This window comes from Eumetopias jubatus, unplaced genomic scaffold (assembly GCF_037043125.1).
Source record: "Eumetopias jubatus isolate StellerSeaLion01/CBP00866 unplaced genomic scaffold, mEumJub1_p1.0 scaffold_3, whole genome shotgun sequence".
Classification (NCBI taxonomy): Eukaryota; Metazoa; Chordata; class Mammalia; order Carnivora; family Otariidae; genus Eumetopias; species Eumetopias jubatus.
In genome coordinates this window covers 111,935,830-112,007,918 of record NW_028274809.1, presented here as the reverse complement: position 1 = coordinate 112,007,918, position 72,089 = coordinate 111,935,830, and positions in this window count along the sequence as shown.

Here is a 72,089-nt window from a genome sequence, read left to right as displayed (position 1 = left end):
GACTGTCTTTTCCTCATCATATATTCTTACCTCCTTTGTCATAGATTAACTGACTATGTAAATGTGAGTTTATTACTGGACTCTCCAGCCTGTTCCATAGATCTTTGTGGCTGTTTTTGTGCCTGTACCATAGTATTTTGATTACTACAAAAAGCTTTGAGATTGTGATACCTCCAGCTTTGTTCTTCTTTTAAAAGTTTCCTTTGGCTATTTGAGGTCTTTTGCGGTTCCATTCAAATTTTAGGATTGTTTGTTCTATTTCTGTGAAAAATGCTTTTGGTATTTTGGTAGGGATTGCATTAAACCAGTAGATTGCTTTGGGTAGTATAGACATTTTAACCATATTGTTTCTTCTAATCCATGAATATAGAATATCTTTCCATTTGTTTGTGTCATTTTCAGTTTTTTCATCAGTATTTCATAGTTTTCAGGGTATAGGTCTTTTACCACCTTGGTTAAGTTTATCTTAGATATTATTTTTGGAGCAATTGTAAATGGGGTTTTCTTAATTTTTCTTTCTGTTACTTTATTGTTATTGTATAAAAGTTCAACAGAGAGAAATGTTTAATTGAAATTATTTTCATTTTTGTGTGTGTTTATTGCTGCATTGTAAGAGATATTACATATTCTTTTTAAATTTAATTTAATTTTATTATGTTATGTTAGTCACCATATAATACATCATTAGTTTTTGATGTAGTGACCCACGATTTATTGTTTTTGTATAACACCCAGTGCTCCATGCAGTATGTGCCCTTCTTAAAACCCACCACCAGGCCATTCTTATGCTAAACACTTTTCAAATAATTTGCTCATAGTTTCTTCTATATCATGGGTTGTATAATTTTTTAAATTTTTGTATTTATTTATTTATTTTAAGATTTTATTTCTTTTGAGATAGAGAGAGAATGAGCATGGGGAAGGGAAGAGAAAGAGGGAGAAACAGACTCCTGCTGAGCAGGGAGCCTGATGTGGGGCTTGATCCCAGGACCATGGGATCATGACCTGAGCCAAAGGCAGACACTTAACTGACTGAGCCACCCTGTAATCACTATTTTTTGATGGTATTTTAGATGTACATTTTTTCAATATTGATGAAACCCTATTCATCATTTTTCTGCTTACTTGTACATTTATTGTAATATCTAAGAAACTGCTACATACATCAAAATTACAACGATTTATGACTTGTTTTGAGCGGTTTTATAATTTCAGCTGTTACATCTAGGTCTCTGTTACATCTTGAGTTAATTTTTGAATATTTTGCAGGGTTGGGGTCCAAATTCATTCTTTAGCATGTGAATATTCAGTTGTACCGGCACTATTTAAGGAAAAAACTATTCTTCCCTTTGAAGAATTGTGGCAGTATCAATTGATCATAGTCATATGGATTTATTTGTGGGTACTTGATGACTTTATATTGATCTATATTTCCATCTTTATGCCAGAACCATATTTTCTGTATTACTGTGGCTTTATAGTAGGTTTTGAAATTGGGAAATGTGATTCCTCCAACTTTGTTTTCCTTTTTCAAGATTGTTTTAATTATATTGTTGTTTCCTTTCACTTCCCTAGCTATTTTGTTTTTTTCTTGCAATTTTATATGAATTTTAGGATCAGCTTGCCATTTTTTGTAAAAATAGTAGTTGAAATTTTGATAGCTATTGTGTCAGATCTTGATCAATTTGGGATATATTACCATTTTAACAATATTAAGTCTTTTAGTCTAATGCATAAAAAAATCTTCAGTTTTTTAGGTCTTGGTTAATTTCATTCAGAAATGTTTTGCAGTTTTTGGTGCACAAATCTTGCCTTTTTTTTTCTGAATCTGTCCCTAATTGTATTTTTAAAAATGTATTATGCATGAAATATATTTCCCAATTCAATTTTGGATTTTTTTAATTACCAATGCATGGAAATGAAAATGATTACTTACGTTGATCTTGTGTCTTGTAATCTCATTAAATTCACTTTTTAGCTTTATACTTTGGGGATACTTTAAATGATTTTCTCTATAATCTCATGTCATTATAAATACAGATAGCCTCACTTTTTTTTCCTCTTTATATTCTTAATAACTTTTATTTTTTTGTTGTTCAATAGGCCTGAATAGCATATCTCCCATAAATGTAGCCACAGTGGATATCATTTACATTTTTTTGAATTTAAGAGAAAGTTTTCAGTCTCTCATCATTATGTATGATATTAGTTGTGTTTTCTTCATAGATGCTCCTTTTCAGGTTGAGAAAGTTCCCTTGTGTTTTTTTGTTTTTTTTTTTTGTATTTTTATTATGAAAGGATGCTGGATTTTGTCAAATGATTTTTCTTTGTCTATTGAGATGATCATGTGGTTTTTTTTCTTTATTCTATTAATGTAGTATATAACATTGATTGGTTTTTGTAAATTGTACCAACCTTATATTCCTGGAGTTAATCCTAATTGGTCAAGTTGTATCAATGTTTTTATATACTGCTATATTTGACTTGATAATATTCTTTTAAGAATTTTATATCAATATTCATAAGGGCTATTGATCTATAGTTGTATTTTCTTTTTTTAATAATATATTTTTTAAAGATTTTATTTATTTATTTGAGAGAGAGTGAGAGAGTAAGAGAGAGAGAGAGCATGAGCAGAGGGGCAGATGTAGAGGGAGAAGCAGACTCCCCAGTGAGCAGGGAGCCCTATGTGGGACTTGATCCCAGGACCCTCGGATCATGACCTGAGCCAAAGGTAGACGCTTAACCAACTAAGCCACCCAGGCACCCTATAGTTGTATTTTCTAATGATATTTTTGGCTTGTTTGGTTATCAGAGTAATACTGACATGATAAACTGCATTAGGAAGTACTTCCTTCTCTTTCATTTTCAGAAGAGTTTGTGAAGGATTGGTGTTACTTTTTTCCTTTTTTCTTTAATAATTTATTGCATTTATTTATTTATTTTATTTAAGTATAATTAACATACAGTGTTATATTAGTTTCAGGTGTGCAATATAATGACTCAAAAATTCTATACAGTTCTCAGCGATTATCAAGAAAAGTGTAATCTTTTTGTTGTTGTTTTTAAAGATTTTATTTATTTATTTGACAGAGAGAGACACAGCGAGAGAGGGAACACAAGCAGGGGGAGTGGGAGAGGGTGAAGCAGGCTTCCCGCGGAGCAGGGAGCCAGATACGGGGGCTCGATCCCAGGACCCTGGGATCATGACCTGAGCCGAAGGCAGATGCTTAACGACTGAGCCACCCAGTGCCCCAAGAAAAGTGTACTCTTAATCTCTTTTATCTTCATTTTTAAAAAATGTTTTTAAAGATCTTATTTATTTGACAAATAGTGATAGAGATTGCAAGAAAGAGAGCACAAGCAAAGGGAGCTGCTGGCAAAGGAGAAGCAGGCTTCCTGCTGAGCAGGGAGTCTGATGTGGAGCTTGATCCCAGAACTCTGGGATCATGACCTGAGCCAAAGGTAGATGCTTAACTAATTGAGCCACCCAGGCACATCCCCCTTTATCTTCTTTAAATGTTTGTTAGAATCCTCAGTGAAGTCTTCTTGTCTTGGGCTTTTCCTTGTGAGAAAATTTTTTGTTACTAATTCAATGTATGTTTGTTAAAGATTTATTCAGATTTTCTATGTCTCCCTGAATCATTTTTGACAATGTGTGTCTTTCTATAAATTTATCTATTTTATCTGTTATCTAAGTGGTTGTAATACAATTGTTCACAGTATTGCTTGTAATTTTTGTAAAAATTATTTATTTCTGTAAGATTGGTGATATTCCCTCCTTTATTTCTGATTTTAGGAATTTGTATATCTTCAAAAACTCATGACATCAATTTTTTGATTTTTTCAAAAAACTATTTTTTATTTTATTTCTTCTCTACTGTTTTTTACTTCTATTTTGTTTATTTCTACTCTGATTTTTGTTATTTCCTTCCTTTTGATTACCTTCCTTTTGATTACCTTTGGGTTAGTTTACTCTTCATCTTTTAGTTTCTTAAGATGGAAGGGTAGGCTAGTAATTGGAGATCTTTATTGTTGCTCTTCAATTCCTGAAAGATATTTTTGAGAACGTAGAATTCAGAGAAAACAGTTCTTTGCTATAAACATTTGACAAATGACAAATATCATGCCACTTCATTCTGGCCTCCATGCTTTCAGATATATATATATATATATATATATATATATATATATATATATATATACTGCTGTCATTTAAATTAGTGTTCTCTCATAGTAGGTTATTTTTTAATGGCTCCTGCCATGATTTTTAAAATTCTTCAATTTTCAGAATTTTAATTATAATATGCTTTGACATAGATTTTTTTTGTTTGTGTGTGTTTATCCAATTTGGCGTTTGTTCAGGTAAAGTTATGGTAAATGTTCTCATGTTGGAAGGGGTTTTCAGAGTTTAAGACTCCCCCCCAGACCCAGAGGGATCACCTAGAATTTCTTGTCAGTTTTCCTAGATGTGATGAAGATAAGGAAGTGAAAGAGGTGGGCTTGCAAGATGTTAGCAGTTCAACATAAAAAAAATGAAGTTAGACTTTTATTATAGCTATAGTGGGTTTTATAACACTGAATGTGGTCTATCTTGGTGCATGCTTAGTGTGAGCTTGAGAGAAATGTGAATTCTGTTCTTGTTAATGGTATAACTTATACATTTTAATTAGATCCAGCTGATTGACTGTTTTAAAGTCAAGTATATGTTTACTGATCTTCTGCCCATTTGACTATCAATTACTGAACAAAGGGTGTTGAAATCTCCAGCTGTAACAGTGAATTTGTCTCTTTCTGCGGGCAGTTCTATCAATGTTTGCCTCATATATTTTGACACTCTGTTTTTAAGTGTATACATGGTAATGATTATTAGATCTTCTTGAAGAACTGACCCTTTTATCATGGAGTGTTCCATTTTAAAACTAATGCTTCTTGTACAGAAGTCAGCCTTGTCTTAAATTAATATATCTACTTTAGCTTTCTTTTATTAGTGTTAATGTGGTATATATTTCTCCAATCTTACTTTTAAACTATCTGTACCTGTATTTTTTAAAGCAGTTTTCTTTTTGTAGACTACACATAATTCTTTTAAAAATTTTCTTTCACTTTCTGTCCTTCAAATTGTGTATTTAGACTGTTCATATTTAAAGTACTTATTGATTTAGGTTGGATTAATATCTACTGTGTTTGTAATCACTTTTTCTCCCTGTCTGCTTTTAATCAAGTGTTTTATATGATTCCTTTTTCTCTTTTAGCATATAAATTATATTTCTATTAAATATTGTTTTAGTGGTGCCTTAGAATTTACAGTACATATATGTAGGGTTAAGCTAAGTCTAATTTCTATAACACCATTCTGTTTTATGGGTAGTGTAGGTACCTTAAAACAAATTATTTTCAATTCTTTCCTCCTGTCCCTCACATCATTGCTATTATTTATTTATCTATATGCAATGTTATGGATTGAATTGTTTCCCCTAAAAAGATATGTTGAAGTCATAACTCCCAGTACCCCACAATATAACCTTATTTGGAAATAGGGCCATTGTGGATTTAATTGGTTAAGATGAGATCGTACTGGCTTAGGGGAGGCCCTAAATCCAAAATGACTGGTATTTTTATAAGAATATGACCTTGTGAAGACAGAAACACACAGGAAGAATGCCATGTGATGACAAAGGCAGAGACTGGAGTGTTGCAGCTGTAAGCAGAACACCAAAGACCCTGGCAAACCACCAAAAGCTAGGAAGAGGCACAGATATCCCTACAGGTTTCAGAGGGAGCATGGCCATGCAGACACCTTGATTTTGGACTTCTAGCTTCCAAAATTGTGAGAGAATAAACCGTTGTTTAAGCCACAGAGTTTGTGGTACTTCATTACAGCAGCCTTAAGAAACTAATACATATCATAATCACATATTCCATTGTTATTATTATTACTTTGAAGAGACAGTTATCTCTTATGTTAAGTAAAAAGATTTTATTTTGTCCTTAGTTATTTGCTCTCTGATGCTTTTTTTTCTTTTGTAGATATGAGGTTATGACATATATAATTTTCCACCCCCTGAAGAACTTATTTTAACATTTTTGCATGGCCAAATTTCTAGTGATAAATTCTCTAAATTTTTGTTTGAGGATATTTTTTACTTATCCTTCACTTTTGAAGAATAATTTTGCTGAATATAGAATTCTAGGTTTTTAAAAAAATATATTTTAAATTTTATCTTCAATCTCTATGTTCATGATTTTTAATGTTTACTGTATTTTTTTCTTTCTTTCTTCTCTCTTTTGCTCTCTTTCTTTCTTTTTCTTATTTTTTATTTTATTTTATTTTATTTATTGATTTTTTTAAATAGGCTCCACAGCCCAGCGTTGAAAGCCTGAACTCAGGGCCCTGTGATCAAGACATGTGCTGAGATTAAGAATCAGACACTTATCTTTGGGGTAAATTTGGGTTCTAGAGGGGAAGGGGGTGGGGGGATGGGTTAGCCTGGTGATGGATATTAAAGAGGACATGTATTGAATGGAGCACTGGGTGTTATATGCAAACAATGAATCATGGACCACTACCTCAAAAACTAATGATGTAATATATGGTGATTAACATAACATAATAAAATTATTAATTGTTATTCTCCATAGGTAAGGATCTCCCTCATCCACAATGATCTATCTGAAATTTGAATAGGATATGCTTATAAATGTTTTAGTATTTATCCTGCTTGGTATTCTCTGAGCTTCTGGATCTGTGGTTTGGAATCTGCTATGAATTTAGCACAGTTCTTGGACCTTTTAACATCAAACATTTCCTCTCCTTTATCTTCTCTTTAATCTCTTGTAATTCAATAATACATATATTACACCTTTTGATGTTGTCTTATAGTTCTTCCATATTCTGTTCTCCTCCTCTTCCTCCTGTCCTCCTCCTCATCATCATTCTTCTTCTTCTTCTTCTCTCTTTGAACTTCAGTTCATGAAGTTTCTATTCACATCCTGACATTTCTTCAAACACATTGATTCCTTACTGGGCTGAGTCCAATCTATTGATGAGTGCAGCAAAGACGTTTTTCAGTTACGTTATAGTAGTTTTGATTCCTAATATTTGCTTCTTATTCTTTCTTAGAATTTTTATCTCTCTGTTTACAGTATCCATCTGTTCTTGTGTATTTACTTTTTTTGAAAATTACAGCTCTATCCTATCATAATTATTTTAAATTTCCTGTCTGATCATTCCCAAATCTGTGTCATATCTGAGTTGGTTCTGATGCTCGCATTGTTTCTTCAAGATGTGACTTTTGTATTTAAATTTTAGAATGCCTGTCATTTTTGTTGAAAATTAGACATGGTATATAGGATAAAAATATTTGAGGTAAACAGGTCTTTACTATGAGGGTTTATGTTAATCTGCCTAGGGGTTGGGTTGTTTTTAATGTTTGATGTAGTTATAGGGCCAGGGGCTTTAAACTATTCTAATATCTTTGTTTTTGTCTTCCCTGTTGCCTTTGGGTTTCCTTAAAAATTCTTTCTTAAGTAGAATCTGAGACAATTTTTCATCTGTCAGCCCTTGTTACTATACTGGAAACATTAATGTGGTGATAAAAAGTGGGAGTGAGAAAGTGTTCTATACTCTTATGATTGAATCTCCATCTTTTATTGAGCCTATGTCTCTGGGTTGATGCCTACATAAGTGTTTCTACTTTGTTTTTTCCTTCCACCATTATGTTAGGCAGGAAGGCAAGAAGGGGGTCAAGTTTTATAAGTACTCTTCTCCCTGTATGGAATAAGGCTCCAATAAAGTCTTTCTCGTGAAGATTAAGGCTGTTATAAAGAATGCACTGGAGTATAGCAAAATGATTGATTTTTTTCCTCTCCCTGCTAGACACACAAGTGACTTCCTTGACACTTTACAGTGAGAAACTGATGGGGTTAGTAGATGTAAAATGTATGAAAGTATGGGCCCCTCCTTAAGACTATGGATCCCAGAAGTTTTATGCTTTCATGTTAGTCCACACTCAGCTTACAGAAATTAGTCAAAATTTTAATTTAAGTTTTCCTACAAGTTTATGACTCCAGTACTGTAAGCTGATTTTAGCTCTGAATCTCCCCGTTTACCTGTTTCTCCAGATTTTGTGGTGTGGGTTTCCTCTGTGATAATTGTTCTCTGATGGGTCTAAGAAAATTCACTGATTTTCAGTTTGTTCCACTTTTTTTTTCTTGTTGTAAGTATATAAGGTCTTTTCACATCAGATCTGAAACTGGGGCACACAGTATATTTTTTATCTTCAATGGTGTAGACTTCACTTCAGAAAGTTTAACTTATATTAAATATATTTATGCCTTTATTATATCTTCTGTCTCAACTTATTTTTTTGAACATATGCAGCACAGTTATAAATGTTTTTTAAAGTTTTTATTTAAATTCCACTTAGCTAACATACTATTAGTTAACATAATATTAGTTTCAGTTTAGTTTAGTTTACATTAGTGCCATATAGTGATTCATCATTTCCATACAATACCAGGGCTCTTCACAAGCGCTTCTTTAATCTACATCATCTATTTCACCCATCCCTGCACCCATGTCCCCTCTGGTAACCATCAGTGTGTTCTCTATAGTTAAGAATCTGTTTGTTGATTTGCCACTCTTTCTCTTTTATTCCCCTTTGCTCATTTTGTTTCATTTCTTAAATTCCACATATGAGTGAAATCATATAGTATTTGTTTTTCTCTGACTGCTTTATTTCACTTAACATTATGCTTTCTAGCTCCATCCATTTTGTTGCAAATGGCAAGATTTCATTCTTTTTTATGGCTGAGTAATATTCCATTGTGTGTGTGTGTGTGTGTGTGTGTGTGTGTGTGTGTGTGTGTGTGTATCACATTTTCTTATCTATTCATCAGTTGAAGTACATGGGCTGTTTCCATAATTTGGCTATTATAGATAATGCTGCTATAAACATTGGGGTGCATGTATCCCTTTGAATTAGTGTTTTTGTATTCTTTGTGTAAATACCTAGTAGTGCAATTGCTGGATTGTAGGGTAGTTCTATTTTTAACTTTTTGAGAAACCTCCATACTGTTTCCCACAGTGGCTGTACCAGTTTGCATTCCCACCAACAGTGCAAACCTCCAGGCAAGAGGTGTGTGCAAGGTTCTTCTTTCTCCATATCCTTGCCAATACTTGTTTTTTTCTTGTATTGTTGATTTTAGCCATTCTGACGGGTATGAGGTGACATCTCACATATATCCAAAACAACATAAAAGGTATTTTTTGCTGCCTTTTTGTTATTGGTTTTTAATTTTATATGTTATAACCAAGAAAAATATTATATAATTTGACATCTGTTTATCCTTGCTTTGTATGTGGTTTATTTTTGAAAATGTGGCATATTTCTAATTATTATTTGCAGCAATCTGTATGTCTATTATATTACTCATCATATTCAATATTTTTACTGATTTTTTAATATCACTGGTTTCTCAGATTTTGAGAGGTGAGTTAAATACATCTATATATTTAGATTCTTCAATTTCTCCTTGTAATTCTGTCAGTTTTACCTTTATACATTTCAAAACTATTTTATTACTTGCCTACAGGTTCTGGATTTCTATATTTTTCTAGTGAATTCCATTTTTTAAATCATGTTCTGGTTCACTTTTTCTCAATAATAATTATCTTTTGCTTTAAAACCTATTTTGTTAAACCATTTTATTTCAGTTTATATTTCTCCTGACATGTATTTTCTTATCTTTTTACTTTCTCTTAAATTAATATTTAATATTTTCAAGTTGTACTTAAACATTGCTTAAAGGTTAAAATAGTTATAAATGAGTGAAATGGTGAACTTCTGGCATGATTACTCCAGAACCATTATGGTGATTATATCTCCTGTCATCCTTGCCACCAGCCTAGCTCAGAAATTTTTCTGGATAGGAACAATCCCAGATTCTTGAGTTGAGCATTGGAAAACTATCATAATTTAGCCAAAACCTGAATTTAAAATTTAATTTTTTGCTTGCTAGTTTTTCAAGAAACCTTTTGGTATATCAACAAGGATCCTTGGCACTATGCTAGATATTTGAGCACCATTAGTTCAGATTGAAAGTGTCACAGCCTTTACAGAGTTGACTGCTTTATTCTCTATATATTTATGGTCAAATAGGGCTACTCCTCTTCCCTTCACATTTCTTCCTTTAGTCTCTGTGCTGTTTTCCCCCACCCCTTACAAACCTCTTCAGTCACCTACTTCATAGAATGTTGAGCTGGAATTGCTCATAGTGAGCCCCCAATATTCTATCTTGAGGGTGGGGAAATGGAAACTGTGGCAGGGAAAAAGAATGGCTTCTGCTGATTAGTGCTAGCTTCAAGTTCCACTTTGCCATCATGTACTCTTTCTCCCAAAGCCTGATATCTCCTCCAGACTTCCCTCCTGTTCTGTGTCTACACCCAACCTACTCTTCACTCTCTAGCTCAGATTATGTCTTCAATAAAGTTTTTTTTTCTATTGTCATGATTTAAAGCACTCACTCCATTCTCTAATCTCATCTAGAGACCATTGCCTGTAGTACACAAACTATGCCTTTCTTTACTGTCCTTTGTCACTAACAAGCTTCTATTGTGCAATTGTATGTGGCTTTGTGAACTGTTTTCCAAGGATGATATAAGCTGCTCAAATTGGGAACAGCCTTCTCACCTCTCCATGTTCATCAGTGTCCTGTAGGCATGAGATCACTATTTACCTTTTCATAGGTTCCTGCCTTGTCTTTTGCTTCTCACTGTGAGCTTTTGGGGAGCAGAGAGAGGAAAAGCCCTGGGTCTGGTTGTATTTTCCTAGCTCCCAGGTTAACAGCCTGCACCCAGGAGTTGTGGCTACAGTAAATATCTGTTAATTTGAGGAGCTAGTGCAATCCATTTCCTTTCTTTCTCCTCCACTTCTGCATATAAACTGCTTTCTTTTCTCAAGGTACCTCTCTTCATTATGACTGTAACATTTCACAGAAATTCTGCTTTCTCTATACCAAGAGGACACAAAGCCTTGGGGAAACCACTTCAGGGATGAATATACCCAGTGACACTTGAGAATTGCTGTCTCAAATGTTTTAAAAATTCTCCAAATTATTTATTAATGATTGTAATTTTTTCATGCTTTACTTTCAATCCCCCACATAAATTGTATCCTTTCCTTGGTTGCTATTGAAGAAATCTCCCCTGGTTCATTTGTGAGTCTGATATGCTTTGCATATAAAATTGAGAGCAGGAGATTTCCAAATAGTAGTCAAAATTAGAACTGTGTTCTACCATTTTCTTCCTTCCTCCTCTCTTGGCTTGAGTCATTTTGCCTTTTCGTCCAGCTCTGGCACTACACCAGCCTTTCCAAATGTAGCATCTGAATTATTAATGCTGCTCAGGCCATCAACAATGCTCATGAAGATTGTGCACAGCTCAGTCTGAAAGGATGCACCAAATCATTAATTGCTGGCTTTCCACTATAAACTCTAGGACCATATCTGTCTGGAGATGTTAAGTTACTAAATTATTTCCCTACTGCCGGTTTTTAGATTACTTCAAGCTTGGTTCAATTAAATTTATTTTAACACACATTTGTTAACCACCTACATCGTCCCAGGAGACCAAGTCAGCAGTTGTTTCTCAACAGATCTCATAAATTAGTGTGGGAGAAACACACAAACAACAAGGCATGTGGAGGCACAAATAGTATCAAATACAGAGGAAGAATCACTACCTCAGAGTATGGGTGGAGAAGACTCCATTGAGGAGAAAGAATTTTATCCCATCCCTGAAAGATGAGGACCCAGAGAATGGTGGAGAAGAGTTGGACCAGAGGGCATTCAGAATAAGGGAAGGACATAAACAATGTAGTCCATGTGAGAAAAAGTGAGGAACATTAAACATGAAGTGTAAAGTTACCAGGATACAAGGGACATTTAATAGTGCAGCACAGGATGTATCACATTATTCTTTCCACCAAAAAGTGGGTTCTCAGCTCAGAGCCATAAAGGGGGTTCCTTTAAATGTAAAAAAGTGACCAGGGTAAATACCTGCTTGCCACTATGAAAAACAAAACTGGATGTGCAAGTAGGAAAACTCAGGACAGCAAACAGTAGGATAAGTCAGGGCTGAGCCCTCTAAAAGCAACAAACATCCAGTTGTGGAGATGTTTCTCAGGAGTGGTAGATGATGGACACAAGTCAGTCTTATTTCTGTAAGAGTCTGGGAAAAAGTAAAATCTTGGCAACACAGGTATACACTTGAGAATTACTCTAAACTTAGATAACATTTATGACAGGAGACCAAGAAAAAATATTTATATATCTTACAAGAAGTATGTAAAATGGAATTGAAAACTCAATGGGGAGCTATGGGGACCAGCAGAACTGGTGATACATGAGGAAAAAGAACTAAAGCAGAGCCAGACATATTTTCCCCTTAGAGATACTTGGCTAAGGACTTGCACCAGTTTTTCCCTGAGGAGTGTTGGAAAGTGTTTGTTAAAACATACTCTATGTGTTTGTCTTTCAAATCTCCTTTTTCAGAAAATCCCACTCAAATTGGAATGACTTCATTTGCTAGAATAACTGAAGAATCTAAAGCCAGGGCCTTGTTGTGTCTGGATAGGGCTCTATGATGGGTCAGGAAGTGTCCCCTTCATCTCTTACCTGCCAGTCTCACTTTCCTGCAGTCCTTCCACCTCCTCCCAGAACTCCAAGTTGACACCCTCCCTTGTGCACAACTGGAAGAGAGAGAAGGTCTCTATTTCTAGCGATACCAGCATGAGGCCCAGGCATCATTCTCACTGGCCCTGATTGGGACATGTGCCCACCCTAGGACCAACCACTGTGGTGAATGAAATGGACTGATGGGATAAAGAGGGTTTCTTAAGGGAAATTACGGTGTTGGGAGGGAAGAGAAATGCTGGATTTCATGAACTCACTCAAGCAATATATACCTACCAATGACATTGGCAGACCCAATTCAAATTTTGCTTTTTCTGGGAAACCTTCTCTGTCTTACTCAATGTCTGCTTGTCCTATAGCATTTCCCTCTCCATTTGTTACAATCCTATTCCCACAAACTCTGCACTCTTTCAGTGTCTGTATCCCATTTTGACAGGGCACCAAACCCAAGAAGGGTGTGCTGAGGTACAAGTGAGCAGGAATGGGGTGCAAGCAAACATATTATAGACCTACAGAGACATGGATTATTGGTGGTATTGCTACATCAATTCTTTTTTTTGCTTGAGGTAAAATTGACATATTACATTATGTTAGTTGCAAGTATACAACATAATGATTCAATATTGTACATGAATTGATTCTTTTGGGGTAAAGATATAAACACTTCAATTTTTTTTACAAATATTTGTAAATTAACTATAATTTATTGCAGGTAATATCATTTAATAAAACAGTTCTTGGCTCATAGAAGGTGCTCAATGAATAGTTTTTGGATGAATGAGTGGATAGCTGAGAGGAAGCCTCACATAATAATATTAATTAAGATAATAACTAATATTTACTTGTTATCTTCTCAGTGCCAGCTACTATGGAAAAAGTTTTTTCTCACTCATTTGTCACAAAAACTGCAAGATAGCCAGTATTTGCCTTATTTTCCAGGTAAGAGGAATGAGGTTCTGAGAGACTGCTTCATGTTTGCTTGAGGTTATGCAAGCCCATACCATAAGTAGATGAGGGAGTTGAGAGGCAAACAAGTTTGTCTGTGTCCAAAGTCGATTCTTTAGTCATAAGCCAATGACAATCAAGTATTTTGAGGTGCAATAACCTTTCCTAAATTCCAGCTTCATGTAGAACAGTTGAGGACAAATGTGTTCTGGTTGAAGTAGCAGCATGGAGGGAGAGAGGGAGTGTGTATGACTATGTATGTCTGTGTGTGGTGGGGAGCCAGGGTGGATTTTGGAGTCCCTATCCCTACAGCCATGCAGAGGTGCTCTGTAGAACAACGAGAGCTCTCTGAGACTGCTTGAAAATCATGGCCACCTTCAAGCTACTGTTGGCCTGATTTGAGGCCAGTACCTCTGACTGTTAGTCTCCACACCATCCCCAGTTGTTGGTTATTTAGGCAGTTGTGAGTAGCTGTCTGCAAGAAAGAAGCAACACTCACCAATTTCCTGGCTTTCCTAAAGGAAGCCTCACCTGCTCATCTTAGATCTCATAAGCTGGACCTCAGTGCCTCAGTGACAGGAGGGAGAGTTGTCTCTAGAGCTTTGTGCACACCCACACAGTCTATACCAGGGCACTGGGAGGCTTTACTTGTGGTAATCCAGATAAGAAACCTAGATTAGCTGGGACCTTGATGACCTTGGCCTGGTTATCTCATAATAAGAAATATTTCTAGTTAAAATAATAATAATAATAATTAAAAAAATAAAAGATGAGTTGCATGTGTGCAGGGGACTGTGCCCATCCTTAAAATACTGCTGGACCTGGATTTGGGGCACACTGTTAAAAACCTTATCAGTGAAGCCCACTGGGTACATTCCTGATGTGAATTATCAGAACATGTTTGGTATTATAATCCCCACACTCTTCAGAACATATTCCCTTCTTGTCAGGACAATAACTGAGAAAATGTCTCTCTTAAAAGAAGAGGAACTGCCACAAGGAGTTCATGTTCCTACTTAAGGTAAGAGGAATGCAATTAATAGAAGACCATATTTTCAGATGGAAAACTATGTTTTATTCTTACTTCTTTTTGTTCAGAGTATATGGAGCAAATTCATTACCAAGCAAACATATTTATTTCTAGACTTTTTGATGAATTATCAGATAAAGACTGGGACTCCTAGAGGGGTTCCACACCTCCAGCAGAGGGCTTGGCCTTGGGAAATGGAAATCTACTCTTGGCTCAGTTGTGTGCTTCTTTGTTCAATAAGCTAATGTTTGGGGTGCACATGCGAATTCAGAACCAAGCATAAATGGGGGTGGGGAGTGGTGTCCTGACCACTGGCTGGGACCCCGATGTGAGACAAGGTCAATCATTTGGAACATCACTCAGGAGAGCACAAAGGTGCTGGATACAACACCTTAAGTGTTGACAGATGGCAAGATGGGGAAAACCCACTTCTGGTGCAGAGAGAGGACCTACTGGTCACCTAGACTTTGTGGGCTCTACATTAAGGGCAAAATCATTATGTGTCCCTCACTCTTTGACTATCTTTGAGCCTCTCAGGGCTTGGGTGAGAGTAAAGGGAGAGAACAAAATGCCAAGTGACCAGCTTTTCTCCTGGCTGAGGAGGCTGGAGGCAAGCCTCCAAAAGAGCCCAAGGGATTTACATCAAATAACATTTTCTGGACTATCTTATGTTTAAATATAACATTTTGCATGAAGGTTTTTTCACCACATGCTTGTATTTATAAAAAAAAAAATTCTCTTAGAGCTAAGCAAAATTGACATGTCCCAGTAGCTCTGGGCCCATGGTGTATACTCAGAGAAAGGAAAACAACATATGATGAAAGGTGGGCTTATTTGACACTCTTAGAAAGTTGTGGGATTGGGACACCAGAAGGATGCATTTATCTCAGCCAGAGATGGATGCAACTCACCAAGGGAGCCCTCCTGGTCCATCCTATTCTGTACTGAGTCTCACCTGACCTACTGCTTCCATCTTCTGTTTCTGTAAAGCACACTGTACCTGTTTCTGGGAAGACAGCTGGTATTCCCTCCCACAGCCTTTCTGCTTATTATTCCCCACACATGCCCATTCCTACATTACACACTCACGGGATTTCAAACCTCACTTCCTCCCAGAAGACTTCCTGGGCTGTGTCATTCCATGTTGAGCCTTGTAGCATTTATTATGCAAAGGATTGAATGTACTGCTTCATTATACACTGCTTTATTCTATAACCACCCTACTCAGGGCTCACAGGTAGCAAGTGATAGACCACATTCAAATCTGGATGTGTCTGGCTGAGAGCCCATGGTTTATTTTCTGCAGAGAGAAAGCCCCCAGCTGTAACCTTCCTGTCTTACCTGGATATTTGATATCTTCAGGTGCCCATGGCACTATTCTGCTATTTGTGAGTCTTGTCCTGAGAGGGTATTCAGAAATACTCAAGGATTCATGGCAAGGGCCTCAGAGACAATCTAATCTGACCTCCTGCTTTCAGAGAGGGTACCAAACACCAGAGAGGGCCACAATATGAGTGGTGGCGGAACTGGGTGACAGCCTTATTCCCTTGCCTGTGTTTTATGTTCAAGTGAGCCACAGAATCTCATGATGCCATGAGGGCAGGGGTGGGGGAGACAAAGAAGGCCAGTATTACAGGCAGCATGTCTGCCTCCAACCACTACTTTCAGAGAGAGGTAAGGCCTTCCATGTGTTTCTTCTCCTGAGTCCTGCTCTGTGCCCAAACATTGGCTTCAGGTCTTCCAGAAACTCAGTCCTCCCATTGACATGGCTTCTGGGCAGACACTCTTGACTTTATCTGCTCAAAATAACCTAGTTAATTTAGTTCCATTTCCAAGTGCTCTTGAAAAAATAGCATCACTTCTGGTGCACTGCTAATAGAGATATCTGCACACTGATGAGGTCTGGCATCTTCCTTCTAGTACCTGTTCCTGTTCTTAGCCTCCTGGTTCCTGCCTTATCCCCTAGGCACCTGGAAATTGAATCCCCTTTGACTCCCAGTCAGGGGTCAGCCCCTCTCAGGGTCCCCCACATCCATTCCCTCTTCTTTTCTTCCTCCTGTTCCTTCCAGACTGTCATTCTACCTGGATGTAGGATCATCTCTCAGTTGCTGACCTCACTCAGTTCCCCTGAAACATTTCATGCTGTGCACCAGTGAGGCCAACCATCATAAGACACAATTTTGATTATATCATTTAATCTTCTTTATCAAAGATATTCAGGGGGTGCCTGGGTGGCTCAGTCAGTTAAGTTCGGGTCATGATCCCAGGGTCCTAGGATTGAGTCCTGCGTCTGGCTCCCTGCTCAGCAGAGAACCTACTTCTCCCTCTCCCTCTGCCCCTCTCCCATACTCATGTTCCCCCTACTTTCCCTCTCTCAAATAAATAAATAAAAGTTTTAAAAAAGATATTCAACTATTTCTTGTTGTCTAAACTATGAAGTCCATCTTCTCAGCTTCCCACTTCTCATATGTGCAGCATGGTGCAGGTGCAGTTTGAATTCCCAACGCCTGCCACTTGGGCATCCTCTTGCGGGGTTGGGGTGGGGGCCACAGGCTTTGGGGTAGGTATTCCTGCTTGGCTTCATCCATGCATGTGACCAGTACAGGTCCCTTACATCTCCGGACCCTGTCTTCTTCTGCGACACTGCTTTTCTCACACAGTTGGTGGCACTGAAAGTGCCAGCACAGAGCTCTCACACACAGACTGCTCACCCCATAACCATGAGGCCTCTCACTTCCCAACACAAAGTCTCTCTCTGTGCTCTTCCCCATCCTCTAACCTCACTTGCAGATACCTCCTAGCTTTGTATTTTTTAGTTTGTTAGGCTGCATGCCTTACTCTCCTATCTGAAACCTCCTCAGACACCAGCTTCCATGTCCATGCATATGTCCACCTTTGGTCACCCCAGACCACAGGGGATGACCTGCCACGGTCCAGCAGGCATAACTCTCTGCCTCACCTCAGGGGGTATGCTAGGCTTACAACATCCTCTCTTAGGTTGCAAGTGCTAACATCAACCTTGTCTTATCCCCCAAAGTAGGAGCAGTGCCTCATTCATGAGCAGGGGTAACCATTATCCCCACAGCATGAGAGCTCTGAAAGGAAAGGCTGCTCTGATTTACTTATGTCCTGATGTCTGACATGGTGCCTGGAGCACAGAGAATGCTTACTTGATGCATGGTGAGTGGGAGGCATGTGGATCACTGGAAGGAGCCTGGGACTTTGCAGACAGTGACTACAAATTCACTGTTTCTTCCTAGCTGCAGACCATGACAGGCTGTTAGGCAGCACTCTGTGCCCCATTTGCTACATTTAAATGATAGGGAACTTTGCTGTTCTTTGGGCATCTGGGAGAGGTGGAAAATGACATGACATATGAGAAGCCCTGAGCTCCCGACAGCAAATCCTTTTCCCTTCAGATTCTGCAGCTAGATGGTCATGGCCAGATGGAGGTTCATGGAAAGGATTCTGGGGCCAGGTCTGGGTTATAGAGAAAGCTGGAGTGGTAATATGTGTGCTCAGCACTTGTATGTTCATTTCTCTCTGGAATAACACCTTTGTAACAACACAGAATGGTGACGTTTTGTAGTTCTCTTCCTGGAGAGAGTGAAGGGGAGTCCTAGAAAGGCTCTGTCATTCAGTATTCATTCCTGCTTTGCATCCGAGTCTCCAGGTTTGTGGCCCTGCTTTCCACAATGTCAGAACAAATTGTCCTGTTAACCACTTATGGGGAGGAGGGCCAAGATGGGAACTGGGTAGAGGAGACTGAAAATGGGATAGAAATTATTCACTTGCAACTAGTTGCTTTGGCATTTTGTAGACACAGCTTCGGGCTCATTCCCAGTGTTGCAACCCACACCAGTCCATTAAGGAAGGAGATTTTTTTGTGTATATTATGAAATATTGATTGTCCATCTTCCTTAACATTTTAATTGCATTTCAGAGAACATTGAGCTGTAGTAAATGTGGGGCAGCCTGGTTTTCCTTTGCTCCCAGGGGAACAGAGAATCTGGAGAAGCAAGAATGCAGAAAGCAACCTTATAAATAAACCAGAGGAATTACAGTGAGGACAGCTACACATGGCCTGATTGGCAGCAACAGTGTAAATCTGAATAAGAGGAAAGCTGGTTTCTTGGGTGTAGGAGAAAAAAAATCAAATCAGCTTTCTGGTGTGAAAATTCAAGGCATGTCTGAGCACATATGCTCATTCTTGGCCAACCCAAAGATTTCTGCACTGCAGAATGCTATCCAGCCATTTCCTGCTGCTTTACCTGAGCACAGGGTGGGTGGTAGTGTTATATCCCAGGAGGTAGAGGTTGGATAGAACCCTTGAGAACTAGGTCCCAGGAAAATGGGGAAGCATACACAGGATTTCTGTACTGTTGGGAGAAATGTGCTGGTGTCTGGGGAAATGGGGTTCACAACCTGTTCATCTGATAGGAGAAAAGCAGAATGCACTATGATCATGGAGACCTGAGGGCTGGGTGCAGACACAGAGCTGGCTTTGCCTGCCTCCAGGAGCCCCTTCCATCCTTACACTATGTCAGTACTATCCATGGGGCTCAAAGGTACTGGCTCAAAAAGGACTGCATTGATCCAGCAAAATGAGACTTGGCTTATAAATTAAATAAAACTAAGTGAAGCTTTCCAGAAGCTGCCCCAAGACCCCTTGTTTTTAGAATGCTTCCCCAGCCCCTTGCAAGCTCTGACTAAGAGCAGGAATTGCTGACTCTATTCACTCCTCATCTATGATTTTGTGCTTTGTGATTTATTTTGTGCTGGCATCTTAAATGGTTAACTTCTCATGAGTTGCATGTTTCATCTTTCTGTGTGGCAAGTGCCTCAGAGTAGTGACTGCACCATATGCTTCAGAATGAACATTTGATCTCAATTCTGAAATGTGTTTTTCTCCCCAAGCTTTACTTTGTTGATGAAGAAATACCCTAAGAGTTTAGTGAATTCCCAAGGCTATGTGGGGCATGAGGCAGGGGTAGGGCTGGACCGCAGAATCCCAAGGACTGAGGGTAAAGATAAACTGCCACTTGTCAACACTGGGCTGCAGGGGCACACCCAGCAGAGTTGCCACACAAAGTATGCTATTTCTTTCCTTCCTCTGCTCAACAAAATTACTGTCATTAACGATCCTGTCATAGCCAGTGATACTATTTTCTTGAGTAGATTCAATTTTAAATATATTATTAAATTCAATAAAAGTATTTTATGTCCGAAATAAATTTTGCACTTACCAAACAAAAGATATTATACCTTGTAATCTCTACTATTTCACCATTTTAAAATTTCAACACAAATGAAAACTTGATGGGGTCAGACAGAATTAGAGTTGAAATGACTCTAGTTTTGTGTGTTTGACTTTATGCTATCACTGACAACTTTTAATGTACTGTTTAAATGCAAGAATACGAGTACTTTCAGGGATGGAATTGCAAACTGCACCCAAGAAGATGAAATTTTGATGAAAGTTTGAATAAACACAAATAGCTGAGTTGGTTGAGTTGGTGTGTGTTGGGGCAAACTGTATAAAGGGAGGTCTCTGAATCACCTTCCATGTAGAATACAATCTTTATTTAAGGATAAGTCATAAAAATGTGCTAATTTGAGGCTAACATTTTTTATTAAAACTCAACAGTAATCACAGCAATTGTTTGGAACTTAAGCCAACATAAGATTTTTCAGAGGAGAAGCATGTTATCACTGACATTCTTTAGACTGGTGATAATAAAAAGCAGATCAACTTTGAGTATGTATTATTATTGTTTTAATATTTAATATTGTTCTCTACTGACAATGTACTGACTATTGTCTATACTCAAGGTTGGCTGCTCCCCTACCCCACCCTTGGTTTGGTTCTGTTGCTGCAGATGGTTTATGATAATAACCATATTTTGCCAGAGGCATGGGTCTCAAAACATTCACTTTTTTCCTGGTCTAGCTATATTTACCCACCAGGTCCCATACAGATGGGAACAACAATTAGCAAATGAACACTTGCTTTGGGCTGTGCCTAACACCCTCAATGGAATCAGAATATGGCTGGGCCACCTGGAGGCTTTCTGCCTAGAGCAGAGGGGCTATAGATTCCAGAATGAAACCACCTGAAAAAAGCACTTTTTCAACGTGGCCCTAACTGGACATGTGTTACTTTAAATTCTACTTGCAAGGAATATGTCAACATTGGCAAAGCAGGTCAGCTATTGAGAAGAGTAAAAAATCAAAGAGAGGGAGATTACTCATCTGCTTGTGTATGGCAGCCCCAATTCCCATATAGTCAGGTCACAGTGGCAGCAGTGAACCATCAGATGCTGCCACCAAAACTGAAGAGGAGGTTCAAACAGAGTTGGGGTGATTTGAGTAGAAAATATTTGTGAAATCTCTTACTCAAAGGTTGCAAATGTCACTGTTGTTGTGAAAATATTCTTTACTTAAAAAAATGCTGTTTATTCAAGAAGGGGAAAAGTGGGAGACTTCTTTCTTCTGCATATAGTGGCCAGTTGTTCTCAACCCCATCTGCACTGGATTCACTTCTTGGTGGACTCTGAGAAAAGCTAAACATCTGAATCAACTCCAGCCCAATTATATTAAATGCATAGCCTACAGGGCCAGCATCTGCATTTTTATAGCAGTCCTCAGGTGGTCTTAATGTGCAGTGTGGGTGGATATTCTTGATAGACCCAACAGGCAGTGGGCTGAGAAAACAGACAGCTTCTAGTGCCACTCCTGCTTTCGCTCCCAGCACATGCACGACAGGTCACTGAGGGGCTGGGTTTGTGGGCCATGTGCTTAAGGCAATTGATAAAGTCTCCACTTCCAAAGCCATCAACTAAATCCCTGCTTGTGGGCAAAGAAATTGATAAATGATTGCAATTTCAGATAACTTTAACAGGTCCAAGGCCATGATAAGTCATTCAAAGCACTCAGCACCAAGTGAGCCACACCAGCACAGGAGAGGCACGGTTTGGAACATGTCCCATGATGTCATGAGTGGTGCTCCCACCAGTAGAGAAAACATCCTGCAATCACCGAGGTGATATCCTTTTTGGCAAATATACGGAAGTGAAGATGATAGTATTATGCACTATTTTAAACAGAGAACACATCTTGATTTATTTTTCTCATGTTGCCTAACATGGTTGATTCTAAATGAACCAGCTCTTGTCCTTTAATCCTCTGTTGAGATCACATGTAGCAAATCTTTCTGATGCCTTTAGGGATCACAAGGGTTCACCATTTTTTTGTGTGTGTGTGATCTCTGTAAAATCCCTGAGAGTCACTGGTAGCTAAGATGATTTGATTAATTGCATGAAAGAGACTTGCTTTGATGCCTTCTATGATGCGTTGCAAGGTTTATGCAATTTAACAAGAAGCCGCCTATGCGGCTCTGGCTTCTTCTCACTTCCATGTTATTTTTGTGATTTCTGAGTACACAGACTTCAACAGATGTTACACTAATGTTTGAGGCATCTTTCTTTGGCACATAAATATACAACCCAGCAGGATATTTGTGACAAAGGTCTTTCGTGTCCTTAAGCTATGATCAAACAGGACTCTGACAGATGGCACTGCTTGCATTGTCCTGGTGAAAATAGTCAGTAGTTTTATGGTTAAAATTGGAATTTGGAAATAATAGGTCATGGCAGGGGTCTTCACTGAGTTCTGTCCATCACCATCTCAGAAATACAACAACGACCAAAGCATTTATGGCTTTATTTTTTCAACAGGGACAGAAAAGCTGGGACAGTCTGTAATCATGACAGTAACCATGAGCTATATCCATGTTATCAGAACTATAGCTCTAACACATTTTCATTTGCATGTATGTCAAGAAACATTTCCTCTTGATAGTACCAATTCTGCTCTGAACATGCCATTCCAGGAAGGAGCTTCTTTGTCTGGCTGGGCTCCACACACGAGCGGCACATGGAACCCACCAGCAAACACCACTCAGTAGAATTAGTCATTCTGTATTCTAACATAAAAAGCACCCACAAACTATCTGCAGCCTGTTGTGTGAGGAAAACATGGCACACAGTGTGACACACACAGGCAGTGTACTGGCCATTAGGGACCTGTGAGTGTACAGTGCTTGCCTTCGGTTGGGCTGTCATAGATCCTCATGTGTGCCACATTTTCACTCTAAACCATGCTGGGAAGATCATAGCTCCAAAAAGATAGCTTTTGTTTTGTAAGCTACTGTCTCAGAGGCTGAGTAAAGACAAGGAGAGAGGCTCGGAAGAAATAAAAATAGAATCAGGCTGATGAGCACAGGAATTTGAAACCATGGGAATGAAAGCAGACTAGAGCAAAACTTCATTCCATCAGATCCACTAACAGGAAATTCTCCATGCATCAATCAAGTGGAAAGTGCCAGCCTTCTTGGTGCATATGTCTGGACAGAACTTGATTCCAGAGGAAACTGGCTTCCCTCCGGGGCTGGCGGCCGCTGTGAGTGATGTCACCAGCTAGTTGCTAGTGAGGTGACAATGTAAATCAGCTGCTAAACAGCAAGGACAAGCAGAGGCCAAGGACTAACCATGGGGCTGAAAGGAGGAGCTCGACCTGGGAGGCAAAGTGGAGTTCTGGGAAGCAGATGGTGGACAAGGCCTTTGGCCACAGGAAGATTTCAACACAGTAGAATGGTGATACAGTTCCATGCTTAGGACCACTTTGTGAAGAGAAGGGTGTGGGGAACCAGCTCTCTGCCCCAAAAGTCCTCCTGCTCCTGGGATGTTTTTGCATGAAGACAAATCCTGGGTCTTGGCCCTAAGGTGCTAGGAGATAATTTTGGTCTCATTCATCTCAAATCTATTCTCTGCGTCCTCCAGGTTGTAAAATGCCATTTCCCAATGTGTGACACCTGAAAACTGACAGCAGACCTCAAACCTTACTTTGGTGCTGGAACTTGCAGTAGCACAGCCCCTGCTCACCTCTTTGGCTCCTCTCCAGCCTCTCTGCCCATTACACAATGGTCGTTTGTTCCCTTTCTACTTCTTTGGGTCCATGGGAATCTCTCCCTCCCAGCTCAGCTCTGCCTTCCCCTTGCACACCCCACTGTTATCCATTCTTCAACCCTGCTAGCCCTTGGCCCCTGCATGAAGCTTTCCCTGACGCACTTGCCAGGGCCCTATCTTTGAATTCTGGCTCTGGCTGCTTTCACCCTGCTGCCCCCAGACTACGAGATCATGAGGAGAAGGTTCAGGTTTGATTTTTTCATTTTATCTAGCACTTAGCATGTTTCATTGATGTTTAAATGTTTTCTTGTGACTCATGATCAAATTTGTTATGTTTTTTTTTCTTTTTTCTGGCAATTTGTTTTCTCTTTGTAGTGTGTGAAGTCACTAAAAAAGGATTCAAGAGCCATTCATTGATCAGAGCACTAGCCACAAAGGGAACTATGAAGATGTGCCTATTGTGGCCAGTTAGCAATACCAACATTCTCTCTGCAGTTGTCACTTCTTCATCTTCTAATCCCCAGTTTCACTTAGGACTGAGTTGGATGACATCCCTGCAGGCATTAAAAAAGTGTATGTGATACAAAAGCAGCTCTTCCAGGCTTCTGTGCCAGGTGTGCAGCTGAGCTGACCAAGGAGATCCAGCAAACTGTTCTGGAATCTATAAATCAGGCCCTGGAAGTCAGCTTCTTCATTTCTGAAGGACTAAGGAAGAAGAGAGGGAGGTTTTACTATTTATTGGTTGCATCCCTATGCCTGGCACACAGTCAGATTCAGGCACAGAGGGTAGCTAAGTTTTGCATTATAATTTATTGTTGCTTATTATAACCTTGGCATTGTATCCAGACCTGGGAAGGAGAACCTTTCCTCAGACTACAGGATACAGGATTGATGCAGAGTTCTGGTCCTCTCCTTAGAGGTGGACTAGAAATCTGCCTGCTCCCAACTTTTATAAGTGATGATGGGGAAAAAGGTGCTTTACTTCACAATTACTTCTACTTTGGCATTGATTACCTAATTATAGAGCCTGTCACCTTCTCCTGGTGGGATGTGTGTTTTCATCTCATTTATCTCATCTGTTAGAATAAAGACAGGGAATGTGTCTTATGCATCACTCTATTCCCTTCCAACAACAGAGGGTAGGTGTCTGAGAAATGGCAACTACATGAATGAATAAGTTAGATCATCCTCAGTGATTTTTCAGGGATTTAATGCATAGTGATTGTAGTTAAATGGCTAACATTTGTGGAATAAAGTACAAAGTGCCTTACAAATGCCACTTTCACAAGAACAGGAAGGAGGAGATATTATTACCCCATTTCACAAATAAGAGCAAATCGGGGGCACACAAGCTTTGTGTCCAAGCCAGGCCTGCCTATGTGTTCATTATCCTCCTCCAAGCCTTGCTTAACTCCTGTCCCCAGAGAAAATAGTCTGATTTTAGTATGCATGTGGACACTTATTCATACACTTATTCTTATATATTCATAAAGTTGCACATTAGTGCATTATGATTCATGGGTCTGGTGAGGTGGTGAGATCTTTGAAGACAGACCTGCTCCTATAGCTTCTGGATGGTCCTTTGGTGGGCTCTGATTAGGGGACACAGGTAGGCTGGAGTTCCAGAGGGAAGGGATTATGGGTCTTGGAACTGTGGTCAGACAGGAACACTGAAGGATGGGGCCCAGGAAGAACAAGGATAGGTGGGGAACTGGGAGTCTGGAATGGTCCTCAGGAGTGTGAACCTCAACAGGGAGAGGAGATGGAGCAACTCATATAGGTCACAATGTCTTGGAGACAAGATTGGCAGTGCTTGTTAAAAAGTTACACAGTCCAGGTGGTCTCTCCGGGAAGTTTTATGAATCCTTGGCTTCTGGTGACAGAAGGTTTTATTTTTTACTTAGGGGAGGAAGGATTTGGGGACCAATCATAAAAATAATTTTGGAATTTGAAAAGCAGTTGGAGACACATTGCTTTGAATAGAATTCTATGTAGCAAAAATGATTTGGTGGAAAAGTGGAAATGACTGATTATGAGATTCACATCTTTAAACTGGAGACATTACTCTTGTGCAGTATGGCTAGTTTGTTCAACATGAGTACAGGGAGTATCTCCATATCCATATATGTAGTCCTCTTCTATAAAAAAAAGTTATTAATAAAATTGTTCCTGAATATAGAAGACATTTTATAAGCATTATTTCTAGTTATTACTCAATGTTTCTTGATCAATATTATTGTCATTTGACAGCAAAAGAATCAGAGGCTGGACAAGGTTGAGTATCTTGCCGAGGTATCACAGAAAGGAGCACATAGAATACATTTAAACCCATGTAGTTCTAAAGCTCAAACTCTAAACCTATCTGCAATTTATGAAGGGAAGGAAAGAAGGAAGGAAGCAAGCAAGGAAGGAAGGAAAGAAGGAGAAAGAAAGGAAAGAAAGAAAAGAAAGGAAGAAAAAGAAGAAAGAAAAAAAGAAAGAAAGAGAAAAAGAAAGAAAGAAAGAGAGAAAGAAAGAAAGAAAGAAAGAAAGAAAGAAAGAAAGAAAGAAAGAGAGAGAGAAAGAGAGAGAGAAAGAAAAAGAAAGGGAAAGAAAAACTTCAATGGATTTACTTCATTCTGACTGAAGAGACAAAAATGAATATACATGGCATGGTGGCACAGTAAGATAAGAGCAGGTGTAAGAGAACTGCTAAAGCTCACCAAAAATGAGTTTGAGAGCAATGAGACGCATTGTTGGGTAGAGAGCTATTTGAGCAGCCAGCACAGGGAGAGGACAAAGCCCGGGTGTCTATGCACTGAGCCTAAGGAACATTTTTGAAGCCTTTAGAACCACACAGGGACAAATCTGAGGAAGCTCTGTAAATCCTCTCTTCTATCTGGTGGGGACTGGGTCAACACAGGGGGGCCTGGAAAGTGTGTTGGGGCTCGGGATGCGCCCTGGGTCAAGCCTCAAGGGCCTGAAGTTGTAAAATTCTACATCACAGTCAGTAGCCATGAAAAATTGAACACTGACCTACAAAATCTTTGACAGAGCTCATCTTAGCCCTCAGTATGAATGAAGCATGTTTGCAAAGAGCAAGATCACAGAACCTAGGAAAACTACAGTTCTCTAAGAACAGCACCAGTGTGAGCATTTGAAGCAAATGGTTTCCTGCCAAATAAAGTTTCCCTAGGAAGGAGAAATAAACAGTAAAAAGAGCAAAGTGCTTCAACAATAACCACCCAAACTCTAACTCATATTTTTGAGAGATGCAGGAAAGATGGAGAATTGGTGGAGGAGCAGTAGATAGTTACGAATAGCAGCACTCTCAAAAGTAGTTATTAGATATTAAAAAAAGAGGTGTGATTACTGAAGTAAACAGCACATTGGAAATTAAAGAAAAGCAAACTGTATAATTAGAAAGGGATTCTCCTGCAGCTCAGATGAAAGAGATAAACAAAGGGGATATATGAGTAATAAGGAGAAGTAGAAAAAATTTTCAGAATAGGGTAGCTCTATTCTTAACATCTTGAGGAGCCTCCATACTGTTTTCCAGAGTGGCTGTGCTAGTTTGCATTCCCACCAACAGTGCAAGAGGGTTCCCCTTTCTCCAACATCTGTTGTCTTTTGTGCTGTTGATTTTAGCCACTCTGACAGGTGTGAGGTGATATCTCATTATAGTTTTGTTTTGCATTTCCCTGATGATAAGGGGTATTGAACATCTTTTCATGTGCCTGTTGGTCATCTGTATGTCTTCTTTGGAAAACTGTGTATTCATGTTTTCTGCTCATCTTTTAGGTATTGAATTTTATGCTATTCATATATTTTGGTTACTAACCCTTTGTCAGATATGTCATTTGCAAATATCTTCTTTCATTCTGTAGGTTGCCTTTTAGTTTTATTGTTTTCTTCACTGTGCAGAAGCTTTTCATTTTAATGTAGTCCCAATAGTCTATTTTTGTTTTTATTTCCCTTGCCTCAGGAGACATATCTAAAAAGAAGTTGCTATGGCCAATGTCAGAGAAATTACTGCCTGTGCTCTCTTCTAGGATTTTTATGATTTCAGGTCTCACGTTTAAGTCTTTAATCCATTTTGAATTTATTTTTGTGTATGGTGTAAAAAGAGTGGTCCAGTTTCACACTTTTACATATTGTTATTCAATTTTCCCAACACCATTTGTTGAAGAGACAGTCTTTTTCCCTTTGGATATTCTTTTCTGCTTTGCCAAAGATTAATTGATCATACAGTTTTGGGTACATTTCTGGGCTTTCTATTCTGTTCTATTGATCTATGTGTCTATTTTTGTGCCAGTACCATACTACAACTTTGTAATATAAGTTAAAGTGTCTTTATCTGGTTTTGGTATCAGGTAATGCTGACCTTTATAGAATGAATTTGGAAGTTTTCCTTCCTTTTTTATTTTTTGGGGACACTTTGGGAAGAATAGGTATTAACTTTTAAAAATTTTGGTAGAATTCCCCTGGGAAGCCATCTGGCCATGGACTTTTGTTTGTTGGGAGATTTTTTGATTACTGATTCAATGTCTTTGCTAGTTTTGGGTCTGCTCAAATTTTCTATTTCTTCCTGTTTCAGTTTTTGTTTCTAGGCATTTATCCATTTCTTCCAGTTTGTCCAATTTGTTATCATATGGTTTTTCATAATATTTTCTTATAACTGTATTTCTGTGGGGTTCATCATTATTTCTCCTCTTTCACTTGTGATTTTATTTATTTGGGTCCTTTCTCTTTTCTTTTTGATAACTCTGGCTAGAGGTTTATCATTCTATTAATTTTTTTTTCAAAGAACCAGCTCCTGGTTTTATAGATCTGTCTTGTTTTCTTAGTTTCTATATCATTTATTACTGCTCTAATCTTTATTATTTCCTTCCTTCTGCTAACCTTAGGGTTCATTTATTATTATTTTTCTAGCTCCCTTTGGTTAAGGGTAGGTTGTTTGAGGTTTTTCTTGCTTCTTGAGGTAGGCTGGTATTGCTATATACCTGCCTCTTATGACCACATATGCTGTGTCCCAAAGGTTTTGGACCCTTGTGTTTCATTTGCATTTGTTTCCATGTATTTTTTTAAATTTCTTCTTTGATTTACTGATTGAACCATTCATTGTTTATTATTGTTTTTTGACCCATTAGTTGTTTAGTAGCGTATTGTTTAACCTTCCCTGTATTGATGGATTTCCCAGATTTTCTCTTGTGGTTGACTTTGAGTTTCAAAGTGTTATTTTCAGAAAAGGTACATGGTATGACTTCAATCTTCTTGTATTTGTTGAGAATTGTTTTGTGACCTAATGTGTGATCTATTCTAGAGATGTTCCATGTGTACTTGAAAAGAATGTGTATTCTGCCATTTTTAAGATGGAATGTTCTGAATATATCTGTTAAATCCATCTGGTCCAGTGTGTCATTCAAAGCCATTTTTTCCTTGTTCATTTTCTGTTTGGATGATCTATCCATTGATGTAAGTGGGGTGTTGAAGTTCCCTACTATTATTGCATTACTATCAATGAGTTTTTTTATGTTTGTTATTAATTGTTTTAATATTTGGGTACTCCTATGTTAGGTGTATTAATATTTGGAATTGTTATATCTTCTTGTTGGATTGTCCCATTTATACAGTTCCCTTCTTTGTCTCTTGTTATATTTTTTATTTTATTTTATTTTATTATTTTTTATTATGTTATGTTAATCACCATAGATTACATCATTAGTTTTTGATGTAATGTTCCATGATTCATTGTTGCGTATAATACCCAATGCTCCATTCAGTATGTGCCCTCTTTAATACCTATCACCAGGCTAACACATCCCCCCACCCACCTCCCCTCTAGAACCCTCAGTTTGTTTCTCAGAGTCCATAGTCTCTCATGGTTCATCTCCCTCTCCAATTTCCCCCCCTTCATTTTTCCCTTCCTGCTATCATCTTCTTCTTCTTCTTCTTCTTCTTCTTCTTCTTCTTCTTCTTCTTCTTCTTCTCCTTCTTCTTCTTCTTCTTCTTCTTCTTTTCTCTTTTATTTTAAATATATAATGTATTCTTTGTTTCAGAGATACAGGTCTGTGATTCAATAGTCTTACACAATTCACAGTGCTCACCATAGCACATACCCTTTATTTTTTATTTTAAAGTCAGTTTGTCTGATATAAGTATTGCCTCTCTGGCTTTTGACATCCATTTGCATGATAAATATTTCTCCATCCCCTCACTTTCAATGTGTAGGTGTCTTTAGGTCTATGAGTCTCTTATAAGCAGCATATAGATGGATCTTATTTAATCCATCCTGACACCTTATGTCTTTCTTTATAGGATTTTATTTATTTATTTATTTGAGAGAGAGAGAGAGAGGGAGAGAGAAGTAGACTCCCCGCAGAGCAAGAAGCCAGATGTGAGACTCTATCCCAGGATGATGACCTGAGCCGAAGGCAAACATTTAACAACTGAGCCATCCAGGTGCCCCATATACAAAGTAATTATTGATAGATATGTATTTATTGCTATGTTTTGTTGTTTCTGGAAGTTTTCTCTGATCTATTCTTGTCTTTGCAAGATAGTTATGATTGAAAGAACTCACTAAATGTTGATCAAGGTAATTTAAGAAAGTTCTAAAAACTGGGTAACTTCTCTTGACATTTCTAAATTTCACCTACACAGAAAAATGTTCTTCAACCACTCAAAAGAGGGAAAATTATTTAAAAATAATCTTCATGTGTCTGTTTGTCATCTGTATAACTTTTTGGAAAAATATTCTGGTTCTCTGTCCATTTTTTAATTGGATGATTTTTTTTTTTTGGTGTTGAGTTGTATATGTTCCTTATATATTTTATTTTTTTATTATGTTATGTTAGTCACCATACATTACATCATTAGTTTTTGATGTAGTGTTCCATGATATATTGTTTGCGTACAACACCCAGTGCTCCATGAACTATGTGCCCTCTTTAATACCCATCACCAGGCTAACCCATCCCCCAAACTGCCTTCCCTCTAGAACCTTCAGTTTGTTTCTCAGAGTCCATAGTCTCTCATGGTTTGTCTTCCCATTTGATTTCCCCCCCTTCATTTTTCCCTTCCTGCTATTTTCTTTTTTTTTTTAACATATTATATATTATTTGTTTCAGAGATACAGGCCTGTGATTCAACAGTCTTACAAAATTCAAAGCACTCACCATAGCACATACCCACCTCAATGTCTATCACCCAGCCACCCCATCCCTCCCACCCCCCACCAATCCAGCAACCTTCAGTTTGTTTCCTGAGATTAAGAATTCCTCATGTCAGTGAGGTCATGTGACACATGTATTTCTCTGATTGACTTATTTCACTCAGCATAATACCCTCCAGTTCCATCCACATCATTACAAACGGCAAGATTTCATTCCTTCTGATGGCTGCATAATATTCCAGTGTATATATATATACCACATCTTCTTTATCCATTCATCTGTTGATGGACATCTTGGTTCTTTCCATAGTTTGGCTATTGTGGACATTGCTGCTATAAACATCGGGGTGCACGTACCCCTTCGGGTATATTTGTATCTCTGGGGTAAATAGCCAGTAGTGCAACTGCTGAATTGATTGGTAGCTCTATTTTCAACTTTTTGAGGAACTTCCATACTGTTTTCCAGAGTGGCTCCACCAGCTTGCATTCACACTAACAGTGTAGGAGGGTTCCCCTTTCTCCACATCCCTGCCAACATCTGTCATTTCCTGACTTGTTAATTTTAGCTATTCTGACTGGTGTGAGGTGGTATCTCATTGAGGTTTTGATTTGGATTTCCCTGATGCCAAGCGATGTTGAGCACTTTTTTATGTGTCTGTTGGCCATTTGAATGTCTTCTTTGCAGAAATGTCTGTTCATGTCATCTGCCCATTTCTTGATTGTTCTTTGGGGGTTGAGTTTGATAAGTTCTTTATAGATTTTGGATACTAGCCCTTTATCTGATATGTCAATTGCAAATGTCTTCTCCCATTCTGTCACTTGTCTTTTGGTTTTGTTGACTGTTTCTTTTGCTGTGCATAAGCTTTTTATCTTGATGAGGTCCCAGTACTTCATTTTTGCCCTTGCTTCCCTTGCCTTTGGCAATGTTTCTAGGAAGAAGTTGCTGTGGCTGAGGTCGAAGAGGTTGCTACCTGTGTTCTCCTTTAGGATTTTGATGGACTCCTGTCTCACGTTTAGGTCTTTCAACCATTTTGAGTCTATTTTTGTGTGTGGTGTAAGGAAATGGTCTAGTTTCATTCTTCTGCATGTGGCTGTCCAATTTTCCCAACACCATTATTGAAGCGACTGTCTTTTTGCCATTGGACATTCTTTCCTGCTTGTTGAAGATTAGTTGACCATAGAGTTGAGGGTCCATTTCTGGGCTCTCTATTCTGTTCCATTGATCTATGTGTCTGTTTTTGTGCCAGTACCATACTGTCTTGATGACGACAGCTTTGTAGTAGAGCTTGAAGTCTGGAATTGTGATGCAACCAGCTTTGCTTTTCTTTTTCAACATTCCTCTGGCTATTTGGGGTCTTTTCTGGTTCCATACAAATTTTAGGATTATTTGTTCCATTTCTTTGAAGAAAGGCGATGGTATTTTGATAGGGATTGCATTGAATGTGTAGATTGCTCTAGGTAGCATTGACAACTCCCCGATATTTTTTCTTTCAATCCATGAGCATGGAACGTTTTCCTGTTTCTTTGTGTCTTCCTCATTTTCTTTCATGAGTATTTTATAGTTTTCTGAGCACAGATCCTTTGCCTCTTTGGTTAGATTTATTCCTAGGTATCTTATGGTTTTGGGTGCAATTGTAAATAGGATCGACTCCTTCATTTTTTGTTCTTCTGTCTTGTGGTGTATAGGACTGCCACTGATTTCTGTACATTGACTTTATATCCTGCCACTTTACTGAATTCCTGTATGAGTTCTAGCAGTTTTGGGGTGGAGTCTTTTGGGTTTTCCACATAAAGTATCATATCATCTGCAAAGAGTGAGAGTTCTTTGCCAATTTGGATGCCTTTATTTCTTTTTGTTGTCTGATTGCTGTGGCTAGGACTTCTAATACTATGTTGAATAGCAGTGGTGAGAGTGGACATCCCTGCCGTGTTCCTGACCTTAGGGGGAAAGCTCTCAGCTTTTCCCCATTGAGAATGATATTCGCTGTGGGTTTTTCATAGATGGCTTTTATGATATTGAGGTATGTACCCTCTATCCCTACACTCTGAAGAGTTTTGATCAAGAAAGGATGCTGTACTTTGTCAAATGCTTTTTCTGCATCTATGGAGAGAATCATATGTTTCTTGTTCTTTCTTTTATTAATGTATTGTATCACATTGAATAATTTGTGGATGTTGAACCAACCATGCAGCCCAGGAATAAATCCCATTTGGTCGTGGTGAATAATCCTTTTAATGTACTGTTGGATCCTATTGGCTAGTATTTTGGTGAGAATTTTTGCATCCATGTTCATCAAGGATATTGGTCTGTCATTCTCCTTTTTGATGGGGTCTTTGGTTTGGGGATCAAGGTAATGGTGGCCTCATAAAACAAGTTTGGAAGTTTTCCTTCCATTTCTATTTTTTGGAACAGTTTCAGAAGAATAGGTATTAATTCTTCCTTAAGTGTTTGGTAGAATTTCCCTGGGAAACCATCTGGCCCTGGGCTTTTGTTTGTTGGGAGATTTTTGATGACTTCTTCAATTTCCATGGTGGTTATAGGTCTGTTCAGGTTTTCTATTTCTTCCTGGTTCAGATTTGGTAGTTGATACGTCTCTAGGAATTCATCCATTTCTTCCAGATTATCTAATTTTCTGGCATACAGTTCCTCATAATTTGTTCTTATAGTTGTATTTCTTTGGTGTTGGTTGTGATCTCTTCTCTTTCATTCATGATTTTATTTACTTGGGTCATTTCCCTTTTTTTTTGATTAGTCTGACTAGGGATTTATCAATCATGTTAATTCTTTCAAAGAACCAGCTCCTAGTTTCATTGATCTGTTCTACTGTTCTTTTGGTTTCTATTTCATTGGTGCACTCCCACGCCGCTCCACCGGGGAAGGAAGGGGAGTCTCCCTGGATCTGCTGCTTGTTGGGTCCCTGCTGGAAGAGCAGTGGCCTGACTGTCCCACGGTTTATGGCAACCCGGAGCTTAGAGCCCACTCCTGGCCTCTGTCTCTGCAACTGGCTCCCTGCCCTGCTACCTGGGTGCTCTGCTGCACTCAGGCACCCCTGGTCTTTCTGTGACCCTGAGGGTCCTGAGACCACACTGTCTCAGGGAGGGTTCCACCCCCCACTTAGCCACTGGAGTGACATCCCTCAGCAGAGCTGACTTCTCATATTTCTGATTTTGTGCTCCATTGCTCTATCACTTGCCTGTAGCCCTGACGGAGGCCCCCTCCCCCACCCCCTATCTTCCTGAATACCGCCTTGGTTTCACTTCTCTGCACATCCTACCTTCCAGAAAGTGGTTGCTTTTCTGTTCAGAGAGTTACTACTATTCTTTTCTTTGATCTCCCGTTGAGTTTGTAGGTGTTCAGAATGGTTTGATCCCTATCTAGCTGAATTCCTGGGACCAGAGGAAATTTAGGTCTCCTACTCCTCTGCCATCTTGCTCCTCCCCCCTGTAAATGTTTTTTATATATTTTAAATACTAACCACTTATCTAATACATCATTTACAAATATCTTTTCCCATTCAGTAGGTTATGTTTTTGTTTTGTTGATGATTTTCTCTGCTGTGCAAAAGCATTTGATTTTGATGTAGTCTCAATAGTGTTTTGTTGTTATTGTTGTTTTGCTTTTGTTTCCCTTGCCTTAGGATAAAAATATATATATATATACAATTTATGTCAGAGAAATTACTGTCTGTGTTTTCTTCTAGGATTTTTATGGTTTCAAGTCTCACATTTAAGTCTTTAATCTATTTTGAGTTTGTTATTGTGTATGGTGTTAGAAGTGGTACAGCCACTGTGGAAAACTATATCAGGATTCCTAGAAAAAATAAAATAGTAATACCATATTTTCCAGTAATTCCACTACTGGATATTTTCCCAGTGAAAATGAAAACACTAATTCAGAAAGGTATGTGCAACCCTATGTTTTTTGCAGGATTATTCACAATAACCAGAATATGGAAGCAGACTGTCTTTTGATAAATGAATAGATAGGAAAGAGGTCAAATATCTATCTATCATCTATCTATCTATCATCAATCATCATCTATCTATATATACAATGGAATATTGTGCATCCATAGGAAATCATGAGATTGTGCCATTAGGAACAACATGAATGCACCTAAGGGAAATAAATCAGTGCTAAGTGAAATAAGTCAGGCTGAGAAAGACAAATACCATATGATTTTATTCATATGTGAAATCTAAATAAATGAATAAGTAAATGAACAAAAACCAGAATCAGATCTATAAATACAAACCAGTGGTTGCCAGAGGGGAGGGGGGTGGGCAAAATGGGTAAGGGGGAGTGGTTGGTACAGGCTTCCAGTTATGGAATGAATAAGTCATGGAAATAAAAGGCATGACATAGGGAATATAGTAAGTGGTATTGTAATAGCACTGCATGATGACAGATGGTGGCTACACCTGTGGTGAGCATAGCAAAATATATAGAAAAGTTGAATCACTGTATTGTGCACCTGAAACTAACGTGACATTGTATGTCGACTATAGTGAAATAAATTTTTTATAGTAAAAACAAACAAGCAAACCTCACCCAAATTGCCATGCAATCTACAAAGGGGATCATCTAATGGAGATAATGCTTTCCCAACTAAAATATTAAAATTTAGAAGATAATGGAAAAATATTTACAGAGTTCTAAATGAAAATTATTAAGGGCTCAGAATTCTTCACTATTTATACATATAAAGAAAAAAAGATATTCACTGTGATGCAGTCTTAGAAAACTTCTTACCACTTGTCTATATGTCTGGGTTGGGGATAGCAAATGCTCAAGGAAATCAGGCAAATGGAAATCAATATAGAATAGCTCGACAGAAAAAGGTATTGTGTGGAACTGGGTTTCCCAAAGTGGCGTACACATACTACTGGAAAATAGAAGAAATTTTTAAATTGTGGAGAGAGAAATATTTTTATTTTCATAGCAATACATTTTTGCATGAATTCAAAAAAATGTGACAAACTGAAGTGTAAGAATCATTAGCATGAAATGAATAATGCTAAATAACAAAGCCAGGAAAAGTTGGAGTAATGTTAAATAACTGGTTTTAATGTTTTTGTGAAACTTGATGCAAATGTTAAGAAAGAATTCTCAAATTAAGTGTTGATTAAGGTCTTGGTTGTAAGCAACATAATCCAAAGGTTAAAATGAAGGGTGATTATTAAGGGATAAGCTCATAGAACTTTCAGAAAGGTTGAACGCTGATCCTCTGGGGGCAACACCCTGCAGCTCACAGTAAAACTGACCAGCACAGGAACTGCTGTTCCTGTCTCAGAAACTCTGGTCCAGGGTGCCTCCCCGTAGGCACTGGCTCCATGAATGCCCAGTGCCTATCTATGTCTCCTAGTAACTTCCATCCAAGCAAAAGTCTCAGATGGATTCAGAAAATAAGAAGAATCTAAATCACATATCTGCTCTTTTGGGAGGCTAGAAACAGACCTTTTTTTGAGTCTGCATTAGAAAATATCATTGGCACTGAAGGACATATGTGACTGTAATGTTCATAAGGGTGTTCATGAGATTCAAGGTAGTCAAGAATGACAGACAGATGATCACTAGAAAAGATATCTTGCTTAATAGTAAATAAGTAGTAAATTAATAATAATTGAGAACTAAAATTCCACATTAATACAATAGAATCAAGTAGGTCAAAAGAAGTTGGAAGAAAAAAAACCAGAGAAATGAGTAGCCATTTCTGATGTTAATATTAAAATGTGCTAAAATTTTCACTTTTAATAAAGTAAAGGGCTCCTGGGTGACTCAAATGGTTAAGCATCTGCCTTTGGCTCAGGTCCTGGGATCAAGTCCTACATCAGGCTCCCTGCTCAGTACAGAGCCTGCTTCTCCCTCTCCCTCTGCTTGTGCTCTTCTCTTTATCTCTCCATCAAATAAATAAATAAAATCTTCAAAAAAATAAAGTAAAAATCCTTCATTTGTCCAATTCAAATGTCATTGTGTACTGTATCACTGAAAAATAAAAAGTTTTTCATAAACAGCAAAAACAGATCAAGTAAAAAACAAGGGCATACTGTTACCTCAAATGCATGCATGTTTTTCAGGCATGGAGTAACTTAACACTTTCATGCTCAGAATTCACCTTAGAGTTTAAGTCAAAGTGTTTCACACTCAGAGGTTCAAGGTTTCTCTGAATCAGTGTTGTAGGGATGGCTCTTAATCTGTGCTAAAGATTGGGACCTCCTGAGCACCTTTTGTACCTGCCACATAGTTTGGGGGAAAATGGAAGAATTCCTGACAGAAATGTCCTTGCTTTATTGGGGAAAAAACAAGATCAACATGGATTGTAACTGACAAGTTTGGAGAAGCTAGTAGAAAAGATGTTCCTAAATGTAGGCCTTATCAACCATGATAAGGTTTTTATGTTTCATTCTAAGTGTGATGAGAAACCATTGATACGACATATTTAAATTTTAAAAGTCTGTTCTAGCTTCACTGGATTGATGTATCACAGACACCAAAGGATGGATTTACAGACACCAAAGAAGAGGTTATTTTATTTGTCAGGATGAGAAAGGTGAGGACACTTTAGATGAGGGTGCTACTAAGAGAAACACTCAGATTTGAGATATTTTTGAGGGCAAGAGTTTTAGATGGATTAACTTTTAGAGAAAGGTAGAAGGCAGATAGTAAAATTGTTCAGTGAGCCTCAATAAAAGGTAGTGAGGGGATGAAGGTAGCTGGAAATGAAAAGAAGTGAGATGTGCACTAATAATATTTACTTCAAAGGACCTAGGAAGTTTCAGAGAGAAGGAAGAAACAGTGCTCTGGAAATTGCAATGTGAAAGAAGGAAAACCAGCTGCACTTTTATGCTGAATGGGCATGACATAGGGAGAGGAAGGAAAAGAACCCACCACTTCACAGGGCAATGGAGGAATAAGTGTCTTCAGGGAAAAGCTAGGTTTTGTTTAGAAGAAGAGAGTGAAGCAAATTTTCAGAGAAGAGACTTACTATATAGAGGATTTTGCTAACGAGAGTTGATAATCCACAGGGCAGAATAGAAGGGCTTGGGTAGTGAGGCCATGTTGAAAAATTGAGAACTTAATGAAAGTTTGCATGAAGAGTGCCTTGGGTTTTTTAAAAAATATATTTTATTTATTTATTTGACAGAGACACGGTGAGAGAGGGAACAGAAGCAGAGTGTGTGTGAGAGGGAGAAGCAGGCTTCCCGCAGAGCAGGGAGCTTGATGGGGGGTTCGATCCCAGGGTCCTGGGATCATGACCTGAGCTGAAGGCAGACACTTAACAACTGAGCCCCCAGGTGCCCCTGCCTTGGGCTTTTTGTTATAACAACCTAAACAGTGACGTAAGGCATTATGAAATTTTTCCTTATAGTCTGGTATGAGGAAGAGAAAAATCAGTTCCAATTATCCCTCTTTTCTGGACTGTTCCCTTTGATGGTTTGATAGTGGTGCAGCATAATTGAATTATATGTCCTTCAGAATTAAATAACATCCCTTACAAGTTACTTGGAAACTTCTGAAAGATGAATGTTCATTCCCTGAGTCATGTATAATAAAAGAAAAATTGGTCACGCCAATCTGCCAGCTCTGAAATTTCAGCTACCTAGTTCAAGAGATCTGACAATGTCCACTAATTATAATGATAATGTAATTCTCATCTTTGTTCCTTTCTATGTAATGTTTCTTTTTCTTTAATCTGATTTTTAGATATCCTTGGTTTGCAGCAGTTTGACTAAGTTTTCCTTGTCCTTCTCCAAGGATGAAAGTCTTCACTGATACCCTTACATCAGATAGAGTGTATCTTTGCCTAGGACTTAGGGGCAGGAGATTTTTCTGTCCCTTCCCCAGTATCCTAACCTAAGGATTTTGCTTTTCAAGAGAAGAGTCAATGTTTAATATGTTCCAGCAACAACCAACCATCTACCACCTCCTTGCCTATTCCTCTGAAGAATGGTTTCTCTGGTCTCCTACCTGGCTTTCAATTTTCCTGTAAGCCTGATAGATGGTCAATGAGAAAAAGAAAAAAACAAAAACTTGCAAGTGATTGAAAACTCCCATTGTGTCTAAGATTCTAATTATTTCAACTAATATATTAATACATAGTTAAACTTTAAAACTGTTAAGATTTTTAGCTGAATTTTTTCTAACTCATTGTTATGGCAGCCACTTTTTCCTAATTTGCTTTGCCCAATATGAAAGAGTTCAGGCATCCTGTCTATTCTTGGAAGGGTTTTTCATTTCCTTAAAATCCAGTTCACCTTGTGTTTTCAGCCCTCTCTTGGGTTCAAAAATATTGTGATTTAATAGATTATACAACTTTATCATGTTAGGATCAGGGTGGCATTATCTTTTATTTTTTCATATTTTAAGCAGAAGTAGGACCTTCTTAACTAAAAGTTAGGTCAGAATAAAATATATGGACTAAAGGATTGATATTAAAAATACATGGAAAACACAAAAGAAAGGGTAAAAACCTAGGAGATACAATGTGGAAGTATAATATAAGTCTTACCAGAAGAGGCAAATGAGAATGCGGAAGAAACAATATTTGAAGACTATGGCTGAGAAGACTTTCAAAACTAATAAGTGGCACATTTGATGTAATGAGCATTGGGTGTTATATACAGCAGGTGAATCATTAAACTCTACCCCTGAAACTAATAATACACTATATGTTAACTAAATTTAATTTAAATTAAAAAATTAAAAAAAAACTTAATAAGTGGTAACAAGGCAAAATTCAAAGTTCCATACACTAAATTAGAATAAAGTAAATATAAGCTATTAAAAAAATAAAATGGAAAATATTAAAAGCTACTGGGGATGCATATCTTCAAAAGAGAAATAGTTAGATTGTCAGTTGACTTCTCAACAAATAAAAAGGAATCCAAAAGAAAGTGGAGTGAGACTTTCATAGTAGTGAAATAGAGTAAATGTTTTTCTATAATACAAAACCAAGGGAAAATACCCTAGAAATAAAGATGAGGTAAACTTCCAGTGGAAACCAGCTCATAACAGCAGATTTATTGAATATTTAAAAATCTATTACAAATATAATGATTCCAGTGAAAATGGTGGAATAAGGACTTCCAAAAATTCACACTTCTATAAAAGACATTTTTAAATGGCAAAAAATTGTCAGAATCAACTTTTTTTTATTATGTTATGTTAGTTACCATACAGTACATCATTAGTTTCTGATGTAGTGTTCCATGATTCATTGTTTGCATATAACACCTAGTGCTCCATGCAATACATGCCATCCTTAATACCCATCAATGGGCTAACCCATCCCCCCAACCCCCTCCTCTCTGAAACTCTGTTTGTTTTTTGGAGTCCATAGTCTTTCATGGTTCATCTCCCCCTCCTATCCCCCTGCCCCTTCATTTTTCCCTTCCTTCTCCTAATGTCCTCCATTCTATTCCTTATGTTACACAAATAAGTTTCTCAAAAGAAGACATACAAATGGTTAACAGACACATGAAAAAATGTTCAGCATCATTAGCCATCAGGGAAATTCAAATCAAAACCACAGTGAGATACAAAAACTAACAAGACAGGAAACAACAAGTGTTGGTGAGGATGTGGAGAAAAGGGAACCCTCTTGCATTGTTGGTGGGAAGGCAAGTTGGTATAGCCACTTTGGAAAACAGGGTGGAGCTTCCTCAAAAAATTAAAAATAGAGCTACCCTATGACCCAGCAATTGCATTACTGGGTATTTGCCCCAAAGACACAGATGTAGTGAAAAGAAGGGCCATATGCATCCCAATGTTCATAGCAGCAATGTCCAAAATAGCCAAACTGTGGAAAGAGCTGAGATGCCCTTCAACAGAGGAATGTCATAATCAACTTATGCAGAGCTCTGGAAATTTACCTATAGCTTCCTGGGGAATGCTTATTTAAGAAAAACAACTATCAGTAAGAAAAGCAAACTTAGTGGTGTTTTAACATACTCTAGCTCAGTGATACTCTTGAAAAATAAGAGCCCACATTCCTATGGAAGTTTCACAGACACTGCTGGAATGATGTAAGTGTTTCAAAACCTCATTCTTAGAGCTGCCATTGCTTTCAACAAAAACCTGATTTCAGAAGGTGGCTCAAACGTCACCCAGTGTGAACAGTGAACCTGGGGGCTTCTGTTAAAGGATATTAAAGGTAAGCATTTTGACTTGGCAGCTGCCAGAGGTGATGGATAAGAGTTGGGGAAATCAACAGACTAACCAAAAAGCTTTTTTTTCTTTTGAAATTTTATTATTTATTTATTTATTTATTTTATTAACATATAATGTATTATTTGTTTCAGGGGTACAGGTCTGTGATTCATCAGTCTTACACAACACCCAGCACTCACCACAACATATACCCTCCCCAATGTCCATCACCCAGCCACCCATCCCTCCCACCTCCTTCTCCTGCCACAACCCTCTCTTTGTTTCCTAAGATTAAGAATCTCTTATGGTTTGTCCCCCTCTCTGGTTTTGTCTTGTTTCATTTTTTCCTCTCTTCCCTTATGATCCTCTGCCTTGTTTCTTAAATTCTGCATATCAGTGAAATCATGATAATTGCCTTTCTCTGACTTACTTATTTCACTTAGCATAATACCCTCTAGTTCCATCCATGTCATTGCAAATGGCAAGATTTCTTTTTTTTTTTTTGATGGCGACTCACCAAAAAAAGCTTTTTAAAAAGTTGAAGAATGAGCTGTTCATAGGTCCTCTGAAAAGCTCTGACATATTCTGAGACTCTGTTAAATCACACACATGGGTGGAGCTATGTTCAAGCTCAGGAAAGGTCTAAGAATGTCCTAAACTCATGTTTCTGGCTGAGCTTGAGACTCCACACTAGCAGGAAGTGAAGGCTAAAGTGGAGGTGTAAATTGCTCAGGTGAGTGTTGAACACACACACAGAACCCCTAGGCAAAAACTGGGAGATTTATTTGTTCTATGAACCCAAGGAGATCTCTGTTCAATCTTTAGCTAAGCACTAAATACAGACTTCAAAGGCCACATGTGGGAAAGAAAAAAGTACAGACTTTACAGAATTAGTTCTGAAAAGTCACTAAACAAGCAAATCACAGCTGGAGTGAGCAGAATCAACAATAAACCCTGGGGAGAGGGGATAATTTTATTTCTGGAATTGCTGGATTAAAATGTACAGTATTCAATAACAAAAAAATTATGAGACATGCAAATAAAAGGGAAGTATGACCCAAAGCCAGGGGGGGGAAAAAAAACAATGAATGAAAATTGTCTCTGAGGAAGTCCAACTATTGTTCTTATTAGACTTTAAAATTTTATTTTAATTTATTTATTTGAGAGAGAGAGAGGGAGGAGAGAGAGGAGAGTGGGAGTGGGAGAGGAACAAAGGGAGAGGGACAAGCAGACTCCACATTGAGCATGAAGTGTGAGGTGGGGCAGGTTCTGATGATCCTGAGATCATGACCTGAGCTGAAACTGAGTCAGATGCTTAACTGACTGAGCCACCCAGGTGCCCCTCTTATTAGACTTTAAATTAGCCATTGTAAAAATGTTCAAATCACTAAGGGAAAGTGTGGGAATTTTGTTTTACCAAATAGAGAATATCAATAAATAAATTAAAATTATATAAGGGAAATTCTGGACTTGAAAGTACAATAATTCTTCTGCATGAGAAATATTTTTTAAAGATATTATTTATTTATTTGTCAGAGAGAGAGTACAAGCAGGGGGAGCAGAAGGCAGAGGGAGAAGCAGGCTCCTTGTTGAGCAGGGAGCCTGATGCAGGACTCGATCCCAGGACCCTGTGATCATGACCTGAGCCAAAGGAAGATATTTAACTGACTGAGCCACCCAGGTGCCCCCATGAGAAATATTAAAGGAAGTCATTCAGGCTCAAATAAAAGGACATGAGACACATTAAAAAAAATAAAGAACCCCAGTAAAAGTAACCACATAGGTAAATATGATAGATGGTATTAATGCACATTTTTGCATCTGTAAATCAAATAATTTAAAAGGTAACTACAACAAAGCAATAATTACTGATTTATATTGAGCACATAATGAATAAAGTGGTATTTTTGTTACAATAACAGCATAAAGAGGGAGAAGTGAATCTATATATGAGTAAAGTTATTGTATATTACTGAAATTAAGTTGATACTAATCTGAATTAGATTATTACAAATTAAGATATTCGCTTCAATCCTCAGGGCACCAGTAAGAAAATAATCCAAAAATACAGAGTAAAAAACAAAAAAAAGGAATAAAAATGCTACAATAGAGAACACCTATTTAACACCAAATTACAATAATGGAGGTAGAGTAACAAAAAATACTTTGTGTATAGAAAATAAATAAAGTACCAGATGTAAATCCTATGTTATCAGTAATTTCATTAAATAAAAATTGATTAAATTATCTAATTAAAAGTTAAGGAATGGCAAAATGGATAGAAACCTGTTAAAGTATATACTGTATACCAGAGACACACTTTAGTTTCAAAGACATAAATGGGTTGGAAGTAGAAGGATGGAGACAGATATACCATGCCAGCAGCAACCAAAAGTGACTTAAAGTGTCCATGCTAACATCTGTCAAAATATACTTTAAGACAAAAATTCTTACTAAGACAAAAAAAAATGATAAAGGGTCAACATATCAAGAAGATGTAATGATTGAAAACATGTGTGTATTGTATTCCTAGCAACAGGACATCAAAATACATGAACCAAAAACTGACAGAATTTAAGAGAGAAGTAGACCATTCAATAATAATAGTTGGAGACTTCAATAACACAATTTTGATACTGGATAGACAAACTAGAAAGACTATCATCAGGGAAATTGAATGCTTTAACAGCAATATAAGCCAACTGGACATTAAAAGACTGCTTTATAGCACTACACTAAACAAGAGTAGAATACACATTCTCAAGTTTATATGAAAAAATTCTCTAGAATAGATCAATTGTCAGGCAATAAAACAAGACTCAATGAATGTAAAATAGCCACAGTGGTACAAAATTAGAAAACAATAAAAGGAGAAAATTTGGTAAATTCACAAATATGTAGAAATTAAACAACACAGTCCTAAATAACCAATTGGTCAAAGAAGAAATCACAAAGATAGTTAGAAAACACTTTGAGATAAATGAAAACTGGAACACAATATGTCAAAATTTACAGGGTGCAGCAAAAGGAGTACTCAGAGGGAAACTGATTGCTATAAACACCTATATTACAAAGAAGAGACCTCAAAGCAATACCCTAACCGTCCAATTAAAGAAAATGCATATGTATAAAACTGAGGCTGGAAGAAAGGTCATTAAAATGTTAACAGTGGGGGGAAAAAAAAGAAACTAGAAAAAGGGACACCTGGGTGGCTCAATGGGTTAAGTGTCTGCCTTCCTCTCAGGTAATCCTCCCAAAGTCCTGGGATTGAGCCCCACATCGGGCTCCTTGCTCAGCAAGGAGTCTGCTTCTCCCTCTGCCTGCTGCTCCCCCTGTTTGTGCTCTCTCTCTCTCCCTCTCCCTCTCTCTCCCTCTCCCTCTGTCTGTCAAATAAATAAACAAAATCTTAAAAGAAAAAAAGACAGTTGCATGCAATGTTATGTTAGTTTCAACTGTGCAACATATTTAAGACCCTTGAGAAAACCCAATGCACTAGGGAGAATACAATGATGACTCTAAGAAGGACAATACCAAGAGACTGAAGTATGGTTCTTAGCCAGGGCGCCCATGAACCAAACCAGCTGGTACCAAATAAATCCAAGAATGTACCTGACAAAGTATCAACCTGTTTTAGTCAAGTGAATTGTTTGTTAAATTTTGTATTTAAATTTCTATAACACCAAATCCAGGTAAGCAAGAAGTAATTGCTATGACACAGAATTCTCCTTGTGTAGCCAACAAGTCATCTAAATTCTATTTTCTAAAACCAGTTTATTAGCTCAAAACAATCCTTATGCTAAAGAGGTATATTTTGGGATGGAATATTTTGCTACCCTTTGTTCCTTGCCTGAAATTTCTTTAAGAAGTTTTATAGTCTAGAAGTTGAATTAGTAATTGCTGCATATCATTGAACTGGTTTCTTAGTCTTGAAAATAGATTAGGTCAGTTAAACAGTTGTTTCTCATTTCAAGAGATGGTGTTGCAGGTGGCTCCCAAAGTTAGGCCTGTATGGTGCCAGCAATCAGATATTTATTAAGAGGCATTGCTATGGAAACAAATAAACAAACAACAAACAAAGGTAATGGTTGGAGCAGACTGAAAATTAGTTTGTGAGCCCAGAGGAAAATGAGCCAAGATCTTCAGATGCTGGGCTCCTAGACGATGGGCTTGAAGCAACTTTTGTAGTTTGAATATTTCTGGTGATGTCATTAAGTGTTCTGGTGTACCTTCTGAGTGGCTCACATGGCAGCAGGCACAAAGATTGTCCATACATGAGTTGTTGTGATGATTTCTATGAAGTTTATATTCAATAATCTAACTTCAGTTTGCAGGGCTTCTGGAAAATGGAAATTTTTGTTTTTAGTGATTCCAAGTCAAAAAGGTGGAAGAAAATTAAAAAAAAAGTTAGTTTGGAGAGTTTAAGCCAGATATTGGAAGAAATCTGAAGAATTTGGGATCCAGTCAATTTTAAAGGTAGATAGCAAAACCTTAAAATAATGAGTAGGACTGGAATCTGATATCCACAAGGGTATATTATGTTTTCTATTGAAACATAAATTTTCTCTCTTCAGTTATTCCCAGTTACCAGCAAATACAGTCACAGTAAGACTAACTTGTTTGCAAAGTAAGTCTAGTCTTGTTAAACTATGCTTGATTATTTATATAAGTGTAGCAAGAATAGTGATTTTGTGCATACAATTTACCCTTGAACAACATAGTATGAATTATGCAGGTTCATTTACATGCAGGTTTTTAAAATAAATAAGTACAGTACTGTAAATGTATTGTTTCTTCCTTATGATTTTCTTAATAGCATTTTCATTTCTCTAGCTTACTTTAAATACACACATGCACACACACACACAATATGTGTTAATCAGCTGCTTATGTTATTAGTAAGGATTCCAGTCAACAGTAGTCCATTGGCAGTTAAAAATTTTTAGTAGGCAAAATTATACATGGATTTTCAATTGTGCAGGAGTAGGGGTGCCCCTAAATCCCGTGTTATTCAAGGATCAAAAGTATTCTCAAATATTATATTGCAGTTAAAGCTTGGTGATAGTTAAAGGGTTTTATTGTCTCCATAAAGTACATCTTGGTTTCTTAAAATTATCAGATAATAAGGAATCTCAAGTTAGATTTTTGAAAGCCTCCTTGGACTAAGAAGTCAAGCCAAAGACTTGCTCGGTTTTGTCTTGTTACATTGGATTCTTACTGAACTTATAAAAATTCCTCTACTGACATGAAAAAATAGAAATATTTAGTAAAAAATTGTGAATCCTATAAGGTCAGAGAGAGAAAAATTATAAATATCCAATTATTATATATAAAAGAATAATTTACTAAATTGTTCTGTTATAGAGAGTTTAAAACAAAAGGGAAAAGGGGTTATTTAAATCTAGAAAACCAAACATTGAAGAACCAGCAATATTTCAAACAGCCATAACAATTATAATCATAGTCATAAGTTCATTTAATCCCATGTAATTAATTCTTGATTAACACTTGATCTTGAGGTAGCAGTTTTATGAACCCATCTATTTCTCCATTACAGTTCTGAAAAAATGTTACCTTGTTCAGTAGTATGATCTTAAAATTATCAGAGACCTTTACTTGTCAGAATCTTTTCCATGAATCTTTTTGAAAGGAAGTACTTGAATAAAAATAATCAGAATAAAAGAGTATCTGGTGAGAGTTTATTATAATGAAATTACAAGGAAATGCCCTTATTTCTGTGATGAACAACATTTTAAAACAACTAGAATGATGACTGATAACATTACATCAAGACGTATCAGATTTCTAAGAATTTCATACAATTTCTGGAACACTTACAGCCATAACACATATTCATACAAATATAACCTAAACAATGTTTAGGATCATTTCTTATTTGACAATTTTTCCTGTGTAATTTAACATATCAAATAAACCTAGTCAGTTTAACATCTCTCTTATAAAGAGAGAGAAAAAATATCTTGAGATGTTCCAGGGATCCTTTGGGAAATCTCAAACTTACCGCAGGGTCAAAAAGTCTTCATTTAGAATTTAATTATGGAAAGTTTGTAAAAAAAATCAAAATATCAAAGGTTTGAATACTTGGTTAAATATAATTTTTGTTATATACTCAACCAAAATGACAAAGACTTCTAAGGCAAATACAGAAAGTTACACAGTTGTATAAAACTTCAGCTCTTGTGAAAAATTTTTGTTATATACTCAACCAAAATGACAAAGACTTCTAAGGCAAAAACAGAAAGTTACACAGTTGTATAAAACTTCAGCTCTTGTGAAAAACCTTAAGAACTGAATCTTCTCCTGAGTAATAAAAGACTTGATAATCACAACATGAAGCAAAGAAAATTATTTTAATAAAACACAAAATCTTTGCTTTTCAGACAGATTACTTAAAAAGTAAGGGAAAACTTTTCATAATCTCGTACCAAGAGGAGAATAGTCCAAGAAAATGTTTTCCTCTTAACAACTAAGAGAGAATACATTTTAATTTTGAATAAGCATACTATTTATATTAAAGCTTATTAAAAAACTTATAAATTCATTCAATTTTAGCCAGCTTGACCACATAACATTTTCTGACTTTCTACTTTCTATATCCATTTAGGTTTTTTCTTTTTCTTCTTTCTCATTCTGAATAATCAGTTATTCTACTTTGGGACAAAAACACTCTTTTCCCTTAAAAAATGCATTTTCATATTTCATAGTTTTTCTTCCCCTAAACACATCCTATATTCCCTGCATACAAAGTTATTTCCTTTATTATTTCTACTAGTTTCAATTATATATATTGATTATGATTCATTTTTATTTATTTTATTTTTTGAAATTTTATTCTGTTATGTTAGTCACCATTCATTACATCATTAGTTTTTGATGTAGTGTTCCATGATTCATTGTTTGCGTATAACACCTGGTGCTCCATTCAATATGTGCCCTCTTCAATACCCATCATCGGGCTAACCCATCTCCCCACCCCTCTCCCCTCTAGAACCCCCAGTTTGTTTCCCAGAGTCCATAGTCTCTCATGGTTCATCTCCCACTCTGATTCCCCCCCTTCATTTTTCCTTTGTTTCTATTTGTTAACATATAATGAATTATTTGTTTCAGGGGTACAGGTCTATGATTCAACAGTCTTACACAATTCACAGCGCTCACCATAGCACATACCCTCCCCAATGTCTATCACCCAGCCACCCCATCCCTCTTACCCCCACCACTCCAGCAACCCTCAGTTTGTTTCCTAAGATTAAGAATTCCTCATATCAGTGAGGTCATATGTTACATGTCTTTCTCTGGTTGACTTATTTCACTCAGCAATAATACCCTCCAGTTCCATTCACATCATTGCAAATGGCAAGATTTCATTCCTTTTGATGGCTGCATAATATTCCATTGTATAAATATATACCACTTCTTCATCTGTCGATGGACATCTTAGCTCTTTCCATAGTTTGGCTATTGTGGACGTTGCTGCTATAAACATCGGGGTGCACATACCCCTTCGGATCCCTACATTTGTATCTTTGGGGTAAATACCCAGTAGTGCAATTGCTGGGTCATAGGGTAGCTCTATATTCAACTTTTTGAGGAACCTCCATACTGTTTCCCAGAGTGGCTGCACCAGCTTTCATTCCCACCAACAGTGTAGGAGGATTCCACTTTCTCTGCATCCTCGCCAACATCTGTCGTTTCCTGACTTGTTCATTCTAGCCATTCTGACTGGTGTTAGGTGGTATCTCATTGAGGTTTTGATTTGTATTTCTCTGATGCTGAGTGCTGTTGAGCACTTTTTCATGAGTCTGTTGGCCATTTGGATGTCTTCTTTGGAAAAAATGTCTGTTCATGTCTTCTGCCCATTTCTTGATTGGATCAATTGTTCTTTAGGCGTTGAGTTTGATAAGATCTTTATAGATTTTGGATACTAGCCCTTTATCTGATATGTCATTTGCAAATATCTTCTCCCATTCTGTCGGTTGTCTTTTGGTTTTGTGGACTGTTTCTTTTGCTGTGCAAAAGCTTTTTATCTTGTTGAAGTCCCAATAGTTCATTTTTGCCCTTGCTTCCCTTGCCTTTGGTGATGTTTCTAGGAAGAAGTTGCTGTGGCTGAGGTCAAAGAGGTTGCTGCCTGTGTTCTCCTTTAGGATTTTGATGGACTCCTGTCTCACGTTTAGGTCTTTCAACCATTTGGAGTCTATTTTTGTGTGTGGTGTAAGGAAATGGTCCAGTTTCATTCTTCTGCATGTGGCTGTCCAATTTTCCCAACACCATTTGTTGAAGAGACGGTCTTTTTTCCATTGGACATTTTTTCCTGCTTTGTCAAAGATTAGTTGACCATAGAGTTGAGGGTCCATTTCTGGGCTTTCTATTCTGTTCATTGATCTATGTGTCTGTTTTTGGGTCATACTGTCTTGATGATGACAGCTTTGTAGTAGAGCTTGAAGTCCAGAATTGTGATGTCACCAGCTTTGCTTTTCTTTTCCAACACTCCTCTGGCTATTCGGTCTTTTCTGATTCCATACAATTTTTAGGATGATTTGTTCCATTTCTTTGAAAAAAGTGGATGGTATTTTGATGGGGATTGCATTGAATGTGTGGATTGCTCTAGGTAGCATTGACAGCTTCACAATATTTGTTCTTTCAATCCATGAGCACAGAACGTTTTTCCATTTCTTTGTGTCTTCCTCAATTTCTTTCATGAGTATTTTATAGTTTTCTGAGCACAGATTCTTTGCCTCTTAGGTTAGATTTATTCCTTGGTATCTTATGGTTTTGGGTGAAATTGTAAATGGGATCGACTCCTTAGTTTCTCTTTCTTCTGTCTTGTTGGTGTATAGGAATGACACTGATTTCTGTACATTGACATTATATCCTGCCACATTCCTGAATTCCTGTATGAGTTCTAGCAGTTTTGGGGTGGAGTCTTTTGGGTTTTCCACATAAAGTATCATATCATCTGCAAACAGTGAGAATTCTTTGCCAATTTGGATGCCGTTTATTTCTTTTTGTTGTCTAATTGCTGTGGCTAGGACTTCTAGTACTATGTTGAATAGCAATGGTGATAGTGGACTTCCCTGCCACGTTCCTGACCTTAGGGGGAAAGCTCTCAGTTTTTCCCCATTGAGAATGATATTCACTGTGGGTTTTTCATAGATGGATTTTATGATATTGAGGTATGTACCCTCTATCCCTACACTCTGAAGAGTTTTGATCGAGAAAGTTTGCTGTACTTTCTCAAATGCTTTTTCTCATCTATTGAGGGGATCATATGGTTCTTGTTCTTTCTTTGATTAATGTACTGTATCACATTGATTGATTTGCGGATGTTGAACCAACCTTGCAGCTCAGGGATAAATCTCACTTAGTCATGCTGAATAATCCTTTTAATGTACTGTTGGATCCTATTGGCTAGTATTTTGGAGAGAATTTTTGCATCCATGTTCATCAAGGTTATTGGTCTGTAATTCTCCTTTTTGATGGGGTCTTTGTTTGATTTGGGGATCAAGGTAATGGTGGCCTCATAAAACGAGTTTGGAAGTTTTCCTTCCATTTCTATTTTTTGGAAGAGTTTCAGGAGAATAGGTATTAATTCTTCCTGAAATGTTTGGTAGAATTCCCCTGGGAAGTCATCTGGCCCTGGGCTTTTGTTTGTTTGGAGATTTTTGATGACTGCTTCAATTTCCTTAGTGGTTATAGGTCTGTTCTGGTTTTCTATTTCTTCCTGGTTCAGTTTTTGGAGTTGATACATCCCTAGGAATGCATCCATTTCTTCCAGGTTATCTAATTTGCTGGCTTATAGTTGCTCATAATATGTTCTTATTATAGTTTGTATTTCTTTGGTGTTGTTTGTGATCTCTCTTCTTCATTCATGATTTTATTTATTTGGGTCATTTCTCTTTTCTCTTGATAAGTCTGGCCAGGGGTTTATCAATCTTATTAATTATTTCAAAGAACCAGCTCCTAGTTTCATTGATCTGTTTTATCATTCTTTTGGTTTCTATTTCATTGATTTCTGCTCTGATCTTTATTATATCTCTTCTCCTGCTGGATTTAGGCTTTCTTTGCTGTTCTTTCTCAAGCTCCTTTAGGTGTAGGGTTAGGCTGTGTATTTGAGACCTCTCTTGTTTCTTGAGAAAGGCTTGTATTGCTATATATTTTCCTTTTAGGACTGCCTTTGCTGCATCCCAAAGATTTTGAACAGTTATATTTTCATTTTCATTTGTTGCCATGAATTTTTTAAATTGTCTTTAATTTCTTGGTTCCCCCATTCATTCTTTAGTAGGATGCTCTTTAGCCTCCATGTATTTGAGTTTTTTCCAACTTTCCTCTTGTGATTGAGTTCTAGTTTCAAAGCATTGTGGTCTGAAAATATGCAGTGAATGATCCCAATCTTTTGGCAGTGGTTGAGACCTAATTTGTGACCTAGGATGTGATCTATTCTGGAGAATGTTCCATGTGCACTAGAGAAGAATGTGTATCCTGTTGCTTTGGGATGGAATGTTCTGAATATATCTGTGAAATCCATTTTGTCCAGTGTGTCATTTAAAGTCTTTATTTCCAGGGCACCTGAGTGGCTCAGATGGTTTGGCATCTGCCTTCAGCTCAGGTCATGATCCCAGGGTCCTGGGATCGAGCCCCACATCAGGCTCCTGGCTCAGCGTGGAGCCCTCTTCTCCCTCTCCCTCTGCCTCTCCCCCTGCTCATGCTCTCTCTCTCTCTGTATCTCTGTGTCTGAAATGAATAAATAAAATCTTTAAAAAAAATAAAGTCTTTATTTCCTTGTTGATCATTTCCTTAGATGATCTACCCATTTCGGCGAGGGTGGTGTTAAAGTCCCCTACTATTATTGTATTGTTGTCAATGTGTTTCTTTGCTTTTGTTATTAATTTGCTTATATAATTGGCTGCTCCCATGTTAGAGGCATAGATATTTACAATTCTTAGATCTTCTTGTTGGATAGACCCTTTAAGTAGGATATAGTGTCCTTTCTCGGCTCTTATTACAGTCTTTGGTTTAAAATCTAATTTGTCTGATATAAGGATTGCCACCCCATCTTTCTTTTGGGGTCCATTAGCACAGTAAATGGTTTTCCACCCCCTGACTTTCAATCTGGGCGTGTTTTGGGGTCTAAAATGAGTCTCTTGTAGACAGCATATTGATGGGTCTTGTTTTTTTATCCAATCTGATAGCCTGTGTCTTTTGATTGGGGCATTTAGCCCATTTACTTTCAGGGTAACTATTGAAAGATATGAATTTAGTGCCATTGTATTGCCTGGAAGGTGACTCTTACTCTATATTGTCTGTGTTCTTTTCTGGTCTATATTACTTTCAGGCTCTCTCTTTGCTTAGAGGACCCCCTTCAATATTTCTTTTAGGGCTGGTTTTGTGTTTGCAAATTCCTTTAGTTTTTGTTTGTCCTGGAAGTTTTTTAATCTCTCCTTCTATTTTCAATGACAGCCTAGCTGGATATAATATTCTTGGCTGCATATTTTTCTCATTTAATTCTCTGTATATATCATGCCCGTCCTTTCTGGCCTGCCAGGTCTCTGTGGATAGGTCTGTGGCCAATCTAATGTTTCTACCATTATAGGTTACAGATCTCTTGTCCCGAGCTGCTTTCAGGATTTTCTCTTTGTCTCTGAGACTCGTAAGTTCTACCTTTAGATGTCAGGGTGTTGACCTGTTTTTATGGATTTTGAGAGGGATTCTCTGTGCCTCTTGAATTTTGATGCCTGTTTCCTTCCCCAAATTAGGGAAGTTCTCTGCTATAATTTGCTCTGATATACCTTCTGCCCCTCTTTCTCTTTATTTTTCTTCCGGGTTCCCAATTATTCTAATGTTGTTTCATCTTATGGTATCACTTATCTCTCGAATTCTGCCCTGTGATCCAGTAGTTGTTTATCTCTCTTCTTCTCAGCTGCTTTATTATCCATCATTTGGTCTTCTATATCACTCATTCTCTCTTCTCCCTCATTTATCCTAGCAGTTAGAGCCTCCGTTTTTGATTGCACCTCATTAATAGCCTTTTTTATTTCGATTGGGTTTGGTTTTAGTTCTTTTATTTCTTCAGAAGGGTTTCTCTAATAACTTCCATGCTTTTTTCAAGACCAGCTAATATCTTTAAAAAATCATCATTCTGAACTCTAGTTCTGACGTCTTACTAATGTCCTTACTGATTAGGTCCCTGGCAGGTGGCACTGCCTTTTTTTCTTTTTGTTGAGGTGATTTTTTCCTTCTTGTCATTTTGTCCAGAGGAAAGTAGATGAAGTAGAGGACAAAATGCTAACAGGTTAACAACGACCCCCCAAAAATATACACTAAACAAATCAGAAGAGACCTGAAACTGGGGGAAAAGAAAGGGAAGGAAAGAAAAAGATTAAAAAATATATATGATCAAATATGATCAGGCTGGTGAATAGATCAGTGCCACACACTAGATTTTGGTTGTGTTTTTTCTGTTAGAAGAAACTGCCTCTCAAAATTTTCAAGAAAGGAAAGCTTATACATGTACAAAGGTAAGGGTAAATATGATGAAGGGTTGGAATATGACTGTAAAGATGAAAATTATAAAAGATTTTGTAAAAGGAATTAATAAGATAAGAACTTGGTTGAAAAAAGAAAGAAGAGGATAATTAAAAAAAAAAGGGAGAGAATGTGATCAGGCAGTAGACTAGAACAAAGCCATACACTAGAGATTTAGGGTATATTTTGGTCTGTTAGAAGAAACTGTATTCCAAAATTTTAAAGAGAGAACAACTTACATATATACCAAAAATAAGGTTAACTATTATGAAGGGATAGAATATGATTCCAAAAATGAAAAATCAAAAAAGATTTAAAAAAAAGGGATTGATAAGATGTTGGTTGAAAAAGGGAAAAAGAAAATTCAAAAAAAAAAGAAGGAAAAAAAAGAAAATTAAAAAAATTAACTTTGAAAGCTTAAGGAATCATGGGGAAAAAAGCCATGAAGTCTATGTGCTGTATTCCCCTAGTGCTGGTGTTCTGCCATTCTCGTTGATCGGTAAACTTGGTCTTGGCTGGCTGTTCTTGCTGATCTTCTGGGGAGGGGCCTGTAGCAGTGGTTCTCAAGTGTCTATGCCCGAGGCGGAATTGCCCCGCCCTTGCCAGGGGCCAGGCTAAGTAATCTGCTTGGGTTGTTCTCAGGAGCTTTTTTTCCCTGCAAGCTCACCACACAGCTTTTGAGGATGAGAGTGAAAATTGTGGCCTCTCAATCTCTGCCCCAGAGGTGACGAGAACTCGGGGCCTCACTCGTCAGTGAGCCCCCAAAGAAAAACAGTCAATCACTCCCATCTCCCCAGTCTCTGGCCACACTCTGTGGTCACCGGCATGTGACTGAGCATCTGTTTCTCTGGCACAGGACCCTGTTTGGTGTTTCCAAACCCAGCAGATTCCTGCGGTGTGCTCCTTCGCCATTCCTCCTGAGGGAGGAAGGGTAGTCTCCCCGGATCTGCCACTTGTTGGGTTCCTGCTTCCAGAAAGTGGTTACTTTTCTGTTCAGAGATTTGTTGCTATTCTTTTCTTCGATCTCCTATTGAGTTTGTAGGTGTTCAGAATGGTTTGATCCCTATCTAGCTGAATTCCTGTGACAGATGAAATTTAGGTCTCCTATTCCTCTGCCATCTTGCTCAATACACCTGATTAGGATTCTTATCCCTTTCAAACCTTAATTTCTAATGAAAACTTAGTAAGCAATTGTAGCCTGTCCCAGTAGCATTCTGTAGATTGGCAAATTTGTGAATACATTTCATAATTTCTGGAAGTATATCCTTTTTCATAGTAAAATTTTGAATGTGTCTCAAAACATGTTTATTAACAAACCCAAATATTTTTAGTTTCTCTGTAATAAGAAGGCAAAAGTAGAGAAACCTATATTCAGTAATTAATATTTTAGTATTTTATCTTATTTGGAAATTGTTGGAAAGGTAGTTTTATGTATGCAGTCCCACAACCCCCACTCAACCATAGAAGAATGGACCTTGGGTCTGGAATACTTTCCCACCAGTCTGAATAGAGCCCACTCAGCCTGTGCCAGGATTATCACCTTGTGTGGGAATATCCCTCCTTGCTTAATTCTCTGAGTACTCCTTTGTTTCTTTACGAAAAGAAAAAAAAAGATTTATTTATTTGAGAGAGAGAGCGCACAGGAGTGGAAGGAGGGGCAGAGGGAAAGGGAGAGAAATCCTCATGCAGACTCCCCACTGAGCAAGGAGCCCAAAGGGGTGGGGCTCAATCCCAGGATCCCAAGATCATTACCTTAGCCAAAACCAAGAACCAGACACTCAACTGACTGAGCCACCTAGGCACCCTTCCTTTGTTTCTTTTTGAAGTATAAGCATCCTGTGGCATCTGAGCAACCCACTGTTATATCTGCCCTCCATTAGGAGAGGATGGGTTTCTCCACTGAAACAAGAAAGGGATGTGGTAACCCAATTGCCCTGTGTTGGCTGTTAAAAAAAAGACTTGCTGGCCAAGGACAATTGTTTACTGTAGAAGCTAGTCTTGCTCTCTTTTTTTATGTCAGTGTAAAATGTAAAACATTTTTCCCTCCATTGTCTATGTTGTGTTTTTCTTGGTTATTCTGCTACCAAGATGCTGTGTGAAGAAGCATTCAGAGTCCTTCCCTGGGATTGGAAAAAAGTGAGTAATATTTTATTACATTGGGATTAGTAAAAAGAATAGGTGGGCTTTGAATTGTTTCTACAGGTATATTTTTGTTCTTATAAAGACTTAATTTGACAAGACAAGAACAGTTGTTTTTAATACCTCAAATAAGTTGCAGCCTAAATGATATCAAGGGGATAACCCACCTATCCAACTACATTATCTTATATTTGCCTTTTTTATATCAGAGAGATTTCCAACTTAGATGGAAATCAAAAGATTGCTATGTTGTAGATTCAGAGCTATGGGTTTTGGAATGCTGTGGTAAATTGTTCCACAAAGGCTTTAGAATGTTTTCTTTACTCCAAGGTACATAGTTCTATTTTAGTCCAGGAAATGACTTAAAATTTTTCCCTATCAGCCTCTGAATATTAGTTTATAATTTGTCCAGCTTTTGAGCATGGAGCTTCTTTTAAAGAAAAAAAATCCTTTCAAATATTTTATTATCAGGTTTCAGCTGGGACAAACAATATTCTTGGCAGTATTAAAGCCTTAAAGAGACAAATTTTGGTTCATTTAGTCTTAGAAACTTCTGCATACCAATAAAATATGTATCTCATAGCTTTTGGGAAATTCAGTGCTCTTTTTTCTCTAGGCACCCCATAAATGGGTTAAGTTTATCTAGTTACCCACTGTGGCCACTGTAACTCAAGATTATTTTGGTTTAGCCCACTTGTTCAAAGAAACACAGGTTCTACAGCCATAAATTTTATACATATAGTTAGCCAGAGTCCTAAATGGAAGAGTCCAAGACTCTTTAGACTCAGAGGAGCCCACTTTCTTTTTCTTCCCCTTAAAACAAAATTTTACCTACCCGAGGTCTCAAACCAGATCCAGTCCAGTTTAAATTGGATCTAGTCCAGTTTAAGTCAGACTGAGTCCAGGCAAGAAAATGTCAAATGAAGTCAGAGAACTTATAACTTAAAAGCTGTGAGATCAAACCTTCAGGAAGGACTTATCAACAGCCTTTTGAATCAACAAGAAAGCAGTGAGCACAAGGGCTCAGTGGGTACCTATGACTCCTTGCTCACTGTTCTTGTGGCTGTCAGGGATGTCTTTCCATTTTCATTTCTGACACCTGAACTGTTAAAAGGTAAACTAAGGGTCATTAAAATGCACAAGAGTTTATTTGAATATGCATCAGTTCAAACTGGGCAGCACCAAACAAACAAAACTGATTAAAAGCACTCCACTGGCAGGAGCTACAGGAAAGGTTTTTATGGGCAACACATTGAAGTAAAGTAATTAGTCGATTGTTTATAACTTAAGTGGTTGCCTTATTTAGAAAGCCTAGTGGGCTATTTATGGTTGGTTTTTCTTAAATTTTATTTTCTCAATTTCAAGTGCAATGACTCTAGGTTAGTTTTTGGTTTGCTTATGTAGGTCCCCAAGGCATTAGAGTCAGGCTAATAATGACCTCCTTGTTTAATTATTTTGACAAGTGGACATAAATTGAATAGATAACAGAAAAACAACAAACAAAGTCAAGATAAGATCAATGAAATAAAATTTGGTTCATTAAAGCACTGGGTGTTGTATGCAACTAAATTTTACCCCTGAAATTAATAATACAGTATATGTTAGTTAAATTGAATTTTAGGGGTTTTTTTTTTTAGTTTTTTTTTTTTTAATTTTATTATGTTTTGTCACCATACAATACATCATTAGTTTTTGATGTGGTAATCCATGATTCATTGTTTTCATATAACACCCAGTGCTCCATGTAGTACGTGCCCTCCTTAATACCCATCACCGGGCTAACCAATCCCCACTCCCCTCTAAAAGCCTGTTTGTTTCTCAGAGTCCATAGTCTCTCACGGTTCATCTCTCCCTCCGATTTCCCTCCCTTCAATTTTTCCTTTCCTTCTCGTAATGTCCTCCATGCTATTCCTTATGGCCCACAAATAAGTGAAACCATATGATAATTGACTTTCCCTGCTTGACTTATTTCACTTAGCATAATCTCCTCCAGTCCCATCCATGTTGATGCAAAGTTGGGTATTCATCCTTTCTGATGACTGAGTAATATTCCATTGTATATATGGACCACATCTTCTTTATCCATTCATCTGTTGAAGGGCATCTTGGCTCTTTCCACAGTTTGGCTTTTGCAGACATTGCTGCTATGAACATTGGGGTGCATATGGTCCTTTTTCTCACTACCTCTGTGTCTTTGGGGTAAATACCCAGGAGTGCAATTGCTGGGTCTTAGGGTAGTTCTATTTTTAATTTTTTGAGGAACCTCCACACTGTTTTCCAAAGTGGCTGTATCAACTTGCATTCCCACCAACAGTGTAAGAGGGTTCCCCTTTCTCCACAACCTCTCCAACATTTGTTGTTTCTTGCCTTGTCATTTTTTGCCATTCTAATTGGTGTAAGGTGGTATCTCAATGTGGTTTTGATTTGAATTTCCCTGATAGTTAATGACGAGGAACATTTTTTTCATGGTCTGTTAGCCATTTGTGTGTCTACTTCAGAGAAGTGTCTGTTCATATCTTCTGCCCATTTTTTGACTTGATTATTTGTTTTTTTGGGTGTTGAGTTTGAGAAGCTCTTTATAGATATTGGATACCAGCCCTTTATTTGTAGCGTCATTTGCAAATACGTTCTCCCATTCTGTGGGTTGCCTCTTTGTTTTGTTGACTATTTCCTTTGCTGTGCAGAAGCTTTTTATCTTGATGAAGTCCCAAAAGTTCATTTTTGCTTTTGTTTCACTAGCTTTTGGAGATGTATCTTGAAAGAAGTTGCTGTGGCCGATGTCAGAGAGGTTACTGCCTATGATCTTCTCTAGGATTTTGATGGATTTCTGTCATTGAGGTCCTTCATCCATTTTGAGTTTATCTTTGTGTATGGTGTTAGAGAATAGTCAAGTTTCATTCTTCTGCATGTGGCTGTCCAATTTTCCCAGCACCATTTATTGAAAAAACTGTCTTTTTTCCATTGCATGTTTTTTCCTGCTTTGTCAAAGATTATTTGGCCATAGAATTGAAGGTCCGTATATGGGTTCTCTATTCTGTTCCGTTGATCTATATGTCTGTTTTTGTGCCAGTACCATGCTGTCTTGGTGATCACAACTTTGTTATATAGCTTGAAATCGGGCAACATGATGCCCCCAGCTTTTTCTTTTTCAACATTTCCTTGGCCATTTGGGGTCTTTTCTGATTCCATACAAATTTTAGGATTGTTTGTTCCTGCACTTTGAAAAATGTCATTGGAATTTTGATTGGGATGGCATTGAAAGTATAGATTTCTCTGGGTAGCATAGACATTTTAACAATGTTTATTCTTCTGATCCATGAGCATGGAATATTTTTCCATCTTTTTGTGTCTTCTTCAATTTCTTTCATGAGTGTTCTGTAGTTCCTAGAGTATAAATCCTTTACCTCTTTGGTTAGGTTAATTCTGAGGTATCTTGTTGTTTTTGGTGCTATTGTAAATGGAATCGTTTCTCTAATTTCTCTTTCTACAGTTGCGTTGTTAGTGTGTAAGAAAGCAACTAATTTCTGTGCATTGATTTTGTATCCTGCCAAATTACTGAATTGCTGTATGAGTTCTAGTAATTTGGGGGTGGAGTCTTTTGGGTTGTCCCCATAAAGTATCATGTCATCTGCGAAAAGAGAGAGTTTGACTTCTTCTTTGCCAATTTGAATACCTTTTATTTCTTTTTGTTGTCTGATTGCTGTTGCTAGGACTTCTAGTACTATGTTGAACAATAGTGGCAAGAATGGGCATCCTTGACATGTTCCTGATACTAAGGGAAAGGCTCTTGGCTTTTCCCCATTGAGGATGATATTCACTGTGGGTTTTTCATAGATGGATTTTATGAACTTGAGGTATGTTCCCTCTATCCCTATACTCTGAAGAGTTTTAATCAGGAAAGGATGTTGTATTTTGTCAAATACTTTTTCTGCATCAATTGAGAGGACAATATGGTTATTCTCCCTCCTCTTATTAATGTGTTCTGTCACATTGATTTGGGAATGTTGAACCACACTTGCATCCTGGGAATAAATCCCACTTTGTCAGGGTGGATGATCCTTTTAATGTATTGTTGGATCTTATTAGCTAGGATTTTGTTGAGGATTTTGGAATCCATATTCATCAGGGATATCGGTCTGAAATTCTTTCTGATGGGGTCTTTGCCTGGTTTGGGGATTAAAGTAATTAAAAAACTCATAGAATGAGTTTGGAAGTTTTCCTTCTGTTTCTATTTTTTGAAACAGCTTCAGTAGAATACGTATTATTTCTCCTTTGAATGTTCAGCAGAATTCCCCAGGGAATCCATCAGGCCCTGCACTCTTGTTTTTTGGGAGGTTTTTGATCACTGCTCCAATCTTGTTGCTGGTTATTGTCTTTTTCAGGTTGTCAGTTTCTTCTTGCCTCAGTCCTTGCAGCTTATAGGTTTCCAGGAAAGCCTCCATTTCATCCAGTTTGCTCAGTTTATTGGCATATAGTTGTTGATAATAATTTCTAATAACTTTCTATTTCCTTGGTGTTAGTCGTGATCTCTCCCCTTTCATTCATAATTTTATTAATTTGGGTCCTTTGTCTTTTCTTTTGGATAAGTCTGTCCAGTGGTTTATTGATCTTATTAATTCTTTCAAAGAATGAGCTTCTAGTTTCATTGATCTGATCTACTGTGTTTCTGGTTTCTAATTCATTGATGTCTGCTCTAATCTTAATTATTTCTCTTCTAATGCATAGCTTAGGCATTTTTGTTGCTTTTTCTCTAGTTCTTTGAGGTGTAGAGTTAGTTGGTGAATTCGGGATTTTTCTATTTTTTTGAGTGAGGCTTGGATGGCTAGGTATTTCCCCCTTAGGAGTGACTTTGCAGTATCCCATAGGTTTTGGACCGATGTGTTTTCATTCTCATTGATTTCCATGAATTGTTTAAGTTCTTCTTTGATTTTCTGGTTGACCCAAACATTCTTGAGCAGAGTGGTCTTTAGCTTCCAAGTGTTTGAATTTCTGCCAAATTTTTCTTGTGATTGAGTTCCAGTTTTAAAACATTGTGGTCTGAGAATATGCAGGAAATAATCTCAATCTTTTGGTATCGGTTGAGACCTGATTTGTGACCCAGTATGCAGTCTATTCTGGAGAAAGTTCCATGTGCACTCGAGAAGAATGAGTATTCTGTTGTTTTAGGGTGGAATGTTCTGTATATATCTATGAGGTCCATCTGGTCCAGGTTTCATTCAAAGCCCTTGTTTCCTTGTTGATTTTCTGCTTAGATGATCTGTCCATTGCTGAGAGTGGTATACTGAGGTCTCCTATAATTAACGAATTGTTATCAATATGACTCTTTATTTTGGTGAACAGTTGGCTTATGTAGATGGCTGCTCCCATGTTGGGGGCATAGATATTTACAATTGTTAGATCTTCTTGTTGGATAGACCCTTTAAGAATGATATAGTGTCCTTCTGTGTCTCTAATTACAGACTTTAGTTTAAGGTCTAATTTGTCTGATATAAGAATTGCTACCCCAGCTTTCTTTTGAGATCCACTGGCATGGAAGATGGATCTCCATGCCTTCACTTTCAGTCTGGATTTATCTTTAGGTTCAAAATGGGTCTTTTGTAGGCAGCAATTGGTGGGTCCTGTCTTTATATCCAATCTGCAACCCTGTGCCATTTTATGGGAGCATTTAGGCCATTCACATTGAGAGTGATTATTGAAAGATATGAATTAATTGTCATCATGTTGCCTATGAATACATTGTTTTTATAGAATGTTCCTGTAAATTTCTGTTGTATATCACTCTTGGGGTCTTTCTCCTTTTATAGAACCTGACTTAATATTTCTTGCAGGGCCAGCTTAGTGGTCACATATTCTTTCAATTTTGGCCAGTCATGGAAGCTCTGCATCTCTCCATCCATTCTAAATGACAGCCTTGCTAGATAAAGTATTCTTGGCTGCATGTTCTTCTCATTTAGTACCCTGACTATGTCTTGCCAGGCCTTTCTGGCTTGCCAGATCTCTGTGGATAGGTCTGATGTTATTCTGATGTTCCTCCCTCTGTATGTAAGGAATCTTTTCCCCCTAACTGCCCTTAAGATGGTTTCCTTAGTTCTAAGATTTGCAAGTTTTACTATTACATGCCGGGGTGTTTGCCTGTTTTCTTTGATCTTGGGAGGAGTCCTCTCTGCCTCTAGGACAGGAATGTTTGTTTCATTCCCCAGATTAGGGAAGTTCTCAGCTACAATTTGCTCAACTACATCTTCTAGTCCACTCTCTCTCTCCACTCCCTTCGGGATTCCAATTATTCTGACATTGGAATGCTTCATGGTGTCACTTATTTCTCTGATTCTCTTTTCATGGATTCTGAGTTGTTTTTCCCTGGCCTCTTCTTTTCCCTTTTTATCTATTATATTGTCTTCCAGGTCGCTTATTCGTTCTTCTGCCTCACTTACCCCAGCTGTTAGATTATCTAGATTGGACTGGATCTCATTGATAGCATTTTTAAGTTCTGCCAATTCAGCTTTCATTTCTGCCCTTAGAGACTCTATGTTGCCATTAATTGATTTCTCCATTCTAGCCATTGTCTTCACAATTGTTAGCCTGAATTCCATCTCCGACATCTTGGTTATATCTGCATCCATTTGTAAATCTGCAGCATAAGTCATAATCTCTGAGTCTTTTCTATTTTGGGGGTTCCTCCTCCTAGTCATTCTGTTGATGGGTGGTTGAAGGAATGTATAGAGTCCAAATTATTGACCAGAACCCAAGCAAGATGCACCTGTTTTCTAGGGACCTTAGGGTTGCTGGCATCTTGTTTTCCCAGCCTATCTTCTGGGGGAGGGGCCTGCCACGCTGTTACTCAGGCAACCCTGTTTGGGCAGAGTTGTCCTGCCCCCCTGTGTCGGGGGATGGGCTCAGTGGGAATCAGTTTTTGGGGCTTTTGTTCTCTGGTGGCTTTCCCTCGCAGCTTTCTGCATCTCTTCTGCAAGTCAGAGCAGAAGAGACCATTTCCAACCCTCTGCCTCAGAGCAGAGAGATTGCAGTCTGTTCTTCCATGAGCTCTCCAGGCCACACTGTCTCTGTTTCTGTCCGTGCTTCTAAAAACTGCAGCATCCTGGGTTGTGCCCCCCTCCACAGTGCTCCTAGTCCTGTCTCCAGGTCGGGGCACGTCTCTGCCCTTTGTGCTTCTAAAACCGCCAGTCGCTCCCAGTTCTCACCTGTGACCCCACCGATCCGGGTTTCCGCCCCAGGGGCTGCCCTAAAGTCTTTTCCCCGCCACTACCAGTCTGTGAGTCTATGCCCCATCCCCAGCGAGTGAGGCTATCATTCACTGGCGGTGTAGGATCCCCACGGCCAGGCTCCCTCCCACTGCCGTTTATCCTCCAATATCTGCCCACAGAATCATGGCTCCCCGCTTTGGGCTCCCACTTTGTACCTCAAAACCAACCACCTGCAATATTCTGTTTGTAGAGATCCAGATCTTCTTACATCTCAGGCTGATTTCATGGGTGCTCAGAGTGGTCTAGTAGATATCCCGCTCAATTCTGGGGACCAGGTTGAAATAGGGTCCCCTACTCCTCCACCATCTTTCCTTCCCCCAGTTAAATTGAAATTAAATAAAAAAATGAACAAACAAAAAAGTATTGACTTCATAAAAAAATTGTAAAAAAAATTGATTTGTTGAAAGATCAACAAAGTAGACAAAACTTGAGCTAGACCGACAAAGGAAAGGGGGAAAACCAGAAATTACTAAAATCAGAAATAAAAGAAGAAGTATTTCCATAGACTTTACAAAGAAGAAAATAGGTCAAACAGGAATTTGTGACCATTTATTTATACACACAAAACTACTTAGGCCAAAAAAAGAGTTTTAAAAATTTGCAGGATATTAGATCAATATTCACAACTCACTTGTATTTCCATACACTAATAATGAACAATTTGAAAACAAAATTAAGGAAACAACTCAATTTGAAATAGCATCAAAAAGAATAGCATATTTAGGAATAGACTTGATACAATATGTGCAGCACGTGTATACAGAACACTAGAAAACAGAGTTTACTACAGTGGAATTAAATCATATATAAATAATAAAAAGCAACTTGGGAAATCTGCAAAAAGGTGGGGAAATATGGAAACTAAACATCTTATTCCTAAATAACTAAGGGGTCAGAGCAGATGTTACTAGGGAAATTAAAAAAAAAAAATACTTGGAGATAAGTGAAAATTTAAGGCATGGAGTTAGAGCAGCACTTAAAAGGAACACTATGCCAAACTAAAAGGCAAGCTATGGAATGGGAGAAGATATTTCAAAATGACATATTGGGGGTGCCTGAGTGGCTCGGTCAGTTAAGCATCTGCCTTTGGCTCAAGGTCATGATCCCAGGGTCCTGGGATCAAGCCCTACATTGGGCCCCTTGCTCAGCAGGGAGACTGCTTCTCCTTCTCCTCTTCCCCTGCTTGTGCTCTCTCTCTCTCTGTGTGTGTGTCAAATAAATGGATAAAACTTTTTTTTAAAGAAAATGACATATTGGATAGATGGCTAGTATCCAAAATCTATAAATCAAACTTAACACCCAAAAATAAACAATCTAGTTAAGAAATGGCCAGAAGACATGAACAGACATTTCTCCAAAGATATACAAATGGCCAAAAGACACATGAAAAACATGCTCAACTTCACTCATCACCAGGGAAATGCAAATAAAAACCATAATGAGATAAATAGCCCTTAACACAGGTCAGATGGCTAAAATGAACAATTCAGGAAACAACAGATGTTGGCGAGGATACAAAGAAAGGGAAACCCTCTTACACTGTTGGTGGAATGCAAACTGGGGCAATCACTCTGGAAAACAGTATAGAGAGTCTTCAAAAAGTTAAGAATAGAGCTACACTATGACTGACCCAGTAATTGCACTACTAGGTATTTATCCAAAGGATACAAACATACTGATTTGAAGGGGGACATGTACCCCAATGTTTATAGCAGCACTATCAGCAATAGCCAAATTATGGAAAGAGCCAGCATGACAGATGAATAAAAAAAGAAGATGTGATACACACACACACACACACACACACACACACACACACACAGTGGAATATTACTCAGCCATTAAAAGAATGAAAACTTGCTATTTACAATGATGTGAATGGAACTAGTGCGTATTATGCTAAGCGAAATAAGTCAGTCAGAGAAAAACAAATACCATATAATTTCACTCATATATGGAATTTAAGAAACAAAATGGGTGAATATAGGGGAAGGGATGGAAAAGTAAGATAAAAACAGAGAAGGAGGGGAGCCTGGGTGGCTCAGATGGTTAAGTGTCTGCCTTCAGCTCAGGTCATGATCCCAGGGTCCTGGGATCGAGCCCTGATTCTGGCTCCTGGCTCAGTGGGGAGCCTGCTTCTCCCTCTCCCTCTGCCTCTCCCCTGCTCATGCTCTCTCTCTCTCTCTCTGTATCTCTCTGTCTCAAATGAATAAATAAAATCTTAAAAAAAAAAACAGGAGACAAACCATAGGAAACTCTTAAATATAGAGAACAAACTGAGGGTTGCTGGAGGGGAGGTGGGTGGGGGGTGGGTTAAATGGGTGATGGGTATTAAGGAGGGCACTTGTTGTGATGAGCACTGGGTGTTATATGTGTTAAATGTAGGTGATGAATCACTAAATTCTACTCCTGAAACCAATACTGCATTACATGTTAACTAATCTGAATTTAAACTGGGAGAAAAAAAAAGGGAATACTATGAAAAGTTTTAAGCCAACAATTTAGATTATGATGATGAAATGGACACATTCCTTGAAAGACGCCAAGTCCAAACTTTGACTCAAGAAGAAAAAAAAAATCTGAATGCCTATAACAAGTAAAGAGATTGAATTAGTAACTGAAAACCCATTGAAAAGGAAATCCCAGGTGCAGATAATTTCACTGGTGAATTCTACTAAGCTTTTTAAAGTAGAAATAATACTAATCTGTTACATTTTTCCCCCAAAGTAGAAAAGAGAAAAGGGAATAATTCCCAACCTAGTCTATACAGACAGTATTAACCTGATACTAACACTGAATAAAGACATCAAAAGAAAAGAAATTACAGACCAGTATAAACCACAATGTAAAATAAATGTAAAAATTTCAAAAGAATACTAGCAAACTGAAAACAGCAAAACATAAAAAAGGCTATACACTATGAGTAAGTGGAATTTATTCTATACATGCAAGTTTGATTTAATTTAACAAAATCAATCAACTTTATATGCCAATAATTATAGGACAAAAACTAAATCATCTCAATAGACACAGACAAAACATTTGACAAACTCCCTCCATAATTAAAAAAAAAGTTTAAATTAGAAATAGAAGGATATTTCTTTAGCCTAGTGAAAGGAATGTACAAAAACTCCATAACTTATTATCTAATGGTGAGACACTATTTCCCCCTAAGATCAGGAATAAGACTAGGTTGTCTCCAATCATGGCTTGAGTTTCTATCCAGGGTAGTTAGGGAAGAAAGTAAATAAATGGCATTCAGACTGGAAAAGAGGGAGTAAAACTCTCTATCAACCAAATGCATAATATTGTTATATATAAAATCATAAGGAATCCACAAAAACAGTAGAACTAATAAAGAAGTCTAGCAAGGTTGTAGGTAAAATGCCAATATGCAAAAATCAGTTGTATTCTATATACTAGAAGTAAAGGATCCAAAAATTAAATTAAGAAAGCTATTCCACTTAAATTATTATAAAAAAGAAAAAATAATTATGAATACATTTAACAAAGATTGCAAGAATTTTACACTCAAAAGTTATAAAACATCATTGAAGGAAATTAAAGATCTAAATAAATAGAAAGAAATACTAAGTCCATGGATATGAAATGTAATATTAATATAGAAATATACCCCAAATTGATCTACAAATTTAATGTTGTAATCCCTAAGTTTTTGTGTTTGCAGAAATTGGCACGTTTGTCCCAAAATCCATACGGAAATGCAAGGGATCTGGAACAGCCATACAATCTTGAAATAGATAAATTTTCAGGAATCACACATTCTTGATCTCAAAACTGACAATAGATCTACAGTTACTAAGATACTGTGTTACTGCATAAGTATAGAAAAAAAATCAGTGTAGTAGACTTTAGAATTCAGAAATAAATACTTATCTTATTGTCAATCGATTTTTTTGACAAGAATGAAATAAGAAATGGGGAAAGAATAGTCTTTTCAACAAATGGTGCTGGGATAGGTAGAAATCCACAAGCAAAGAATGAATTTGAACCCCTACCTCACACTGACAAAAAAAAAAGCGAACAACCACAAATTAATCTTATACTTAAAGTTCAGATCTTAAACTGTACAACTCTTAGAATAACATATAGGATTAAATATTCATGACCTTGGGTTTGGCATTTAAATTTAGATTTAACACCAAAGCAAAGGCAAAAAATAAATAAATAAAAAATGAGACTTCAACAAAACTAAAAACTTTTATGCTTCAATGGACACCATCAAGGGTTTGAAAAGATAACAAAAAGAATGGGAAAAATATCAACAAATCATACCTGATAAAAGACTTCTGAAACATAATTCAATGATAACTTGCTGCTAGTCATCAGTAGCAAGCCAAGACATTTTCTATGAAAGAGGGAAAACAAGCCATGGAATGGAAGCCAGAGAGTGCTGAAAAGCTACAGTCCTCCAGTGAGCCTGGCATGGCTCAGATGAAGGCAAGATAAGTGAGTCATAGGTGAGTTTATAGGGACTTCTGCTCCCTAGAGTTGAGCTATTACAGCCAAGTGTAGGCCACTTCTGTTAGCCTTTTATACAACCAGCACTTTTTATTTAATTTTGCTGCAAATATACAAATTATAAAAATTTGCAAATATTTGAATACACCTTTCTCCAAAATACATATACAAATGGCCAATAAGCATATGAAAAGATGATAATCATAATTAGTTTTTAGAGAAATGAAAATCAAAACCATAATGAGATTCTACTCACATGTGCTAGGATGGCTAAAATTTAAAAAGGCAGATTATAAAAGTTTTGACAAGGATGTGGAGAAATTGGAACACTCATGCATTGCTTTAGGGAATTTAAAATGGTGCATTTATTTTGGAAAACAGTTTGGTAGTTCCTCAAAATATTAAAGATTGAGTTACCGTATGACCCAGCAGCTTAATTCCTACATATATACCTGAGGGATATAAAAGCATATGTCCACAGGGCGCCTGGATGGCTCAGTTGGTTAAGCAACTGCCTTCAGCTCAGGTCATGATCCTGGAGTCCCGGGATCGAGTCCCATATCGGGCTCCCTGCTCAGCAAGGAGTCTGCTTCTCCCTCTGACCCTCCCCCCTCTCATGTGCTCTCTCTCTCTCTCATTCTCTCTCTCAAATAAATAAATAAAATCTTTAAAAAATAAAAGCATATGTCCACAAAAATCTACACAAGTGTTTAGCCCAAAATAGAAAAAAAAAATCCATCCACTGATCAGTGGATAAATAAAATGTGGCATATCCATATTAAAAGTTTTGATTCTCCACATCACAAAGCGATGCTCCTATACCAGCTGGGTGTCCTACCACTCCACTCAATTCTGACACTTTAGAAATAGCATAAGATCCCACAGGTTAAGATCTTGATTCCACAAGACTGCTTTCACTTCAGATGCCAATTACAAATCCAGGTGGTCAGCCGTGCTTTTGATCGACCCGCTATAGATTGGAAATTTCAGTGACTTCCCTCCATGGGTTCAATTAGTTTGCTAAAGCAGATCACAGAATTCAGAGAAATGTTTTACTTACTAGATTATAAGTTTTTTATAAAAGGATATAACTGAGAAACAACCAGATGGAAGAGATGCATAGGGCAAGGCATATGGAAAGGGCATGAATCTTCCATGCTCACTCTGAATGCACTACTCTCCCTAAATGTCTGTATGGCCACCAGCCTAGAAGCTCTCTAAACCTAGTCCTTTAAAACAATTATTATTTTTTAAATGGAGGCTTCATTACATAGGCATGATTGATGAAATCATTGGCAATTTAACTCAATCTCTAGTCCCACTTTAGCCCTACTCATTCTTTGGACCCATTCTATTCCCTGGAGGTCAGGAAGATGGTACGAAATGTTCCAACCCTCCAATTGCATGGTTGGTTCTCCCACCAACCATCCTGAGATGCTTTCCAAATGTCCCCTGAGTAACACAACAAAAAGCATCATTGCTCTCATAACTTGGGAAATTCCAAAACCTTTAGGAGCTCTGTGCGAGAAATGGGCACAAAACCCAAATATATGTTTTGTATTATAAATCATAATATTATACATGCAATGAAATACTATCTGGCAATGGAAGAGAATACAGTCCTCATACATGCTACAACATGGATGAATCTTGAAAATATTATGACAAGTGAAAGAAGCCAGCCACAATAGAACACATATTTTCTGTAGTCATACATAATTTTCTGTAATAGACAAATCCATAAAGAAAATAGAGGAGTGGTTTTCCTGGGCTAGAGATAGAGGGATTTATAGGATATTCGCTGATGGGTTCAGAGTTTCCATTACCTCAAAAGGTGATGAGCCTTTTATTATCGTCACCATTTAGTAGTGGTGACATTGCACAACTCTGTATGCTAAAACCCACTAAAATGTACACTTTAAAATGGAGAATTTTTGGCATATGAATACAACTGCCATTTAAATCATTGACTATCTTTTTTTGGCATTTGAATTCAACTTAAAATAAAGCCCAGGAAGACCCCCAAAAGACTGACTTGAGGCCAGAGTCTGTCCAATGATCACCATTTTGTATCCTCTGGTAGATAAATATTATGCCTGTGGCCTGAATCTCAGAAACAGGTCTCTCCTAGGTGGCCTCTCCTAGACTCTAAGATTTACAAAGGCAGGGACCACGACTTTTATATTTCCCATCCTGAACCTAGCACGTAGTAGTAATGACAGGCCCACAGAAGGTAGTCATATATATTTATTAAATAAATGATTCATCTCTCCCTCACTCTATGCTGACCAATAGCAATCAGAAACATTTACCTTGCAGGTGAAAACAAACAAAACAAATCCCAGGGTGAAAGCCAGAGGTAGTTTGAAATCTAAAGTCTGTTGGTGAGCCTTAGACCAAGGCAGGAAGAATGACTTTTGGTCCCAAGATTTGAATTACCCCAGCCAACCTAGGCCACTTACATTAGCCCTTTATATAATCAGCATTTTTAACTTAATTTTTGCTTTAAATATGCATATAAAGGCAGTTGCTTTGTGCTAGATAAAGAAAGGAACTTACTTTTCCCTCTAGGCATCAAAGAGTAGCTGCTCATCCTTCCTGGGAAGAAGCAATTTAACATCAATTGGAAAGCCTTTCAATATCTGGTGCTGAGTTTTATTTTACCACCAGTTAAGTTGCCAAAAATATATATTATAGTGCCAAAAATATTTTCAATCTTTTTAATTCTTGGACCAAATCAAACTGGGAGAAATTATAAATCTGACTCATTTGAGATACCAGTTGATAGAATTATTGTATTTTGTCAGTGCCCAGAATGCAAATAAAGAAGAACCCATTTGTTCCTTCAATAAATTAGTGCCTTGCAATAAGTCTGTGGTTACTTATTACATTAAAGAAAATGCAAGGAGGGTAAAACAGAAGGAAAAAATGGCAACGTGGAAGGCTAAATGGGTGGTTCTTTAGCCCTGGAGCTTGCAGACATTTGGAGGAGGGGACATCCACTACCTGCTTTCCTGGAACCTCCCACATCCCCAGAGGTCAGCTTGGGGAAGGCCCATCTTGGGTGTGTTGCAATACCTCACTCACACAGCTGCTCATCTGGCTATTATACATGGTGCTCAGCTTTCTTCCTCCCTCACCCCATTCTAATTCATCTGTGTCCCCGTTTTCCCAAAGTACTCGTGGATGGCATGTCTTTGTCTTACTTCAAGAAAACCATCACATTTTAGAAGGGAAATCTGTCACCTCTGACCAATGGGTGACAGTGTGTTACAGCACTTGATGCCAATGAGATTTTGAGGGCACATTCGGAAAAAGAAATGTGATTAATTAGCACTGTCTCTAAAGGTTGCTGAGATGGGGAGTATGTTATATATTTGTCATCTCTGATGCAGCCCAGCCCCCTCATTTAAGGCTGAATATATTTTAAACAGGTGGAGCCCCCTCACACACCCCACACCAGTCACCATAGTACTTGTGGATTTGAAGACTGCTTTTCGGGCCTCCAGGCTGCTCCTCAAAGACTGCAAGCACACTCTCAACCAAAGATTTTGCCCCTGATGAGCCTCCTGCTTGTCCTTCTTTGTTCAAATATTAATTTTCAGTGACGCCTTCCCTGAAGACTTGATTTGAAATGAGGTTGCCTCTTCTCTTCCCTGCTTACTTCTTCTCCCTAGCACTTACCATCAATAGATCCACCACATTATTGACTTAGTGATGTTGATGATTGTGTCTTTCTACTGAGTGTGCCAGCATTTTGAGGGCAGAGATGTGCTTTATTATGTGTTATTTCTACAGTGCAGAATATTGTCTGCACACAGAGGGTCCTTGACTATTAAACTAGCTATCTTTTATGAAGTACTTATCTTTATTTTTTTTCTTATTTGGGGGTCTAATTTATTTTTTCAGTGATTTTCTTTGGGTTTCCTTTCCTTCTGTTTTTCTAACTTCTTGGGCTTTACTTCGTCTGTTACAACAAGTACATTAACTGAATTGTCAAAATGTTTCCTATCCATATTCCCAAGGAGTACTGGTAGGACACTTTATAGAATGCCCTCCACTGGAATTCATCTGATGTTTTCCTTATAATCGGACTGGAGAGTGATATACCACATACTTGAGAAGGAAGATCTACACACAAATTTTGGAATTTTTCTGCACAGGGTATTGATCTCTCCTCCAAATTTATTCAATAACTTACTTATATGGGTAAGGACTCATGGATATTTATTTTATACTTTGTACTAGAATCTTACACTGCGTTATTTATTGAGCTGCTCAAATATTCCAGCTTTGGTCATTGGGAGTTCTTTCAATTGACTCCTGGTGCCCCTTTGACATACACGCAAAAATGTGAGTTTACTTTTTTTTTTTTTTAGTACTTTCTTACTTCTGGCACTACAAATTGCTTCAGGCATATTTTGTATATTCCCAGCTTCAGCCATAAAATCAGTCATTTCTCTGAAGAGTCCTGGTTTCTTTTAGTGGAGAATAATAGTACAGTAAATATCTGGACACTGAATGTGTTCATACAAATGGGGTATGGCTGCCTCTAGGCTCTCTCAGCTGATATAGTAAGGGGATATATGTGCATATACTATTTCATTATATATGCATATCTATATTTTTTCTATATGTGCACATATGTACCTATATCAAGCTAAACATAAGTTGATACTGATATATTCAACTCCAGTCAAGTACCACACTGATGATTTTAGTCCCTTGCTTA